This window comes from Sceloporus occidentalis, unplaced genomic scaffold (assembly GCF_023333645.1).
Source record: "Sceloporus occidentalis isolate IW3139 unplaced genomic scaffold, rSceOcc1.0.p SCAF_4, whole genome shotgun sequence".
NCBI classification, from domain to species: domain Eukaryota; kingdom Metazoa; phylum Chordata; class Lepidosauria; order Squamata; family Phrynosomatidae; genus Sceloporus; species Sceloporus occidentalis.
This window is the reverse complement of record NW_028316984.1, coordinates 64787919-64860007: the sequence shown is the minus strand read 5'-3', so window position 1 is coordinate 64860007 and position 72089 is coordinate 64787919. Positions and strand designations below refer to the sequence as shown.

At 40.1% G+C, this 72089-nt stretch overlaps 1 protein-coding gene across 4 annotated transcripts; it reads right to left on the bottom strand.

Moving 5' to 3' along the window:
* Positions 1-31901: 31901 nt before the first annotated feature.
* Positions 31902-62329, bottom strand: INSIG2 (insulin induced gene 2). Of its 4 annotated transcripts, none has more exons than XM_089520165.1 (6): positions 62297-62321; positions 47812-48155; positions 45071-45195; positions 37294-37460; positions 35689-35788; positions 31902-35242 (listed from the first exon to the last, which is right to left on the bottom strand). In XM_089520165.1, exons 2-6 carry the CDS (start codon positions 48077-48079, stop codon positions 35201-35203), a joined length of 702 nt encoding a protein of 233 aa, XP_089376291.1. In that variant the 5' UTR covers positions 48080-48155; positions 62297-62321; the 3' UTR covers positions 31902-35200. The 4 variants fall into 4 exon arrangements, with proteins under 4 accessions (XP_089376291.1, XP_089376294.1, XP_089376293.1 ...); XM_089520168.1 differs by having other exon boundaries at positions 47941-48155; XM_089520167.1 differs by lacking the exon at positions 62297-62321 and adding an exon at positions 61033-61070.
* Between the last annotated feature and the right edge of the window lie 9760 nt (positions 62330-72089).

Sequence of the window (72089 nt, the reverse complement as noted above, 5' to 3'; positions counted from 1 at the left end):
CTGAATGTTAGGAGAAACTACCTAAAAGGCCAGTTTTACCAGAGGTCTTCAGCTGAGAGTAGATGAGGGTGGATATCTGTTGGTGATGTTCTACGTCTGGATTCATTGCATCAAGCAGCAATTTGAACTAATTGGTTAATTGTACTGCTTCTATTTCTCTGATGCAATGATACAGATGTATATGATGATGTTGTGATGAAAGGGCTGCTCATTCATGAAAGCTTATAAATAAAACAAAACTGTTTATGTCTGTGCTTTCATCTCTTATATACCAAAGCAAGGCAAAACTGCACATATCCTTCTCCTCACATAACTAAGTGCAACACCAATGTTTCTCCCTATTTCAAATCACTGCTTGTATATAGCTTCAGAAACCTACTGCCTCCTTGTTAACAGTTTTTTTTTAAAAAAAACTGTTTAAACATCTCAGCCCAAGTCTTTTTCAGAAACAACATTCCATTTGAATCATACGGTGTGCTACCATATTTAATCAATCAGAATGATTGACAAGAACAATAGCTGGATCTCCCAGCAGTTGCTATGACTCGTTCATTCTTATTCCAGTTTATTGCTCAATCAAATCCATATGCTTAGGGTTTTGTGGAGGGCTTGTGTGTGTATGTGTGTGAGAGAGTGGGGGCTATAATGCTTTGCCAATGTAATATAATAACATTTCAGCTGAATCACACACCATCAAATTGCTAAGAAGATGACAATGCTGGCTTTAAGTAGAAGAACAAATCATGCAAAGCATGCAGCAAATAATAAAGTTTTATGGACTACCCAAGATAGCCTCGAGTACAAAATAAGAACGTTTGTGGATTAGCACTGGAAACAGAGTGGGGGTGGGGAATCACTGAGATGAAAAAAGTGATCAGTTCTGAATGCCTTATGCAGAAGTAAGATCAACAAAGGTGATAAAAAGTTCTTTTCTACCTTTTTGGGAGTATTTTTGCATCATGTGATGTAAAACAAATATTGATATATTGTAGATTTACCCTTCCTAAACCCGGCTTGTTCTTCTGCAAAGATGTCATTTTCCATTGCCCATACCTCTAGTCTGCCTAGTAGGTATCTTGCATAAAGCTTAGAGATGATATTCAATAGGCTGATCGGCCTAAAAATTTTAGGGTCAGCCATAGAACCTTTTTTATTAATAGGAATTAAAATACTCACAGCCCACCTCTGGGGAATTTCCCCATACTGACTGATGTAGGTAAATAATGAAGCAAGAGGTGGTGCCCACCAGTCTGGGTTATTCTATGATCTAAATAATTCACCAGGAAGCATGTCTTCTCCAGGTGCTTTATTATTAGGTAAAGATTTAATCAGGGACTTAACTTCATCAATGGTAACTGGATCCCAAGAGGGGCAACAAGAGAACAAAGATATGTCCATTCTAGAACAGGGGCTCTGTGTTGTATCATGGCAGGGTAGGGGGAAAAGGCCAGAAAAATGATCTTGCCATTGAGAGGAGGTAATCTGAGTGGTGATAACCCCTTGTGTATTTCTAGTACCTTTCTTATTATCTTCTTAGTCATAGACTATTGGGATGGATGGATTCAGCTTTTGGATACAGTAGGCTACAAAGCAGATACAATGTTCTGGGCTGCGGATAGTTCATATTTTTATCTTTCTTTGTGCATCCTGAGACAGAATAAAAATTCTCAAAGGTCCAACATCATAATACATGAAAGTCTCACAGATGGGTTCTCAAATCTTTTCTTATTCATTTCACTGCAGTGTTTGAAAGCCTTCCAATCTGAACACTGCTGGGAGATTATCCACATATTCTTAGTTTGATTGTATTACTGTTGGATTTTAAAGGCAGGAATTGAGCTTTCCTAGCTACATTGGTTTCCATGCTCTCCTCTGCTTTTCCTTATGCAGAAGAATGATCAGCTGTTCAAACAGGTAGTGTAATAGAAACTCAAAGATGATTTATTTATTTTATTTTTTTATTAAATTTTATTTATTATATACAAACCATACAAAAAATTCTCACATAATATAACATAATATAACTCAAAGATTATTTAAACCTCATATATATGAAACTATAAGTTCCAGCACTGCCTAGCTTTGTCATTTTATATGCTCTATTTCTATGGAAAGCCCTTTAAAAGAGCTATTGGACCTTATCACACTAGTGAGAAATGGAATTTATTTAAATTAGAAAAAACCTGCAAATGCAGGAAATTTATCACATGGCATTTTGCCAGACGAGAAATAACGCGAAAATAAAGTGAACGTCAAGGGCAAAAAACAGCAGCTTTTTACTTTCGGAATTTCCCAAGACATCCAGTGGTAAACTTCCCTCGTTTGCGTTTTTTCCCCCTAATTTAAATCAACTTTAAATCCTGTTTCTCAGCAGGATTTTGCTAGTGTGATAAGGTCCATTGGGGCCTTATGAAAAAGAACCCACATCATAAAATCTGAAGAAAAGTGAAAGTTCTTTATTCTGACATCACTCTCCTTCAAACAGTGCCTACTAAGTGTAATTCTGGAGAGAGAGAGGGAGAGAGAGAGAGATTTCAACTCACAGTGAAATATTTCCAGTTGGCTTTAAGGCTAAAAGCATACAAAATTGTAACAATTTTAAGAAAAAAACCTGATAGGTTCTAGAAATCTCCTACCCGATCCAGTAAACTGAATCAATCAGATAGGTGCTCCTATGATGAGAAGCCTACAGGCAGGTCCCATCAATCTTTTTCTCTCCAAATCCCTTAATCTCCTTGCTCTCACTGAAACCTGACTCCCAGCCCATGATACTGCAACCTCTGCTGCCCTTTCTTTTGGTGGTCTCTCCTTTACCCACACAAGCCGCCCTGAGGGTCGAGGAGGAGGGGTTGGTATCTTGCTATCTAACTCCTGCCAGTTTCAAGTTCTATCTTTTCCCCTCAGCTAGGGCTGCCATAATTGTCCACTTTTACCAGGGACAAAATGTAGGACAAATTCAAGACCAAACTGTAGGGCAACTGCAGGACAAAACTCAGCTCAAAATGTAGGACATTTAAGGTCCACCATTTTTCTTCAATGTCCTACATTTTGGGCTGAGTTTTGTCCTGCAGTTGTCCTACAGTTTGGTCTTGAATTTGTTCCACATTTTGTCCCTGGTAAAAGTGGACAATTATGGCAACCCTACCCTCAGCTATCATTTCTCTTCCTTTGAGTATCATCCTATCAGACTCTTTTCTCCTGTACAGCTCCGGGTTGCAGTTATTTATCGCCCTCCTGGCTCTGCCACCCAGTTCCTCTCAGACTTTGAATCATGGCTGACATTCTTTCTTTCAGATTCAGTCCCCACTTTGATCCTAGGTGACTTCAATATCCACACTGATGATTCCAATAACCCTACAACATCTCGCTTTAACTCTCTGCTAGCTTCTTTTGGCCTCCAGCCACACTCCAACTCTTCAACTCATTCTCTTGGTCACTGTCTTGACCTGGTTCTTGCTGCAAACTGTGCCATTTCTGACTACCTGGCACTTGACTTTCCACTATCTGACCATCATTTAATCTCCTTTGCTCTCACTTATACTCCACCTCCTCGTCATACTGTTCAACGCCATTTTCGTGATCTTCAATCTGTTGACTCTAACCATCTTGGTCTGACCCTGGATTCATCTCTCTCTTCCCTAAATCTCGGGGATTCTGCTGATTCAGCAATGTCTTTATTTAACTCTACTCTTTCCTCGACTCTCGACCATTTTGCCCCTGTCTCTGTACGCACTTCTTCCTCTAAGACTAGGCCTCAGCCCTGGCTTACCCCCAACATTAAGTTTCTCCGGTCCTGCTCTAGAGCAGCCGAACGTCTTTGGAGAAAGTCCAAAGAGTGGGCTGATTTTATCCATTTCAAATTTGTTCTTTCTTCCTTCTCACGCTCCCTCTCTATGGCAAAACAGAATTATTACAAATCATTGATCTCCGCCAATGAGAGGTGCCCGCAGCGTTTGTTCTCCACCTTCAACACTTTGCTTAAACCTCCCTCTCCTCCTGTCTCTTCATCATTCTCTCCTAATGACTTTGCTAACTATTTCATCTCTAAGATTACCACTATTCGCTCTGAGATAGTCCCTCCTGATTCTTCTTCTGCTCTTAATCTTCTATCACCTTCACCTAACAAATTTTCTGTGTTTCCTCCTGCTTCTTTGGATGAACTCTCTACACTTCTGAACTCTGCCAAACCTGCAACTTGCTCTCTTGATCCAATTCCTACTCGTCTTCTAATCTCTATAGCTCCCTCCTTTCTGCCCTCACTTCTCCATATCTTCAATCTCTCTCTCTCTACAGGCTCCTTACCTTTGGACTTCAAACATGCTCTCATTTCCCCAATTCTGAAAAAACCTTCTCTTGACCCCTCCTCCTTGTCTAGCTATCGTCCGATTTCTCTTCTTCCCTTTCTTTCTAAGGTTTTGGAACGGGTTGTCTATTCGCGCTGTCTTGAGTTTCTTGAAGCCAATTCCATCCTCGATCCCTTTCAGTCTGGCTTCCGCCCAAGGCATTCTACAGAGACAGCTCTCACCAAGATCTCGAATGACCTTTTACAGGCCAAGGCTAATGGCCTTTACTCTGTTCTCATCCTTCTTGATCTGTCTGCAGCCTTTGACACCGTTGATCACTGTCTTCTAGTTGATATCCTCTCTGATCTTGGGTTCTCAGACTCTGTTCTCAACTGGTTTAGATCTTACTTGTCTGGCAGATCTTTTGCAGTAGTTGCAGGGGGCCAGACTTCTTCTCCTGTTCCCTTATCTGTTGGAGTTCCCCAGGGCTCTGTTCTGGGTCCCCTTCTGTTTTCTCTCTACACACTGTCCTTAGGAAAACTCATCAGCTCTTTTGGCTTTTCCTACCATCTGTATGCCGATGACACCCAGCTGTATCTTTCCGCCCCTGACCTTTCTCCAAGGCTTGAACAGCAAGTTTCGTCTTGCCTCACAGCTGTCTCGCAGTGGATGCGCCATCGGCGTTTGAAGCTCAACATGTCCAAGACGGAGCTTCTTGTCTTTCCTCCTAAGCCCGTCCTTCAACACTCCTTTTCTGTCTCTGTGGACAACATTTCTATTCAACCAGTCCAGCAAGCCCGCAGTCTTGGTTTTATCTTTGACTCTTCTCTGTCGTGTATCCCTCAGATCCAGACCACAGCCAAGGCTTGTAGATTCTTTTTATACAATATTGCCAAAATCCGACCATATCTCTCCGCCTCTACTGCCAAGATCCTGGTCCATGCCCTAGTGGTCTCACGACTTGATTACTGTAATGTCCTCCTGGCTGGGCTTCCTCTTTCTCACCTCCGTCCTTTAATCTCTGTTCAGCATTCAGCTGCACGCATTATCACTTCCACCCACCGCTCTGACCACATCTCTCCTGTGTTGGCATCCCTTCACTGGCTCCCCCTCCCTTTCCGCATTCAGTATAAGCTCCTGCTGTCCACGTTTAAAGCCCTCCACGGACTGGCCCCTCCCTACTTATCAGACCTTCTTTCTCCTCACCTTTCCACTAGGGCCCTCCGTTCTAGTAGTCAAGGTCTGCTGTCTCAGCCCAGGATTTCCTCTGCCCCTTCCCGGATTCGCCCCTTTTCACTTGCTGCCCCTCACTCCTGGAACCTTCTTCCCCCACAAGCAAGAGCCATCACTTCTTTAACCAGCTTCAAAACGGAGTTGAAAACCATCCTGTTCAGAGAAGCGTTCCCAGGCATTGCATAATTGTCGCTCACTATTTGATGTTCTTGTGGTGCCTGTTTATTAAACCCTTTCCTGTATTGCTATGTACTGTATATGTATTATCCTACTTGTGAGTATGTATTTTCCCTGGAAAATGATTAACCATCCATTATGAAGCCTCCCCCTCCCTCCAGTCCATCTGCCTTGGTCCAGGCCTTGGAGGTAGAGAGGAACTGCTGGACCTCTTACCCTTTCCCTCCACCACTCCCTCCTCCTTCTGTATCATGTCTTTTTAGATTGTAAGCCCGAGGGCAGGGAATCGTCTAACTAAAAGATTGTATGTACAGCGCTGTGTAAATTTACAGCGCTTCATAAATAAAGGTTAATAATAATAATAATAATAATAATAATAATAATAATAAAGCAATAGTAGTCTTCTCCTTTTGCTGCTCCCCAGCAGCTGGTATTTCATGCCACACTGCTTCTGAAGATGCAAGATAGCATGTGGCTACAATGGCTAGTAGCTACTGCAAATCCTACTGTGATTTTTTTTGTCATCCTCTTTTAAGCCATATAAGTCAATGTCTGTTGTCTACATCTTACAGTAACAGATTTCTCTGATATGAAGGATTCCTTCCTTTTCTCTGTTCTGAATCTCCCAGTGAGCAGGACTACTGAACTGACTGAATTCGATGGTTATCCAAGAGGGAGGGGAAAATGTCATAAGTACAGTAGCACTTGAGGTTGCTCTGGTATATGGCTGAGGTTGTTACTGGGGCGGAAGAAAAGTGACAGCAGGCTTCTGCACAATTACCTTCCTGGTGGTTTTTAGCAATTCAGGATAATTTGCTCATATTTCGTATTAAGATCCAATTTGGTTTTGCTGGTAGTCAAGTTAATTTGGTACATTTGGTTGTTACCAAACGTTGTGCAGAAATTTTGATAAGGGGCAGAATTGGTAACCACCCTCCTTTGTGAAGACTGGTAGCTCCTAAGCCTTTAAGTTTCAGGACTTTGGGGCAGTATGGTGATCAATTTTGGGATTCATTCTACTTCACTTTTGAGGCCCCAGGAGGGGTGAGATGAGAAGGTCAATGAGTCTAACTCACTTTGTGCCAGCATTACCACCACCTCATCTTCATTCATGTTTCCCTAGAGTCTTGGGAACTGCAGTTCTCTGAGGCATGGATTTCTGTAAGCCTAAATGTGCTTCTGAAATCAGGAGAATATGCTTGTCAGTAGTTATATATTTATTTAGTAAATTTTTATATACTGACCTTTAATCCATCATGGAAATAACAGAAGGCAGTACCTAAGGGGTTCTGAAATGACCCCTTCTTGGGTGAAACCAGACACAAACTGTCCTATTTGTATCGCTGTCACCATTCATGTGTGCTTAATTATGATGGGGGATACAATAAGGTTCTAGGGCAGTGTGGACAACTCTTAGAGCTTGGGGGGGGCACATTGGCCCCCCAGTACACAGTTGCACACTCACTATAAATGCCTGCAATTTTTTAAAAAAAACATTGAAAATGTTGCAACCAAACACTCCCCTAAACCTTAATTGTATCCTTGGAAGACACAAAAACAGCCTTGACACCATATTCAGCCCACAGCTGGCTATTTGCCCACCCTTACCATAAGGCAAAAGCTTATACAGTCGGCCCTTCTTATACACGGATTTTTTATACACGGATTTAAGCATACACGGTTTGGTATATCTAAAGTTAAGGCTAAAGCTTATTTTGGAGGGGGGAAACCAAATGGGCCTGCATAAGCATGTGCTTGGCCACTGTTGGAACAGACTACTGGACTTGGGGTCTGATCCAGCAAGGCTCTTATTATGGCCTTAACGTAAGACGATTAGCACTACATCATTACAGACATGTAAAGCATTATACCATCAAGGTGCTAGAGGGACCCATCATGTTGGCCCATCAAAATGTTTAAAACATCTGCCGAGATGATTAGCTGATGAACAGGAAAAGCTAAATCATGGCAACAGTTATGACATGGCAACAGTGTTTACAATAGGAATGGGACAGAGGAATGTTTACAATAGGAATGGGACATAATTAATCTCATTAATTATGGATGTTGCTTGCAACATAGAAGGAATAATACCTATAGAACCTGGGGAGAAAAAAAACCCAATAAGCTATCCTCCAAACGAGTGCCCTGTAGATGTGCTGGCTGTGTATGATAGAAACTATAGCCCAACAAATCTAGAAAGTGCCTGATCAATAAAGGGTAAGATACATCTTGGGAAGCAGGAAATCTGTACACATAGTGTTAGCTGGTAGTTTCATTTAAAATTTTACAAGTCTTCTTAGTGATTCCACTTCCTTGGCACCACAGTTGCTTTTTTTGTGTGTGCCCTGGGCAGTGCTGAGGATTTTGGCTACAATCACTATATGAGACTTTAATAAGACAGTTTTTCTCCTGTGACTAGAGCTGATCTTTGTTCCCACAACCTCCTGGCAATTTCCACAGATGATAGATGATGCTGTAAACGATGTGTGCAGAAAAGAGCAACCTTCCTGTTGCAGACAAATTACTTTCTCGCTTCCATAGACTGCATGCTTGTTATTCCCCCCTCCCCCACTGCTTCCAACCTCCCTTTGCAATCTGTATCAGGATGAAACATTACATAATATGTGATTAAAGATCAATGATGACTAAGAAGGTAAGTGATCACATATTTTACTGGGTAGGCACATCCACATCATTTATCTCACTTTTCTCAGGGAAAAAATTATTCCAATTTTTTCAACTATTAGCCTAATCCAAATACAGTCTCAGATTCAATTACCGATTTTCCTTTTCTTTAGAGACTTATTTGAGCTCAGATTAAGCTGAGATGTACAAAGCCCTTGGGTATATGTGCAATGCTAAGATTGAAAAGATTCAGTTTCTCAGAGAGTACCATCACACATGTGCAGAGTGCCCTTTCTTCTCCATTTAATATTCACTGTGTGTCTCCACCTATTTGAGATTGTGTGACAAAGATTTGGGTTTAGACAGAAAGATATCTGCCATGTCTCTTCTATCTAAATTACATATTACCTCTTATTTGAAGAACCAAAGCGCAAGTGCACCAGAAATCACGGCATCACCTGCATTTACTTCTAAGGAGAACATCCTATATTTGTTGTTGTTGTTGTTGTTGTGTGCCCTCAAATCATTCCTGACTTATGGCATCTCTAAGGTGAACCTATCACAGGGATTTGCTCAAATGGGGTTTAGTTTTGCCTCCTGTGAGGCTGAGAGAGTGACTTGCCCAACAGTGCAGAATGAATTTCCATGACTGAGTGGGGATTCAAAACCTGGTCTCTGGAGTTGTACCATAATGCTTGAGCCAATACACCATGCTGGCTCATATACTTCCTATTTTAGTACATCTTAAATATTATACCAAGGGATCTTGTAGCACCTTTGAGACTGAGGACTGGTACAGACTGGCACTTTGCGCCGGTCTGGGGCCAAAATGAGGGTTCTGTAGGGCTGGGTGTCCACATGCGCTGAGCCCTACTATCGGTGCGTGGCTGCCATGATTGCATGCACCCGTCCATACAGGGTACACAACAATGATGTCAGTGTGGCGCAGTGCCTAAACAGCACCATGCTGCATGGACATCATCGTTGCACGCAAGTGCACCAATGGAACCTCACACGTGGTGTAGAAAGAACCCACTGGGAGTGGGTTCTTTTTAGGCCTCACATAGGCCATGGTGGTTGATTGCTGCAGCCTCCATCTGGGGCAGAAAGGGGCGGTGTCTGGCCACCCCTTTCTGCCAGTCTGTACTTAGTCTAAGTTAGAGAAAAAAGTTGGTAGCATAAGCTTTTACAGACTTAAATTTACATCATCAGATACATGGAGTGAAATGCCTAGGAGCAGACTTTTATCGATATGAATGAGCAGGTTGTATGGGTATATAGGAATAGAAATACAAAACCTGTAGGTATGGTGATGAGGTGACAAGTTCAAGAGTTTTTTGTGGGTTTTTCAGGCTATGTGGCCATGTTCTAGAAGAGTTTCTTCCTGATGTTTCACCAGCATCTGTGGGTGGCATCTTCAGAGAATGTTTGCCTGGAAAGGAGCTGGGTATGTATATACTGTGTGACCCTGGGAAGGCAGGAGTGATTTGCCTGTGTATTGTTCTGTTGCTAATGGCAGGCCTCAGGGTGGGAGGGTCTGCAAAAGAGGATTGATGTCTGCTTGATAGTGCTCATTGTCTGCTGGGAGATTTCTCATTTGCATTTGTTGAGTCTTTATCTTGCTATTTTTCAGGACTGGTAGCCAAACCTTGTTTACTTTAAGGGTTTCCTCTTTTCTGTTGAAATTGTCCAGGTGTTTGTGTATTTCAATGGTTTCCCTGTGCATCCTGACATGGTAGTGGTTGGCATGGTCCAGAATTTCAATGTTTTCAAATAGTATTTTATGTCCAGGATGGTTTGTGGCATGTTCTGCTACTGCTGATTTTTCTGGATGGCCCAGTCTGCAGTGCCTCTTGTGTTCCTTGATTCTGTTTGCACACTGCGTTTGGTGGTCCCTATGCAGACTTGTCCACAACTGCATGGTATGCAGTAAATTCCTGCAGCTGGGAGAGTGTTTTTCTGGTCTTTGGCTGAGTGAAACGTCAGGAAGAAACTCTTCTAGAACATGGCCACATAGCCCTAAAAATCCACAAAAAACTATGGATGCCGGCCATGAAAGCGTTCAACTTTACATTGACAAGTTCAATTTTAACCATGGTCGTTGGGGGACAAAGGCAGGAGCAGGATATTGTCTAAAGCCACATGAATGGTGGAGGGCCTTACTGGAACGTAGTGTGATGCTGGCTAGAACTAGAAAAGAGATGTGATAAATTGGCCAAGAGAGTCCTCATGAGGCTGTTAACTAGTGCTGTAATATGTGTGGTGAGCCAGGAAACCATTGTCACTCTTCAATCTACTGTTGATCAAATGAAGTTTGTTCTCTTTCTAATCTCTTTCCAATCTTCCTTTGTAGTTTTTGTTGCTGCTGCTGCTCAAAGATCTTCCTGGGCATTCCATCTTGGACCTTGGAACAGCAATCCTTGAATTTAAAAAAGAGGCAGTGGTTTCCTGGCACACTACAAGTGGCTGGACCACAGGCACCACAGCCATGAGCAAATCCATTGTACAATAGTTGATCAGCTGCCCACCAAATAAGTCAGAAGTGTGAGAGAGGGCTAGTGCAATGATTGGTTGCAGCCTCTGAAAAAGCACCAACACATTTGCAACTCTTTCTGTACTGTTATAGTGCAGAAATATAGTGTACATTAGAAGTATAGTGTCTACTGCTGTGTGGTTTGGTTAGGCCTCACTTGGAATACTGTCCCCAGAATCATAGAATCATAAAATCATAAAGTTGGAAGAGAGCACAAGGGCCATCCAATCCAACCCCCTGCTGCACAGGAATACACTATCAAAGCACCCCCAACAGACAGCCATCCATCCCCTGTTTAAACCTGCAAAGAAGGAGACTCCACCACTCTCTGAGGGAGTGTATTCAACTGCTGAACAGCTCTTACCATCAAGTTTTTCCTAATGTTGAGGTGGAATACTTTCCTGTAGTTTGCAATAGGACTCTGGGTCCTATTCTCTTGAGCTGCAGAAAACAGGCTTGCTCCATCCTCAATATGACCCCCTTTCAAATATTTAAATAGGGCTATCATATCACCTCTTAACCTTCTCTTCGCTAGGCTAAGCATACCCAGCTCCCTAAGTCTCTCCTCATAGGGTGTGGTTTATTAATAATAAATAAAATCAAACAACAAGACAAAATAAATGGCTCCTGCAATACTAAAACCCTTCCTCCCTTGAAGTCTTAACATAGTTCATAACAAAGCCAAACCTGCAGTATACTGTGTGTTAATTCAAAACACTCTGAAAAAATCTGTGAATTTGGAACAAGAAGAATGCCTTGCTATAGGAACCAGCAAGCTTAACATGAGATCAATAAAGATCCAGGTAGAACACAATAGTAGCCCACAACAGCTTTGCATACTTCAACAGGCCTCATCTTGGTGGAAGACATGGCAGCAAAGACCATAGGTTTAACAGTAGCATAGGAGTTGTAGAAGCTGGAACTAATGAGTGTAGAAGTTACAGATGTAGAATGGGTATAGAGGCCAGTGTGATGCACTGGTTTGACTTTTGGACTAGGATTTCAGGAGACCTTAGCAGGGTTCAAAAGAGCCATTCAGCCATAGAAACCTACTCTGTGCCTTTGAGAAAGTCATGCTTTCTCAGCCTAACAGGATAGCACTGACAAACCTCCTCTGAACAATCTTACCAAGAAAACCTAGGATAGGGGTGCCATAAGTCAAGGTCAACTTGAAATTCCTACTTTTAATTATTATCAGATTGGAGAAAGTGGCATTCACAGCAATGTCAGCCAGGAAAATATCTATGCTTGTAGAATGAAAGATATGTTTACCAGCACTTGTACTGAATATATATTTCATTACATTTGGATTGAACTTAAGAAAGAAAATAGTGCTGAGACTCAGCTCTGCTAGAAAACTTGCCTTCAGTCTAGGAAAATGCCCTCCTAAATTTAGATCCACCCTTGGGGTGGTCAACAATGAAGGAAAACAGTCTGTAATATCATTAAACTTTGGTCTTGTATAATTACTTCATTTGTTCATTTGTTCTGGCATGGAGAGTTAACAGGGTTGGCCAGTACCAAAGGACAGGCAACTGAATTTCTCTTCAACAATGTCTTTCAACACAGCTGAGGGCAACAGTATAGCCTAAGGTTAGGCCATATCATATCCATGTCAACACTAAAAGAGGGGAAAGGCTTGATTTCTCAAGAAGAATGGTTCTGGTGCTGCCTCTGTTGCCCCTCAACATCCGCTGCCTGAGACAATTGCCTCACTCTGCCTCATGGGATGGTCTAGCCACAAGACAAGTTCCCAGGATAAGCCCTGAATATTCAAATTAAACTTTACTCATGGATCAAAACAGAAAAATATGGTATTCTTGCAAGGTCAGTTATTAACCATTTGCAGTCAGTGCAACAAGTCACAACTTCCTTCAATCTACTCATTCTACTTCCTAATCAGTTATTGTGGTTTTATTCAGCCACAACATTTCTCTGGGTAAGTAACTAGTACAGGTTGAGTCTTCCTTATCTATACTTCCAAAGTCCAAAATATTCCAATATCCAAAACTTATTTCATGGGTGGTTAAGATACTGACACCTTTTCTTTCTGATGGGTCAGCGTATACAAACATTGTTTCATGCACAAAATAATTTTTAAAATTGAATAAAATTACCCTTGGGCTATGTGTACAAGGTGTGTATACAACATAAATTAATTTTGTGTTTAATAAATAAATAATAATAATAAAAGTTTTATTTTTATACCGCCCTTCTTACAATCAGGGCAGTGCACAGCATATCAACAATCACAAATACAAATACAATAAAAATACAATTAAAACCCACATTAAAACCCCGTTCTAGCCAGCTTGCCACTGCTGTCAGAGGGGAGGGGGGGGAGACTAACTGGAACTTGTGTCCGGGAATGCTAACTGGAACAGGAAGGTCTTTAATTCCTTCCTGAACTGGGCCAGGGAGGTGGCCGAGCGGAGCTCTATGGGCAGCGTGTTCCAGAGGGTCGGGGCGATGATGGTAAACGACCTCCTCGATGTGGAGGCTAATCTAGCCCCTGGGACCCTCAGTAGCTGCTGCCCAGATGTTCTGAGGGTGCGGGGCGGATTGTATGGGGAGAGGCGGTCCTCTAGGTATCCTGGGCCCAAGCCATGTAGGGCTTTATAGGTTATAACCAACACCTTGTATTGCGCCCGGAAGCGAATAGGCAGCCAGTGCAGATCTTTAAGTACAGGTGTAATATGACTGGCCCTGGATGTACCAGTGACCAGTCTGGCTGCCATGTTCTGTACCATTTGTAGCTTCCGGGTATGGTACAAGGGTTGCCCCATGTAGAGCGCATTGCAGAAATCCAATCGAGAGGTTACCAGAGCATGTACTACCGTTTCAAGGTCCCTCTGGCCCAGGTATGGGCACAGCTGGCGGATAAGCCAAAGCTGATAACAGGTGCTCCTGACCGTCGCATCCACCTGAGATGTAAGGTAGAGCGACGAGTCAAGGAGCACCCCCAGACTGCGCACGGAGTCCTTCACAGGAAGCGTGATCCCGTTCAGGACAGGTGGAACCACCGCCATTCCAGAGCCGGAGAACCTATCACAAGTACCTCCGTTTTCTCTGGATTCAGACTGAGTCGGTTTTCCCTCATCCAGCCCATTACTGACTCCAGGCAGGCCACGAGAGGAGAGACGCCATCCTCGGTCACTGCATCAGTCGGAGACATAGAGAAGACTATTTGGGTGTCATCAGCGTACTGATAACCCCGCGCCCCATGTCTCCGGATGATCTCTCCCAGCAGTTTCATGTAAATGTTAAAAAGCATGGGAGACAGAATGGATCCTTGAGGGACCCCAGATATAAGGGCCCTCTTATCGGAGCTCACGTCTCCCAGCTGCACCATCTGGAACCTCCCGGAGAGGTAGGACCGGAACCACTGGAGCGCAGTGCCCCCAATTCCCACCTCTGCCAGGCGCTCCAGAAGGATACCATGGTCTATGGTATCGAAAGCCGCTGAGATGTCCAAGAGCACCAACAGGGACACGCTTCCCCTGTCGATGCCCAGACGGAGATCATCAACCAAGGCGACCATGGCCGTCTCAACCCCGTAACCCGCCCGAAAGCCAGTTTGAAATGGGTCCAGATAATCCGTTTCATCCAAGATCGATTGAAGCTGGATTGCAACCGCCTTCTCGATCACCTTCCCCAAAAATGGCAGCAGCGAGACTGGCCGATAATTACTATGCATCAGGGGGTCGAGGGAGGTTTTATAGTGGCCAATTTCAAGCTGGATGGAAATTGCCCATCCCTCAGAGATGTATTAATAATCCGGTGTAACATCGAAGTTACCACCGGTCCCCCCTGAACCGCTAGCCATGAGGGACAGGGATCGAGGGAGCAGGTTGTCTTCGAAGGATCTTGTCCACATCCTCAGTACTAACCGACTCAAACTGATCCAGTCTAATGGAGTCCACGGAGGCTCTGGATGCCTCTACTCTAGGTTCTGCCGGCGTTAAGACCTTCGCTTATCCGAGAGGTTTTATCCGCGAAGAAGTTGTTAAATTGGCCACAGCAGGCCTTAGTAGGTTCAAGGATCTGGTTCAGGGTGGGAGGGAGCTGACTTAGCTCCCTGACCACCCTGAACAACTCTGCTGGACTCGACTCCGCGGACGCGACACAAGCACCATAGAACGAATTCTTAGCTGCTCGTATCGCCTCTCCGTAGTCCTCCAAAAGGTGGTCCAGGAGATCCTTGTCGGCTAAGTGTAGGTGTTTCCGCCAGCGGTGCTCTAGTCGTCGCAGAACCCGCTTCCTCGCCCGGAGATCTTCCGTATACCAGGGCTTACGTTTGGAAGCAGGCCTGAGAGGGCGCTTGGGAGCGATACTGTGTATAGCCCTAGAGAGACCGATATTCCAGATACCAGTCAGGGCATCAACAGAGTCGTCGTCATTTCCAACCATGTTCCCCTCTAAGGCTTCCTGGAACCTTTTGGGTTCCATCAGCCTTCAAGGGTGGACCATCCTAATAGGTCCACCACCCCCGGGGGGGATCTGGGTAGAGGCCTTGATTTTTGCCTCCACGAGAAATGATCCGTCAATGACAGGGGGGAAATATTAGTTATTTCCGCCCACGGATTTTCCGCATCTGTGCAAAAAACCAAATCCAGTGTATTACCCGCAAAATGTGTTGGACTCGAGATCAGCTGGGACAGGCCCATGGCCGTCATGGTATCCATGAATTCCCGAGCCGCACCAGGTGGAACATAGTTGGCCGCGAAGGGGATGTTGAAGTCACCCAGGACAAGCAGCCTGGGTGTTTCCAGCATCAGCTCCGCAACCAACTGTGTCAGCTCGTTAAGGGAGTCCGTTAGTGCACGGGGTGGCCGGTACACCAACAGAATCCCTAGACTGTCTCTAGCCTTCAGGGTCAAGTAAATACACTCGATAAAGGAAGTTTGACGGATGTGGTTCCTGGTGAGAGACAAGGTGTTCTTATGTACCAAGGCCACACCCCCTAAGGTGTTTAGGTTTGAGTCCCATGTCCAAGATACCTCATTATGTACATATATGCAAATACTATTTTTTCCCAAAAATCCACAATTTTTTTTTAATCCAAAATCCAATACACTTCTAGTCCCACACATTTTGAATAAAGGAGATTCAATGTACAAAACAAACTGAACTACATTTCAACATCAGAACACTTAGAGACTCAGAAAAAGATTGAGAAGTTTGAAGTATAAGGTATCCTAACTGTTCACTATGCAAATATCCATTATGCAAATATAATGAAATTTTTAAACATCAAGTATATGAACAATTTATTTTCTGTTTTCACCAAATAGTCACTTCATCCCAACAGATTTAGGACCAAAATGGAGGAAATTACCATGTTTTCATTGATTGGGAGCTTTAAGAAGCAAGTCATGATGCTAAATTTTGGAGTGATCCCTGTGTCCTTCATACCACCAGCTAAGTAATTCTGCATGAAGTTGGAAGGCTGAGCTCCTGTGCTTTTAACAGTTATCTGGTGGCGAGAATGTTGGTGTGCTGACCTTCTCCTTTTCTTTACAGCACTATGAGCTCTTCCAGACTAGTTGAAAGTAAGAAATAACCAACAAAACTATAATCAAAGTTTTTAGTCTCCCTCCTGAATGTCCCCATATCCATTGCTGAGAAGCATACTTCTTTTCTTTCTCAGTTTTGAAATATAATAGTTAATAAGAGGCTCCTTTAGGCAAGTAAAGCCAAGGAAGACTTCATAGCCTATTTCTCAGCTTGAGCAGGGATTTCACAACACTGTATAAAAATACTAAAGTGTGAGAGGACTGTGTTCTCCCTCAGGCTTGCAGGATACTGCAACACCTCTCAAACCATCAGACCTATGACTATAGTGAGTCCCTCCTCCCTTTGCCCCTGTAGAATGTCCATGTCTGGGTGAACTGATTGTGGAAAGGGCTTTTCTCTACTCCTGAAAGAGCCATTTTGAGTTATAATGCAATATCCTGTGTTACAATATTAGTATAGTGGCATATTGTGACATGCAGCCCATCCTACATTTACCCTTCCTTTTATTTTGAGCCTCCCAACCCACTGACAGCCTTTTATATGACAGGCAGATGCAGAAGCCTAGTGAGTAGATGAACACGTGTCACCTCACTTGGTACTTCATGCCTAAGAAACTGTGGGTTGAGGCACTGGATGAAGTGTCAGTATTAAGAGAGGACTACAAAAAGGATTCTCAGAATCCCTTCAAAAACGGGCTAACCTGGTGTGGGAACAGGAGGAGAAACTAACATGGTGAGGTGCTTCTGTATATTCACTGCCTCTCTGCACTATTCATAGTTAACATAACTAATGATAAACACAGAAGCTTTAAGTTCTCCCACCATGACTGAGGTTCTGCAATGTCAAAGGCTGCTTGATTGTCCATAATCTAGTCAGTGTTGTTTTTATTTGCTGTCACTGTGCCCATCAAGCACGTTAGCAGCAGACGACCTCTACTTGGGAAAAAATAAACAGTTGGCAATCTTAGTAGCCACAGGTTGTAAATTTTATAATCTTTACAGTAAATTCAGACTCCTTTATGAAGTTATAACCTTATCACAGGTAGCCTATATCCAACACAGGATAAAATCTTTAAACAACTGAACAATCAGGAGTATGACATGGTTGTGGAAATCCACCAAGCATATAATCAAGTCAGAAGATTCCCATTTCCTGATCTTAACTGTGTTTTTGATGAGAACAATACTTAACAAAAATCATAACAAAAGCCCTTGTCAATTTGATCAAGGAGCTACCTAGTCCATCATCCAGAAGTTCTCTTCACACAATGGACAGCCAGTGCCTAAGGGAAGCATAGTGACATGCTTCACAAGTTTTTAACTGCAGCCACTATCAATTGTCACGATCATGATCATCATTTTCATTTTGCTATGGATCTCCCCAACCCTATAAATATTGATAGCTGTAGTGCAAAAAAAAAATATGGAAGACAAGTTGCCTTTACATTCCAGTCAAAAGTATATTGCATATTTGGTTCACAGACAGGGTTCAACTCAGATCAGTTAAACCATATATCTGAAACTGCTTGAACAATAGTCTGAGGTCAGCAGCAGCTTTTAATTTGCTTCATCTCTGGTGGCATCTAGTGATCCCTAATATCTAATACTTAATTCATTCATTTGACCTCTGATTCAGCGTTGTTACTAGAAATGCACTTCATGTGACTTTGTTAGAAAGGGGCCAATGTAAGTAGAGAAGAGGGGTAAGTGTGAAGTTAATTTTTTTCTTCCTGTCAGTTTCTGCTTTCATCCATCCTTAAGCAGTCCCTTTCCAACCTGCACTAAATTTTAATGCAAAATAATTACAATAAATCTCCTTCAACATTTTTGCATTAAATTCCATTATCCAAAAATGCAAGGACACTGTTATGTGGTAACTTGTCTTTAGCCTCTTAGAAAGCTAAGGCTAAGTAGAAACTAGATTTCTCTTCATGTAAAATTCTGACTTTTAATCAATGGCCCGTTACAGACCGCCCAAAAGGGGCGGTCTCGGGCCGCTGCCGGTTGCAGCGCGGAGGAGTCGCAGCAGCCAAACCGCGCGACTCCTCCGCGCTGCAAAGGAGCGTGAAAATCGCGCTCCTTCTGGCAACCCGGAAGAGGCGCCGCAAGTGCCGAAGCGCGCACTCACGGCATCACTTCCGGGCTGCGACGTGCAGATGCAGAGCGTCCGTTACATCAAAATGGCAGCTTTTGGAACGGCCGCCGCCATTTGTTACAGACTCTGTCCATAACAGGGTAAGGGGCGTCTGGAAGAGACACACCTTTTTCAAAATGGGACATCCTAAGGACGTCCCTAATGGTGGTATGTAACGCGCCAATGATTCCTAATCCAGATTTTACATGTTAGTCAATCTATCTAGAGTTCTATCTCCTCATCACGCTCTTCCCAAGAATTGTTCTAGAACTTTCCCTCACAATTATTGCATCTAGAGTTTAACCTCCTCATCAATCCTTTCTCATCAGTTCATCTAGAATTTGGGCAGCCACAAATAGGCCCAGTGTTTGTTTGTACTCTTAGATTTTACCAATACTGTGTTATTCCTTAATTTGTGTGGATGGAAGGGAAATGGTATTTCATTTCCACATGTGCAGAACTAGAAGATCCCATGGTTTCTTCCTTTCACACATGCACACAACCTCTATTACTTCCAGCAGATCTGCACTAACTTAACCCAGAGATCTCAGTTGGATGTAACTGCTTAAAGGAACTGTCACTGTTCCACCTATACTACGGTTATTCTTGCAAGAATAATGCAGTGATATCAGTACAACATTTAGCTCCCTTCTGGGTATATGTCAGCAATAAAATTCAGAGCTGCACCAACAAGCAGTAGCAGGCCATTTTCCAGATGCTTCACATACTTGACTATTGCCTAGAAAGATTGCAACAGTTCAAATAACCTCTAAAATTTGATCTGGAGGATTTGGTGATAGAAGCTCAGGGAAAAAGGAAAGAAGAGAAGTACATGTTGTTCTAAAGCTTTCTTGATAAACATTCTGATATAGTTTTCTCTAAAATATTTCCCCAAAGGCTTTTACATATGAAAAATTAATAATGCTTTCATGTTACTATATACCACCTGAAATTTCATTATTATATCTGACAGAATGGCAGGTGTTAACAGCTGGGAAGAACAAGAGCATGGGGGTCTGAGAGGAACCAGATGTGGCACTCACTTGGGTTTTGATATTTATTTGAATAGGCCTTCAATGCATGTATTCAATATTAATGGATATCATATCAACTTTTGTTGGCTCCCTAATACAGGGCATCAAATTATATCCTTCCCAGCTAACTCTTTTTTTATTGGATTTCCTCTCATAAAAAAGCACATTTGTTAACTTCTTGGGAAACAGCATTTCTTAAATAGCCAAGACATGGTGTTTTTGGAAACTAGTTCTACTTCTTGGCTTAATCAAGAAATATTACATGAACTGGAAACATAAGGTCTGGTACTATATGAAAAACTGCATCATGGTCACATTTGCCCTGTCATTAAAATGTGAGTAAACCCATTTGGGAGAGCAGAAAATATGATGCTGTCTCATAGAATCTGTAAAAACCCAAGCAGATGTATATATGGAGAAGAAGCTGTTGAAACACTGACACACACTTAGAAAACAAACATAAATACCAACTGATATAGTACTCTGGTGCAGAAATATTTGTAGTGGTTTAGCCATAGGAGTATATTGTCATATTGCCAATGTTTGATGGCAAGTGGTTCTGGTGAAGTTAGCATCTGTGTTCACTAACATGAGGGACATACTAAATCCCTTGTAATTTCTTCAAGGCTCTGTGGACACAGCACATGCTTTCAATGCATGTATCACATCCCATGTCCATGCCCTGGCATTTCCAATTAATAAATCTCAGCAAGCCTGGAAATACCATGGAGAGCCACTGCTAGTTAATATTGGGTTAATGCTGGGTCTAATACTGGGTTAGAAAGATCCTATCATTTTGATGCCCTATAAGCCTGTATTCCTATATTTCTGTCTTCCTTCTGTCCACATCATTGCAGGAGAGAGAGTCACAGTGTATTTGGTGGGGCAGGGACGTAGCTAGGATTTTAGGAAGGGGAGGGGGTCCAGACTAAGTGCCACCATTATAATGGGGTTTGGGTGCGGCGGCGCAGTAGCACGCACCATTCGTTTTTCTAATGGAAGGGGGGGGGTCCGGAACCCAAGAACCCCCCCCCCTCCTTGGCTACGTCCCTGGGTGGGGCCACTCACAGATTTTTTGAGTCAGAAAAAGTGAGAATTAAGATACCCCAGAGAGACTTAGTGGCATAAATTCAGGCAATACCAGATAGATATGATCATGGTGGAGTAGGAGCCTGATTAGCATATGATATCTTCGTCATAGTTTTCAATAAATGGCATTCTTAAATGCTGCTTTTAGCATGATACCCAAAAGGGAACTTCTTCACTTGTTTCTTTTTCTTCTCTTTTTCCATGTCCACAAATAAATAAATAAAAATAAATAAATATGTAGGAGTCTCAAGTGCATGATTTCAGACTTTGGCAGTTACAAATAGCAAACTACCACTGATAATTCTGTTTTCTTCCTCTATTAACAAAGGTATATAAGTCTGTATGTACAGTATGGCCTGGTACATGGTGACTGGTGAACTTCATAGGGTTTTCTTAGGCAAGGAATACTCAGAGCTAGTTTTGCCCAGTCCTTCCTCTGAAATATAGACTAAGGGGCAGTATTGATGCTCTGAGCAGCTTCCTCAAAGGGGCATCACAGGCATTCTCACATGCCATGATGATGCCCCTTCCAGCCAGTGTCGTTTGGGTGCTGCGCACCACAGACATCATCATGGCAAATAAATTATTAATGTACCTTAATAAAGAAAAACTTTACTCTTTGTGTAATGTAACATTTAGCTAAGAGACATGGCTTCACAAAACAGTAGAGGAGAATCACCTGATTCATGTGTTGGTTTGCGGTGTGCCTTGTGCTGCTAACTCAGGCTTTGTGTAGTGGGAGTGGGGCGATGATGAGCTGGAAAAGAAGAAAGTTTTTATTTCATATCCAGACCAGTGGCTTGTAGCATTGCAATTTTTAAAAAGTAACTACAAAGTAACTTTGTGCTTTGAAAAATAATAAAAAATAATAATTATGGGTTTTTAATCAAACATAATGAAAATGAAGACCTTTTCATAGAATCATAGAATCGTAGAGTTGGAAAAGACCACAAGGGCCATCCAGTCCAAACCCCTGCCATGCAGGAACTCTCAATCAAAGCATCCCTGACAGATGACCATCCAGCTCTGTTTAAAGACCTCCAAGGAAGGAGACTCCACTACACTCCAAGGGAGTTTGTTCCACTGTCGAACAGCCCTTACTGTCAGAAAGTTCTTCCTAATGCTGAGGTGGAATCTCTTTTCCTGTAGCTTGCATCCATTGTTCTGGGTCCTGTTCTTCGGAGCAGCAGAAAACAAGCTTCAAGCTTGCTCCCTCCTGAATATGACATCCCTTCAAATATTTAAACAATCCTTTTTGAATTGTGGTGCCCAGAACTGGACACAATATTCCAGGTGGGGGCTGACCAGAGCAGAATACAGTGGCCTTGCGTCTTTGAAAGTAAGTTTTCTTTATCTATCTTGTAGGGTTTTTGTTTTTGTTTTTTTGAAGGGAAGAGTATAAACCATAATGCCACTTGAGAATGCTGCTTGTTAAGTTTGCTACAGGGGTAACTTGGCTGTTAGGAAGGTTTCTGGAGAGATCCCAGTTCGGAGTTCCTTAAACTGGGTACCAACTCTGCTTTGAAGCCACACAATACCTGTGCATCCCCACAAGGAAGATGTAGGCTATCATATTGGCTGTACAGATGTTAGGAAGTGTTCCCCTTAGCCTCAGCCTACGTGTCAAAGAGTACCTAAAGGTCCTTGCATGAACCGTTGTGGGAAGAAGTGACTTCCATGTTCAATTCAGTTCATTTTTATTACAGTCATACACCAGCACAGGTAAAAAGAAAGTAATAGTAAAAACAAGGTAAAAACACAGATTAAAACAGTATTTAAAATAGCCTATTAAAATCCAGTGTGGTGGGGCAAGATTAATACTAGCCTACTGCAGAGGTCATTGTCTGCTGGATTTTAACTGCAGCTGTGCAGAATCTGGCAACATTATATATTATATCTGGATTGGTGTCTGAAAGAAGTGTAAAATTGACTGTCCTTGATGTTTATACAATAGAGGTGAGATAAGGCTGAGGCAGATGTCCCTGTAGTACGTACACTGGAGTAGTACGTGCTCTGTTGTTTCTATTTGGCCAGAGTCCAGAGTCACAGGGGCATAGTCTGTCTGAGAAGGGGTCTTCTTATATCGGCCTTAAAGAACAGCTGAAGGAAGGGCATGGCATCATGCCAAAGAAAAGTTTCTCCAATGTTTAGGTACTTCAAGTTTTGCTAAATATGCCATAGCTGATGCCAAGTATGTGTTGGAGTCACTAACAATAAAAATTGAGGTGATAGCTAGGTCTAGCTGCTGCTCTGTATCTATCACCCCCTTGTTTGATGGCTGCTTTAGCCTTTTCATATCCCATGCTGAGAAAAAGATCTGGAAAGAAACCCAGTGAATAAATTTTAGTCATCACTATCTATTTCCACATAGACTGGAATTCATCAGTCAGGGTAAGTAGAGCAAAGCCAGTGGGAAGGAAGGATAGTCTGAGCCAGTAGCTGAGTATAGTCACCCACACCCTGACCTCCATTTTCATAAAGCCTGACTCCAGTCTCAAAATTGCATTAGAGACAAACTTTGGAGCTTGGAATGCCGATCTCAGAAATTTGGATTGCACAAGTTCTAATGGTGCAGAGTTGGGGAGGATCTCAGCTGGGATCCATAAAGAAGTTGTGCAACTGATTTGACTTTGAAGAGTTTAAGTGCCATTGAAATATAATGGCCTCCTCTTGTCATAAAAAGGATGGCTCTTTTGCTCCTCTGCATGTTACTGGCAGAGCTTGCATGTGACTCAGCAATTCATGCTCAGTGCTCCTTTGCTGTAAGACTGACCAGGGCTAGCCCAAGACATTTTCCTGCCTCAGGGAAATGACCAAATGCCTTCCCCTGATCCCATATATACATGTCAGAAGCATTGACAGCTGATTCTTATTTCAATATTGGCGATAGGATAGCAGGCATTCCCCACCACATGTGTAGGAACAGTTGACCAATGTGGGAGATCAGGATAGGTTGTAGTACACACCAAGATCTGTCTTTAAACCAAGGGGAAAGTCCTAGAAGCTAAGGAAGAACAGGAAACTAATTTTTGCTCCCCAGCTTCTGCTCCATGGGATAGTTGTTGCATTCTGTCCAGTGCAAGTAACACAATACTAATACAAAAACTACCAATTGAATAATTGCTTTTCAAAGTAATGTTCCCAAGCTTAAGGTCAGGCACAGCTCTGAATGTTATGGCCCTTTAAACTTGCATTTTTAGTTTATCTGTATTTGTTGCCTTCTGTCCTGCCACTTCATAAGCTATCAGCCTACTGTTATCTTCTCTGGTCATTCTCAAGTGCTTGAGTTTATACTTTGAACCCACTGATCCAGTTCCATGATCCTCATCCTGATATGCCCACTGACAGCATAACACAAGGAGCCCATGAAGAGAAAGGCGTGATCATTCAGATCCATTTTGTGCATTCTTTCAGCAGACATTGTGCATTCATTTGTTGTGTGGCCTTGTCCAGATTGAAAGACAAAGACCCACCCCCATACTCCTTTTTTACAGCACTGAATAAGGACAGGTAGATTTGGCTCATTGACTTCTCTTCCTCTCAAAAGCAAACCAAGCCAGCAGATGGTTTGCAGTAATTCCACATGTGGCTAAATTGTGGTTGTTTGACTGTCCAAGTTTTTCAGTCTGCGAAAAATTCACACAAGGTCTTAAAACTTTGTATGTGTGTGTACGTGATCATAAATCCAAATTTACAAGGAGTAAATATGGGCGTGATATTGAGGCTACAGACCCTTTAGCAAAAGAAAGCAGTGAGGCACAACATGTAGGGTTTCTCCTGTTCAGTTAATTTCCATGAGAAAGTCTTGCTCATAAAGGGAAGACATTCTCCAGGACAGATGGTGCTTGGTTCTCCATATTACTGCTCAAGAGTGCAATTATCTTTGCTAGTGCCGCAATAAAAATGGTTTCTTTATTGTAAACAGAGTAACTAGGATTCTTATTTACAAAATCAATCAAGGCTTATTAAGGTTAAAAACAGCCCCTGAACCTCGGTGTCATCATCATGGCAGTTATTTCACTGATGATTCATCTGCCAATTATCTGTTGCAGCTTGAGCAGGTTCCAGTACATTCAACCATCACCAAATGTGACTGAAGTGACTTTGTCCTAATCTAAGAAAGACACAGTGGACGCCTGGGGATCCTGTGCTTTCTTTAATGTGTTTCACATGTATATTCTTAAACCACAGTCACAAACTTCTTTACAGAATCTGCTTCCATACATTGAGAAGCAGCAGTGCACATCAAAATCAAGCTACTGGCATGGGCTGATAGCTCAGTATCAATGATTGCAACTTTTGAAACATCTGGTTGTACCTTCTTTCCATATCAAATAATGTCTGCTATGTTGGAACAGAGTGAATATTTTAAAATAGCAGAATTATAATATCTGCCTATCAAGTTGTTGATCACTGAGATGAATATGATTATTACAATTTAATATCACTGAAAAACAGATATATTCAATCAAATTGTATACAATTCAATTTACTGGAAATAAAAAACAAAGTTTAGGGAGAAAGGTTTAACTAATATCTTTTGACCATAGTAGTTCTGATCCTGATTGGTAGCCCTTCACCCTGGCATCTGGTATTATCTACTTGATCTCTTGAATATGGTAGATGGCAAAGTCAGGGAAAGAAATGACTCTCTCTCTCTCTCTCTTTCTTTCTATTTCTTTTGTCTTGTATACCCCACCCCTGCCCCAGCAAATGCTTACATTAAAAACATCTAATACCACCATATTACAGATTTACTTCAACTGCCTGTTTTACCAAACTGAATTTTGAAATAAAACAACAAATATGTTTTTGTTGTTGTTTAAAAAAAGGCAAACAAAAAAAATCATTTGTCAAGCCTGGCATGTTCTTCCTCTGCTTTATGAGATGAGATGACGCAAACAAACTTGTTTTCAAGTAAGTATTGGCTGTAACAGGGCAAGACGATTATTTAAGAAGAATCAAAATGTCAAACACTAACAGGGTTTGTCATTTTGACAAGATGGCAGTGAAAAGAAGCTTCTTTAGGTTGTATTGTACAAGTGAGGAAAAGTGTCTCCTTTTCTCTCAGATATCATGTGTGACCTTTAGAAAGTGTGGGCTTCCAGATGTTGCTGGATTGCAAATCCCATCATATCTCATCCTTGCTATGATAGGAAGAGGTGCATAAAGCTGCAATTCAACCACATCCAGAGAGCGACACATGCCTCAGACCACGTCGATATTAATTACACCTCAAATCACAGCCTCATCAAATTGTGTAATTTTTATTAAGCTGTTATGAAAACCATTTCCTCGTAGCTGTACTTCGAAATCCCATTTAGTTCAGTGAGAATTAGTCCAGAGTAACTAAACATTGGATTACAGTCATCACTTTTTAGGTAAGGATAGAATTTAGAAATAAATTGGTGAAAGAAATTTGGTGTACATGGGATGCCACCATTGTTATGCCGCCACTCCGTACTAGGGTTAGGGACCGTGTGGTTGCTGTGTGGTCCCTAAACCTAGTATTGCCACCACCACACGACAAAGGGCCTGTCTGTATTGGGCCAAAGAAAGAAATCTGTTGACTATTTTTTCAGTCAGGAGGGATAACAAAAAAAAAAAAAAATTTTTTTTAACACCTTCGATGTTAAGGTTAGTATTTTTTATAATTCGTAATATTTACTTTTTATTTCAGAAATTTTATTTGGTGAGAATTTTGTAGGGTGTGGTAGCATCTGGGGCTATTTTTTGGAAATTTGGGAGAAATAATCTTAATAGTGGGGGTATCCCTGCTGCACAATTATAGTCTCACTTTAACTTCTGTGGCTCCATTCTATAGTATCTGAGGATTTATAGTTTGGGGAAGAACTTAGAAAACTCTAGTGCACTATGAACTCTCTGGCAGAGTGTTCTGATAAAGAATTTTCTTTCTTTCTTTCTTTCTTTCTCTTTCTTTCTTTCTTTTTTTCTTTCTTTCATTTATTTATCACTTCTCTAGCCACCAGGATATCTGAGGCGATATACAATAGATTTTTAAAAAGTTTTAAAATATTAAATAACTAAAAACCAATTAAAGCATTTGAAGCTCTAAAAGTAGTTTTTAAAAAAGCTTTAAAAGCCCCTTCAGCGAGCTACAAATCCCAAGAATCCATAGGATGAAGCTACAGCAGTCAAAGTATGATCAAATTGCTGTAACTATCTAGTGTGAATATAACCAGTAAAGTGGAAAGTCATTGTTAACCATTATCTTCAAGTGACAAGTAACACATTACTAACATGGCACTTCAGATGCTGCTGCTTTACAGGTCCTATTATACCTGATAAGCCAAGCTAGCTAGGGCTGATGTGAATTAGGGCCACAATTATCCCATTAAAATATAACTAAGCATTATCTTTAAAATAACTTCAAGAAATGTTTTTGTGAAGCGTTTGATAGTTGAATCTAAAAAATGGGCTACATTTCAATGTCCTGAGCGCAGGCTAACGTTTGTGTAATGGGTCTGTCCCTTGCTTTCCTTCTCCCAAACATAACCCCAAATTACAGTGATGCTATTTCAGAATGCAACTGCATTCCAAACATAGCAAAACAAATACAATATGTGAATTCAATAAGAGGAAGAGGAGAAAACCTATTCGGTACAGTTTTATCAGCAGAGATACTTTTCCACTGAAGAGTTTGCAAAATGGTACTTACCAATCACAGGAGTTAAAAATATGTAACTCCAAATGTACACTTACAGTAAGATCAATATAACACAAACAAAAGCCAATACCACATGAAATGCATACAATATTTAATGTGAACTATAAGCAAAATATAGTATTTTTATAAGATCACAGACATACTAGGATTAATATGCTTCTTCAGATTCAACTGTAGGGTTGTTTTTTTAATTTGACACTAACAAAACATACGGGAATACAAGAACAGCAAGATGCACATAAGGCAGCTGGATGCACAAGAAGAAGAGGAAGAAGAAAAAGATTCTGTAAATCCTGTTATTGATGCCTTTCTATCTTTTGCCCACTCAGTCCACCAATTGCTTCCACCCCTATTGTGGCAAAAATATATTTGTTCCTGTTTTTTTCTCATGTGGGGGATAAAAGCAGCCAAACAATTGCAATTCTGAGCCATTAAAATGGAAGAAGGAAGAGGTTAGGAATCCCTCTGGCTCCAACATCATTGTGTGACAAATGCATTTAATTATAACTACATTTCAGCGGGGAAGAATAATTCCAAGACTGGCACATGGACTTTCGTCCACCCACCTGTGTAATTCCAAAAAGCAAACAATACTTAGATTATTCCTGAAGCCTGTAAGAAGTATCTTTTTATTTTATATTTTAACCCTGACTTGGTACTTTTTTTTCCAGAGGGTGTCTCTGTAGTACTTGGTCACAGAACTGAAGGTCCGCTTAAGCGATAATCAATCTCATGTTCAGCTTATTTATGCACTTACTCTGTTCAACTTTGCTTGAATGTTCCAAAAGTTTGCAGCAAATTTTAAACAAGTATGGTCAGTTTCATAAAAGCCGTTTCTTCATAAATTCTGCAATCATTCCTCATGCTGCCTGAGCAACGGAGCCATAACACGTCTGAATTATTACTCTTTATTTTTAGACAGCTGTCCTTAAGATTTTTTTTTTTCCTGGTAGCAGCATGAAAAGAGCCACAGAAATAAAAATGTGCCTCAGAGCAAAGTAACACAAAGAAATATTTCTTTGCCAAAGATACATGCCAGTTTCTTGTTTCCCGGGAGAATTTTCTCTTTCTTGACCATAATTTATTACACTCTGACTCTCTCTGGAAGTTTCATGAGGAAAACTTTTTTACCATGAACTGCTACTACCCCTGAGAATTCACTGACTTTATGGCAGCATTAGGTATCCCTGTCACCAGAATATATGGCTGTAGAGGAATACATTTTAAAGATGGCAATATGCCATTCACTACCTATTTAATTCTTTTGGATTCTTAATGGTTCTATTCCCATGATCCCATTCTGCCATAGTGCCCCTTATAGTTATGGTACTTCAGGGAAGTCAATGGGTAAGGGCATCTTCACAGGTAACATTACGTATTTCTTTTTAACAGTGGTACATTGACTCATGATGATTCCTTTCTGTAGGAGAAATAATAGAGGAACTGTTTTTTTAAAAAAAAAAACACACACACAAATATACAAACTATCTCGAGTGGAGATAAAAAGAACTCATTTAAGCAGCATTTTGCAAGAACAGCCAGAACCTTTGACTGAAATCACATCCACACTGCCTGGTTAAACAAGAGCCTTTTCTTTCTTTCTTTCTTTCTTTCTTTCTTTCTTTCTTTCTTTTTCTTTCCCAGAGATAATTCACTTCTAGTAAGATATTGTGCAAACACTCACCAATATGTGATGACAGCAATAGCTTCCACTTGGGCAATCACATCCTTATTAAAAGGAAGGACAATCACACCTGCTCCTAACAACATGACGCCACTATATATTTGAAAGAAAGATCCCATGAAAATTGTAGGAAAAAGTGGACATTGGGCCTCCATTTTTAAAAAAAGGGGGGAGACATTAAGTTCATTTAATTAATCTTGAATAGATTCTTCTGATCTTTGTTAACTGTTATAGTATTGCCTTTGCCAGAAACTCATAAAGAGGCCTCAATTCAGCTCCATCCCACCTACGATGATAGTATTGACCTATGTTATAATGCTGAAGCTTACAAAGGTAATTTATAAAGATGTGTACCAACTTCGGATACAGTTTGACCTCTGTTTTGTTTGAACCTGAGCCATGCTGCCAGCTTGGACTGAAGTGTTAAGACTGGCCTCCCTTTAGAGTGCTGCTGTGACTGTTACCAAGTTAATTTATATGGATGTGCACTAACCACATGCTTTGTGAAGCCAAAGGCATTCATGGCTGGCATCCATAGTTTTTGGTGGGTTTTTCAGGCTGTGTAACCATGTTCTGTAAGAGTTTATTCCTGATGTTTTGCCAGCATCTGTGGCCAACATCTTCAGAGAATGCTGGCATGGAAGTGAGTGGGGTATATATACTGTGTGGCCCTCAGTTGAGAGTGAGTGATTTTTATGTTAATCTCTGTCTTGGTCTGTTGTTGAATGGCAAGGCCTCAGGGTTTCTATTTAATTAATGATCCATTGTCCACTGACCCTGGGTGGTTTTCATTTGCACTTGCTGTGTCTTGACTTTGCTGTTTTTCAGGACTGGTAGCCAAACTTTGTTTACTTTAAGGGTTTCTTCTTTCCTGTTGAAGTTCATCCATTAAACACCAATACATGTAGATTTATTCAGTCAAGAAAGTCATGGCCCTGTTTGCAAGACTTGAAGGCAGTTGATGACCAGGGCTCTGAGAGGTCTCTCATTTACAGGATTGCCATGAGTAAGTCAACTTGATAGCAAGTAACAATAAAAAGTCTTAAAACAGATTAATTTCAAGCATATTTCTCAAGATTCCTCTACCTCCAGTTAAGAATTACCTAGCAGTTTTTAGTTCTTAATTTCCTAACAATGGCCAGGTGATCAGCATTCACCTCTGCTAGTATTCACTTCAAGCAGTAGGGTTGTAGTGATCCCCATCAGTAAGGTGTTCCCCATTCTGTGCACCTTGACTCAGTAATTACCATATATATTCGACTATAAGTAGAGAAATTTATGCCCCAAAATGGACTCCAAAATCATGGGTAGACTTATCTATGAGGCAATAAGTTATTATTGCTTATTAAATTCCTAAAATAAGTGCCCACCTTCCTCTGTAGCCAGGGATCTTTAAACAGCTCCCTATTTGAGTCCCTATGTGCTCTCCTCTCTCTCTCTGTGTATGTTATCCCTCAGCCTTCCCTCACAGCCAGAACTAACAAACAGCTGCTGAGGCAAGGGACACAGAGAGAGAGAGTATGCCCAGGCTTGGACCCCGTTTTGTAAGCCATGAGCCTGGAAATCCTGGGGTTAAGGGCAGAGAGAGACAGGCTTGTACCATTTTGCAAGCCACGAGCCTGGAAATGCTGGTGGTAAAGGGAAGTGTGTGTGTATGTATGCCCAGGCTTGTTTCCCCATTTTCCATGCTGAGACTGTGAACCTTGGGAGAGGTCCAGAGAGGGAGATGTAGGGAAGTGGTGCTTTGGTTCCCCCTTTCTATCTTTTGTAACATGCCTCAGTATTTGACCCTCGACTTATCCATGAGTCATATCAAAATCCATGATTTTGGCCCCAAAAACTACCCTCGACTTATACATGAGGTTGACTTATACATGAGTATATACGATAATTAAAATGGAGACTGTAGTCAAGAAATCAGAATACTAAAATATGCATTTGTTGAATTCTAGCCTATTTTCACATCTATTCTGTATAATAATTTCTCACAAATATTTTCATGTTGGTATACCACTGGCCTTAAGAGGTATAATGTCACCACTATGTCTGATGGTAAAGAACCAGTGTATGACAGGAAGTGGAAATAAGGACCTTCACAAATCAAGCAGAATGGAAATGTACATTTAGTTGCATTAGTGAACAAAGCCAGTTATAAGTTTCTTTAGTAAAATGATGACCTGACACAGGTACCACTTTAAAGTAACAAGTCTAACCAACTGAAGAATGAGCTGTAAGACAGCCCCTGCTGTCAGCCCTGGCTTTAACGAGTGTGACAGTAGCTTACAATAGTGAAGTCCTATAGAAAAGCTGCACCTATTTGCAGAGACATCCATGGACAAGGCTCTGTTACTTCTATTATGCAAACAATGAATCTTATTCCTAGTCCCAATCCGAGTAGACCTATTGAATGAATGAGAGTTCCTTAAGTGCTCAGTTACCATTCAGCAAGTGAATTCATGGGTCAACTCTAGCTGAATCTAGTATTTGGATTTAGACCAAAGAAACAGTCTTACTTGTTAAGAGCTGTCATTCAAAACTTGTACACTCTCTCTTGGGGCAACTATCTTGCTGTCTTCAAAAGGGAAAAATAAAGAGCATCTTCCCCCTCCCCTTTTTTTGCTAACTTTGTTTTGTTTTATAGTTATTCCCTCCCCTCCAGTGTTCTCACCACACTTGGAAGATTCGAATCTTAAAAGGTCCAGTCATGCAAAAATCATGTTGAGTCAGTGCAACTGCTGATTTATGTGTATTAATGGGCTTGTTTTCTTTTTGCATTTTTACAGGTGTTCCATAAGCATTATGCTGGTTCAACTGCCAACATTTTAATTTCATCTTTGAAATAGGATCACTGTGATACAATTATGAATTATTGCTCCTTGGAAAATGAAGAAAACCAGTTCAACAAGATTGTAATTATATTTAATACATATTTTGCTTTTATCAGCAATTTGAAGAAGTAAACATCATCAGCCTTTACAATTCACAACTAGTGAAGAGTTTATAGTGCTTATAAAGTTGTATCTAAAATATACCTTATTCATCCTCTATAGAACATTTTGAAGACAGTCTAATATTGTAATTACACATTATACAGTAGCTGCCTCTTCCCACCACTGTAATTAAGGCATTCCCATTACAAACCTCACCTCTCAAAATTCCAAGTACTGTCTGGTAGGTACATAAAATCAACTTAGGTTTCATTACATTAAAAACTACTTAACAGGGGGGGAAATGCCACTGAGATGATACACAGACAGTTGTTGCATTACTGTCTCTAAAACTGGACATGTTGCTCAGAATATTCCCAGCAATATTTTCAAAATGACCACTTATTATCCCTGATGCAAAGCAAAACATGACTCGTAATGCCTGGTGTCAGTCTCCATCTTTAAGTTAATATGAAATGGTTAAGAGATATGTCTTCATGTGTTTAAAGTTTATCACCCCATTTAAATTTCATGGAGCTGCTGAATAAGGTGGTTGTGAGAGCTTCTTTACAGGTGGTTGCAAAGACCATATGGTAAGAGTATGTCTTGAATTAGCAATGAATTGAGATCACTCCAAAGTTTACTTTGTTAAAGAATATAGTGTCATTCATAAGGTTAATTAACACAACCTGGGGAAGGGGGCATCATTGAAGCTAACACATGCCACACTGTAAACTGAGGTATTACACAAGAGCCTCTCATACCTTCATAATTCCATCCACATTTCATGCCATCTAGATTCAGTAAATTGTGGCAAACCAGAGTTCTGTTTCATTCCACAGAAGCTTTTCAGAACAAGATCCGCCCTGCACCATAACACAGAGCAAAATATGATATCTTTTTTAAACTACACACACTAGCTCTTTGATTATTAACTTCAAGAAAAGGCCTTGAAGCATCCAAGCATCGGACAGAAAATATTAAATTAGAGATCCCTGATGCAGCTCCCTGAAACACCTTCCCTCTCACACCTTTTTTAGTTTTCAGTGGTACAATGGATACATCAGTTTAATCAACATATATTCTTTTAGATCATCAGATTTAAGCCTTCAAAAATATTCTCATACCATAATTTTAAGACAATCAGGTAAAGACTTTAAACAGGGTTGATCCATAAATATGAATTAACAGAAACATTGATTTAGTTATGAATGATGCTACACCAGGACAAGAATACTTAGTTTAATTTTTAAGCATCTATCTCCATTAGTTTAATTTTTTTAATTAAATTTAATTTTTAATTTCTTGTTTTAAAGCATCTTAACAATTCCAAATGACATTCTCTGATAGAGACATGTTAAAATAAAATCACACAACGTATATATCATGCTGCACATATCATAGCGAGAAGAAGAAGATAAGGAGATGCACTAATACTTAAGTGCTTAACTCTAGAGGCATTGTAGTGCAATGGTATAAAGTTGCAACAGCTAGTAGAAGGCTGGAGCTACTGATATTTTGCATATTATTAGCCTTAATCCTACTGTTTTTTCATACTAGAGTAGACCCATTCAATCAATGGTAAGTCGACAAATCAACACTTATGTATTCAGTGAGTTCACTCTACTAGCAGCTAACAGAACTTATGCCTATTGATCTTCATTTTCTTTTATTGATTGCACATAGTCCTTCGAGTAGCATTTTGTTCAAAGCTGCCACTATATATTATTCACATATTGCTATGCAAGCCTTAAAAATGATGCTCTGCTTGCCTGTTCCACCTTGTTCCTAAACATTGCATGTTAAAAAAGAAAAATGAAACATTTAAACATATCAGTTCTTTGGACCAGCTCAGCCTCTTTGAGTAACTGTAACACATATAACAAAATCTTTCATACAGTATTTCCTTTAAAAGGTATTCTTTAAAAAAGAGAGAAAGAAAGAATGAAATGCCCCAGCAGCTTGCATAGGCTAAAAGAATACAATGATAGAAGCAATGAAACTAGCCGTTTTAAAATAAATTCAGGTTAAGCTTCTCTTTTTGTCAACAACTGGACTTCCTCATCAGTAAGCTATTACTTCACCATTCTCATATTCCTCAACCTTAAGGGTCAGCAGACTTAACCACTACCATAATGGGGTCTTCTAATTGTCTGCCTGACCAAACTCACTGCACTGGAATCTTCTCACTGTAAAATACAGCAATTCTATCAGAACATTCCCATTAATTCATTCCAGCAGGACCTATGCAAGAGAAGTTCATAGCACACTGTATCAGTCGCCAGAATGTATGCAAGAATCCAAGCAACATGTACAGGCTAAGAGAATGAAAGGCTTCTCTTACCAAACTTGAAGAAGTCTGAGTTTTTTCTGTATTCAAAATGAAGCCGTACTATTCATGAATGACTTATATCTGGATAAGCTCAAGCATTAGCACTTGATCCAGGCAGCAGGGGTGTTGCTGCAGGTGTGAGATGTCATTTCCTACAACAACATATACCTATTTTTAAAGGGACACCACTGAACCACACTACTGGCACAGAACTTGTGATTGCAATGGCAATCTTACCTATGTGCAGTGCAGATGGTACAGGCTGATTTTTTTACATCCAATGCATAGATCAACACAGGACAGACAGTTAAGCTTGGCCATGTATAAATCCACTTAGTGTGCAACTACTGTGTTTGTAGATTTATTCATACAGCTCCTACAATCACAACACTGGGATTTTAATTTTGATTTAACCTGAATGCATTTTCAAACCACTGCTGCATCATTCATTATTCTACATGACAAATAATAAAAGAGTAATACTAAAAAACAAAACCACAAAATCTATCAAACTGTGCTAAAATAAATAAAAAGGAATGCAGCCTGTGGAAAGTGAGAGGCAGAAAAAAATAGTAGCACTTTGGTTTGGCACAGGAATATTATGCAAAAAGATGGGATATAGCAAGCCAAGCTTAGTTCAGAAAGTAGAAACTCCAACTATAAACCAACATCTCATCCATCATGTTGCTTTCTAGTGTGAATTCACACTGATAATATCCCAGGATGCTCAGATTTTCAAGTGACCTTCAAATGAAACAATCACGAATTGCAGTAAACAGTGTTTTTTTGCAAATAGAGCAGGCCAGGGATACAGGGACGATAGCAGAAGAAACAAGAGAAAGGTGACTGCTGTTTGGCAATTTCATAGTCAAGTACTCCAAAATGTGTACTCTTCACCATCTGTCATGTATCCTCCTGTGAGAAAGATATATTTTGCTCTTCTCAGTCTTCATGAGACTTTTCTGCAATAACTTTGCATTCATACTAAAAAAAAAAAAAACCACACAGAAATTAGGTGTAAATATCTTTGGGACTACAACAAATACATAAAGAAAAAGCTGAAAACAGTGGAATAACTGTGCTCAGCAGTTCATCTGCTCATGGGACCAGCTCTCTGCATTATTCCTACCATCTGCCTATCTTTTGATAAAACACAACATGGAGTCAGACAGAGATAAGCAATGAAGGAGTGACTAGTCACTACAGCTTTTTGGGCGGTCTATCCCACACCAACATTTCCCTTTGTTTGGGGGCTTTTTATTGCAAAAACACCCACACCCACATGAATTCTCTAGTAGTGTAACAATCTGAATATTAACTCTGAAGAAGTGCTTGTGGGCCTCAAATCAGACTAAAGTATTATAAGCCTATTACAGACTAAATCATTTCAAGCATCTTACAAACAAATCCATTAATGATAACTAACTTACCATTGCCAATTGCCTGCCAATGTTTCCCATTGTTATCCCACCAGCAAAAAATATACAGGGTAACCAGGACCTCACATAAAGAAAGTCAGGAGATGTGTACCTAGAAAGAGATAAAGAGGATGCTTAGTTGTTAAACCTGATATAGTGCTTAAAAATGCATCCTGCTACAGAAAAAACATTATAATAATTAATTAATAATTTGTTTTATTTATATACCGCTATTCCAAAGATCATAGTGGTGAACAGCAAGTAAGCTAATTAGCAAGTAAGCTAATTTGCCCCCAACAGTCTGGGTACTCATTTTAGCGACCTCGGAAGGATGCTAGCCTGAGTCAAGCTTGGGCCTTTTGCTGGTCTTGAACTCGCAACCTTGTGGTTTTGAGTGAATGGCTGCAGTACAGGCATTTAACCACTGCGCCACCAGGGCTCCATAATTACTACATTCTGTATATTTATAATGTTTATATTTTGGTTGGTATCCCCTAACACTTGGCTAAACAATCAATTTTGCTCTGAAAAAGGCAGAAAGTGGCTTGAAGGCCCCAAGGAAGGAGAGAGCTGGGATGTGTGCCTGCACCTAATTATCTACTTTCTCACTCTTTTGGAGATTATTATACTCACCCTCCCCCCCAAGTTCTTTGGGCTCCGGGGACTCTTGCTCCCATGGAATTCAAGATCCATACAAATCCTTATGACCACTAAGTCACCACATCTTTTGAAAAGGCCAATCCAGAGAATTGATGAAAGACATACAACAATCATGAAGCATTCCCATCCCAAGATGGGTGAGGTTAAAGCACCGCCTGGCCACCCTCGTTATATATTTGTTTCATATATTTCCACTTACTTGCCAGAGACATGGTTTGCGCTGATCAGAACTAACATCAACTCTATTTGACATGCTGGAAATTCTTTGAAGATTCTTTTAGTTCTGCAAATGATTAGTCCTTTTGTTCTGTGACATCCTGATGCCAGTCCCAGAGCCACTAACACTGCACATCCCATGTGAAATCAGGCAAGACTCCCTGTTCCTAACCTCATCTTCAAGTGTTGAGTTAGAAAGGCAGTGGGGCTTTGCTGTTTTAGTCCTATCATGCCAAGACACTCTCAATAGATTGACAATGCAGCTCTAAAACAACTGCCAGCTTTCCTTCCTGGCTAATTGCTGGGATGAGGGAGGGCATCAGTATGCAACTACAAAGCATCTCCACCCCCACTCCACCCCATTTCCTGCAAATATCCAAAGGTGAGAGTAAAACTGGAGAATTCTGCTTATTCCACACTGTTTGAACTACTCTTTCTCACACATATACTATTTTCCCCATATCAAATGCAGCCAGAAAGCTTAGAAGCATGAAGCCTCAAAGGCAACCATAAGCCCCTCTGATAGCCTTTTGGCTGAAGTGCAGGGTATAAATAAATAAATAAATAATAAGCTCATGCAACTGTCTTCTGGGCTGCAATCTCAAACACACTTGCATCACATTCCTTCCAATGCGATCTATTTCACCGTTCTTGGGAAGATGCTGAGCAGTGCTGGAGTGTTTAACCTGCAAAGATGTCAGATACTGCCTTTAATCTCCTAATTAAACTAATAATACTTACTGATAAACTCCATTGTAGACCAAAAGCTGAGTCACCACTGTGGCTAGAAATGCAATTCCTATGCCCAGGCCAAAGCCACTCCAAGATCTATCAAATGTCCACCACAGTCCAATGGAAAGTGCAGCAAGTGTGAGAGACAACTGGATGTTGTTGGCAAAATCCACTTTCTGTGAGTAACATTAAGAATCTATTTGGGGATTTCAGTCAAACACTGATTAATCTGAATTTGTATTCCTCCCTGCAACTTAAGAGAGACTGTGAACAAGTGTTATACAACTCTGATTTCTCTGATACTTTTTTATTCTCTGAAACTCAGGGCCAAGTAATATCCCACTTGAACAACTAATCACAGTATTTTCAGGACTAGACTAGTGTTGTGAAATTGCAATTTTTTTTTAAAAAAAAAGCTAGATATGCAATTAGGTTGCATTGTAAAATTGCTTTCTCAGAGTCACCCACCTCACTAATAGGTGTCTATTATTACACATTTTGGGTTCACAGGCATACTAAATCTTAACATTTTACTACTCATACTGTTGATTTATGACCCAACATACCTTGTGCTGTGTCATCTTTTTATGGTGTTTATTTATCAAGACAGACATGTAAGCCAGCCTTTCACATTCAAAGGTGAGGGGCACAGAACCCCTGCAAAAGTGGAAAACTCACAAATATGCACAATGCCCCCCTTACTTGTCAGGACACCCTCAAGGAGATGGGGCTTTCACTTGTCCTCAAGGGGGCTTGCTCGTCCTCCCTGCCTCTCTCTCATGTAGCAAGGGCACACATGGAAGCAGTGGAAAGAAGGAACCCAAGAGGGCGGCTGAGAGAGGCAGCTAAGAACCCCAAGGGGCATCTGGGAAATGGATTGACTTTCCTCCTTCCTCTGCTAGTTGCTGCTGCTGTGATCCTCAGGGGGTTTGCTTGCCTTCCCTGCCTCTTTCTCCCACAGCTAGGTGCAAGTGGATATGCCTGGCACAGTGGAGGGAAGAAGTCCACTTCCCATACACCCCAGATAAACCTGTTAATAATTGAATAATCAAATCCACAGGATCCCCTGGCTGAATTTACTGGAACTGAGGCAGATTTAATGGAATTAAAAACTGACAAAATTTTTCGTGTCAATTCGCAGCAAGCAAAAGACAAGAAACTACTGCGAGACTGTAGCAGAGTAGAGGTGGATGAGGAGAGAGTTGGGGGAGGAGAGAGCGATCGGGTGGAGGAGATAAAGGGGAAGAGCCCAGGGGAGGGGCTGGAAGAGAGAGGAGGAGCCAAGGAGGGGGATAAAAAGGCAGGAAGAGACATGCGCGGGGGGAGGGAGGAGACACGGAAGAGGAGGACACAGAGAAGCGGTCAAGTTAGGGAAAGACGGGGTAATTCATAGCGGTCAAAGGGTCGGCCGGCCTGTATCCCTACAGACGAGGCTGAGTCCTATACCACCAGAGCCCCACGAGACACTCAGACCCCAGGGAAGAAGGGGACTTCTCTTACCCAGAGGAAGGGAACTGGAGACGGAGAGATTCGGGAGGACTAGCGAGTGAGTGGTGGGATAGTAAGGGGAGTCGGTAGGAACAAGGACTGGAACCCCAGGATTGGGAGAAGGCCAACAGAGAGCCCCTGGAGAAGTACTCAGGTGGGTGACCGACCCAAAGTGGCACGGGGCCTGAAGACGCGGAGGAGCTGAAGCAGGCCTAAAAGGGGAAGTTGGTTTTGTGTTTGTCCGGGACTGAGGACAGTTGTTTGGTTTGGTTGCACTCGGTTGAGTTACTTGTTTCAATTAAAGAAGCCACAGTTATTGCAAACCTTGCCTGGGAAAGTTTGTTGCGCACGTGTTGGGGAGGACCCAAGCTTCCAGCATGCAGCCCGCTGCGCCAGCCCCGCCCACAGAGACATACTAATCTGTTTTGTGAGGACAAGATTTAAGGATTTGATCATTCAAAGAAACTATGAATATACCTTGATAATAGAAGGCTTGGAACTAAAAAAATTTAAGGACATCCATCCTCAAATTATGGTTAAAAGACAGAAATATAAACAGCTAGTTCAAATATTGAATAGGTTGAAGATAAACTTTAGATGGGAAAGGATAGACGGACTATCCTTCTCTTACAAACAAAAGAGGATCAAAGTTGACAACTTAAATAAGGCAAAAGAAATGGAATTGAAACCTAAGAACGAACATAAAGGATCAAGGGAAGAAAGAAGTCATTCGAGAAAATGGAGATCGAGTAACCATAAAGAGAAGAAAAATAAAGAAGAAAAGTCATTAATTGAAGAAGATACTTTACTCCAAGAGAAAAATAACAGAGAATCAGATCAGGATGAAGTTCTAAGAGAAGAACTGGAAACAAAAATTAAAGAGAATACTGTAAGAGAAGGATTACAGTTAATAGAGTTAGAAGACAATAGTTGGATACAATTGTTTTCCTCGTTTGCTGGATTATTTTTTGTGTTGAAATAATAAAAGTATAAATAAATAAAAGAATAAGGGGAGGGAGGGGTAGCACATAATCTACAATCTTAACAATATACACAACAATAACAATTATATTTATGATATCATTACAACTAAGAGAAGATGATTAAGATTATTTTGTGGAATGTGAAAGGCATCAATTCAAAATACAAGAGAACCATTATTTTTCATCTTTTGGAAAAATTGCAAGGTGATATAATATGTTAAAAATTCAAAATCAGGGCATAGTTTCTCATCAGCATCAGATCATAAGAAAAAAGGAGTAACTTTCTTTGTGAATAAAAAATACCAAGTGAAGGAAATATTCAATGATATTAATGGCACATATCTTACTTTAGAAATAAAACTTCATGACTTAACTTTATTAGCAGTGGGAGTATATGCTCCATTGGAAAATCAAGATAAGTATTTTGATAAACTACATCAAAGGTTATCAAATACAGAATACGATAATATTATCCTTTTAGGAGACTTTGCGCAGTAATTGAACCGAGCATGAATAGAAAATCCAATAATAATAAAACAATTCAGAAGCGTCAGGGTAAATTGCCTAAATCCTTCTTTAAATTGATGGAAGACTTCAATTTAACAGACATATGGAGATATAAGTATCAAAACACAAGAGGATTTACTTTTTTCTCAGAAGTACATAATTTCTTCTCCAGAATCAATTTTTGTCAATAAATCTCTGCTGCCATTAATTTATTCTATGGATATTATGTCTAATTTTGAGTCAGACCATAACCTTATAGCAATGGAACTTTTCAAAAAAGAGAAACAGTATACATGGAGATTACAAGAGGAATTATTAAAAGAGGAAAAAATAGTAAAGAATGTTAAAGAAAACTTAAGACTATATTTTAAAGAAAACAAAACGGAGGGTGTACAGCAAAATACTATTTGGGATGCTGGAAAAGCAGTGATCAAAGGGATATTTATAAAGCTTCAAGCTGAAAATAGGAAAAAGTGGAGTGAAAAATAAAAAAAATACTGGAAGAATTAAATACGAAAGAGAAAGAATGTAAAATAAAAGGAGACAAAAAACTAAAAGGTGATACAACTTAAAATCATAGTTAAAGTTATTAGTACTGAAAGAAATTGAAAAAACTCAAAATACTTAAAGGAACACAATTTGAATCTGGAAATAAAGCTGGTAAAGTATTGCCCTCAAAGTTAAAAAAAGAAAGGAAATTAATTACAGAAATATATGAAAAAGGGGAAGTAATTACACATAGTATTAATATAAAAAAATGCTTTTGTTATAAATCTGTACAGGAATAGTGTTACAATAAAAACACATAAAGAAAAAGTAATAAAATACCTGGAAGACCAAAAGATTTCGACACTACTGTAAGCGAAGATCAAAGACAATGTATAAATCATCCAATTTCCTCGGAGGAAATATCTGAGGCCATCAGAAAATTAAAATCACACTCCTGGCCCAGATGGCCTTCCAGCTATTTACTATAAGAAGTTGGAAGATGTACTCTTAGGCGCGGTACAGACTGGCTTTTTGCGCTGTGCGCACCAACCACACGCTCCCTAACCCTAGTATGTGTGGGGATTGCGCAGCCCCACCCACATGTCGCACGCAATGGTGACATTGCAGCTACGCAGTGGCCAAATGGAGCTGTGCAGCTGCAACACCACTACGTCGTCCTGTGGCACTCTGTTGCGTTGCAGCTGCTCAGCAAACAGGAGCTGCTTCTAAGCGTTCCTTTTTTGTTGCGCAGTGGTACCGTGCCATTTGGTTGCTGCAATAACGCTGCACAGCAAAGAGAGGCGGTCCCAACCCGCCTTTTGCAGGCGGTATGTACCATGCCTTAGAACCATTAAAAGAAACTATGAATGACATCTATTTAAATGGGATATAAGATTCATGGAAAATGGCTTACATCTCCCTAAAGGAAAGTATGAGAAGCAAGAGACAAAAAATTATAGGCCAATCTCTCTAATCAATACAGACTATAAAATTTTTACATCAAAGATTAAATCCAGATTAAAGAAATTTTTAAATCTGATAATTCAGGATGCCCAAAATGGCTTTATACCAGGAAGACAAATAAAAGATAACATCAGGACAATTCTGAATTTGATAGAACACTATGAACATCACAATGAGTGAATGTTTGCAATGATCATGATTGATGCTGAAAAAGCATTCGATAGAGTGGACTGGGTTTTCATGTTAGAGACATTTAAAAGGATGGAATTTAGGAGAGATGTTTTTCAGATGGATCTCTGCAATATATAAAGAACAAAAAGTTCAGATTCTAATCAATCAGAAAATAACAGTGTATACCAATAGAGAGAGGAACCAGTGTCCTTTATCACTCCTTTTATTTATTTTGGTGCTAGAACTGCTTAATAATGATAAGGAACAATTGTAAAATAGAAGGTGTTCAAATTAGGAAGTCAAATATTAAGTTTAAGCGTTTGCAGATGATTTAATTTTTTTTCTGGAAGATCCAAAAAATCTATAAAACAACTGATGAAGGTGATTCAAGATTATGGTGAGGTCTCAGGATTCGAAATTAATGTAGAAAAGACGTCAATATTAACTAAAACATGTCAGAGGTTGAAGATCAAGAACTCAGTGAACTCTCTGGATTTAAAATAGTAAAAAAGGCTAAATACCTAGGGATATATTTTACAAAAAGGAATGTTGATTTATATGACAATAATTATGAGAAACTATAGAGAGAAGTGAATAAGGATTTGCTAAAATGGTCAAAGATGTAATTTTCCTTGTTGGGAAGAATTGAAATTCTGAAAATGAGTATCTTGCCTAAATTTATTTGCTTATTTCAAAATTTACCTATTTTGGCTAAAGAATCTTGTTTTGAGAAATGGCAAAAATTATTAGCTAATTTCATATAGCAAGGCAAAAAAGCAAGAATTAAATGGAAATTGTTAACGGAAGAAAAAAGAAAAGGTGGCTGAAATTTACCCAATTTAAAGTTATATTATTATGTTGCCTGTCTGCAGTGGATTGAAGAATGGATTTTACTGAAAAATGATAAGTTGTAAGAAACAGAAAGCACAAAAATGAGATTTGGGTTCCACACATTTTTGTGGTATGACAAGCATAAAGCTAATACTGATTCCTGCCACCATTTTATAAGAAACTCATTATTTAAAGTTTGGGTTAAAATTAAAAGACAATTCTATAGACAAATACCACTATGGATTTCTATCCAGGAAGCTTTCTACAAAAGAAAAAAGTTGACGACCAGGGGTGGTTAATATATAGAGATCTGTTAACATAAGAGAAAAACTTCTTAATATTGAAATCTAGTAAGGAATTAGAAAATGAAACCAATAAGAACTGGTTTCTGTATAGACAAATATTTGAAAGATACAGAATTGATTAAAAAAAATATGATTTTGCAGATGAGAAAAAGGAATTAGATATAATAGCTTTTGATGAAAAAGGGGACATATTTCAAAATATTATAGGCTATTGAAACAAAGGGATTTAGAATCTGAAAACATTAAAACATTTTATGACAAAATGGGCTCAAGACATAGGAAATACGATATAAATTGATTTGGGAGGGAAATCCTGGCATGACTCTAATTCATTCACACTGTGTCAAAATTATAAAGAAAATTATATTAAAATAATGCATTGTTGGTACTTATCCCCAAATAAATTGAACAAAATGCACAAGGTTGGAAGTGGTAAATGTTGAAAATGTAATAATCATAGAGGAACTTTCTTCCACCTTTGGTGGAAATGTACAGAGGCTGTAAAATACTGGGGGAAAATACACTCTGATATCAAGGATATTATGTATTACTATTCCAATTAGTCCATTATTATTTTTATTGAATATGACAGATATACTAGAAAAAGAAATAGAAAGAAAATATAAATGTTTTATCCTATATATGATTACTATAGCTAGAATTGTCTATCCTAGTTATTGGAGGCAAAAAAAGACCCCAACAGAAGAAGAGTGGATGTACAGATTAAATGAAGCAATGGAAATGGATATATTGACGGAATCTCTAAAAGATTTAAATAAGGAAGAGACAGAAAAAGAATGGGACTGCCTTAAAAGATACAGGGAAAATAACTAATCAAAAATGTATTATGTCTGATACATAACTCCCTAATTACATGCTCATTTCCTATTAGGAAATGAAAGACCTCTTACTTACAGATTTATATTTAGGAGATATAATATGGTTAATCATATAAAGAAGTGCATTTATTTTGTGGAAGCCACTATATATTTGATTTAAGAAGATTCAAAATCCAAGACCTTATGGACTTAATGTGATAAGAACTTGCTGGAGATCCCAACTGCACGTTATGCGAAGACCTCGCAACGGGCCTTTTCTACCTCGGCCCCTAGAATATGGAACAATCTCCCGGACGAGCTCCGCTCCACCACATCTTTAGATCTTTTTAAGAAGAATCTTAAGACCTCCTTCTTTTCCCAAGCCTTCCCCCCATGAGATGTCATTTTATGTTTCACCCCCTCTGTTGATGACCTTGTAATGTTTATGGATTCCCCCACTCAGCAGGCCGTGTTGTTATTATTGTGACTGTTTTTAAATGCTGTTTTAAATGTTTTTATCTCGGTGTATTTTTACCTAAATCTGTTTGCCGCTTTGATCAATAGTTGGAAAAGCGGAGTAGAAATAAACTATTATTATTATTATTATTATTATTATTATTATTATTATCTATATAGTGTGGTTTTAATGTTAAATATTATATATCAGTGTATTTGTTTATGTTTGACGTTTGTTTCTAATAAAAATTTTGGGGGGGAAAAATCATCGAATCCATGGATATTTAACCCGCAAATGAGGAAAGCCAACTATGCCACACAGTATGGAAGCTATGGAAGCCATCACTACACCACAATGTAATGATGGTTGCTAGATTAGAAAAGATTTAAAAGGAGACTAAATAAACCCTTGGTGGATAAGGCTAAAATAGATTACCTACATGTGTTGTTACATAACACAAGTAGAAAGGTACTCTTGTGCTCACCTCTTGCTTGTGGGCATCTATTTGGCAACTGTGGGAATAGAGTACTGGACTGGACAGGCATTCAGTCTAATACAACCCAAATCCTCTTATGATCTTACATTATACACAGATTTTTAAACAGCTTTAGTAAGTTAACAATGGAAGGAAGGACTACTGAATTTACTGCTACAGGAAGAAATGTTCCATACATGAAATACCAGTGAAGTGAATGGGGCAGTTCTTGTTTACCTTTCTGCCTCCTAGAAAGTTCAGATACTACTATTACTAATTTCATTATCACAGAAGGATACAGCACTGGCATGATTTATGCCAACGAAGACTGCTACACATCGCATCACACTTGACCATTCCCTCTTAAATTTATGTGGCTCTCCCAGATGTTTATCCATGCAGGGGTACAGTAAGCCAATCACAGCTGTAAAAACAAACAAAACACAAAAACAATTAAGAGATCTGCAAAATCCATCATTCGTTATCACTCTTTTCTTAATTTGCTATTTTCTGACTTGTAAAAATCTGAAACTCTTCTGGGATGTTACAATCTGGACACACTCTAAATGTCTTTTAAAAGTAGGTTGTCTTACAGCAAAAGCCTTAATGTATTTACTTTCAAGCTAGTTCAACTGACTTCAATAAGATTTACTCAGCAATCTGAGTAATCTGCCCCCTTCTGCCTTTTCATTATACCAACTGTCCATTTATATCTACTTTTTTGGCCAGCACTAACACAGGTGATCATTTGCCCACTGCTTATACTTATCTAGTCTGACACTCTACAACACAACACCAGTTTCACTGGGATGCAGAGGAGATTTTTCAGTGGAGAAATATTCTTAATGCAGCATCAATGCAGAAGAATAGAACCGGGTGCAAGATCTAAAATCCACCAGGCCAAAAGTACTTCAGCTCACATGCAAAGAAAGAAGTTGTATTGCTTTCTAGTAGTATATTTTTAACTGCATGAATGCTGCTCTGTAGAGACCAAGCTGGGGTGTGTAGGACACATGAGAACACCACTGGGAAGACTAATATAAAAACTCAATATACAGTGCTTGGTACCACATGCAGAACAGTTGAGATTAGGACCATAAAAGTTGATAACTTTTACTTTTAACATAGGCATATATCTTATCATAATGAGGAGTTTTGTTTTTGCTTTCTAAAAGAAAACTACAAAGTTATTTTCATCTCTTTATATATTATGAATTATCAATGTAGCAGTGTGACAGAAAGAGGAAGCAAATAAAGACCTTTGAAACAGTATCACAATAAAATGGTCAGTACAATCTAAAAATTATATAAAAATATATTAATAATATATCCTTAATGTTGCCTTGTGAATTTCCTTGTGGATCCCCAGTGGGAACATAAGACGAGCTTTTTTTAAAAAAAAAATGATAGGACTAGTTCATGTCAGGAAGCATGTTCAGTCACACTATCCTAGATCACAGTGTTCTCATAGAACGAAAGAAAGCAACACCTCTCGTTGTTGTGTGCCTTCAGATCGTTTCTGACTTATGGTGACCCTAAGATGAAACCATCATGTGGTTTCCTTGGCAAGTTTCTTCAGATGGAGACTGTCATTGCCATCCTCTCAGGCTGAGTGAGACTTGACCAAGGTCACTCAGTGGGGTTCTATGTCTGAGCAGGGATTTGAACCCCGATATCCAGAGTCAGAGTCCAACACTCAAACCTCTACACCAAACTGGCTCAGCAGCTTTTCAGTTGTTCTTGTTGTGTGCCTTCAAGCTGTTTCTGACTTATGATAACCCAAAAGTGAACCTTTAGGTTCATGGGGTTTTCTTTGCAAGGCTGGTTCAGAAGAGGTTTGCCATTGCCTTCCCCTGAGGCTGAGGGCATGTGACTTGTTCAAGGTCACCCAGTGGGTTTCATAGCTGAGCAGGGAATCGAAGCCTGGTCGCCAGAACCGTAGTCCAACACTCAAACCACTATGCCATGCTATTGGTCATAAACATTAACATTCTTAAGCAAGCTAAGGGCATTCTGTACTTTCCCTATATATTATATTTTAAACAATACCAGAAGTGATATGTTACTTGCTAAGGCCCACCACAAAGAGTAGCCCTGTGTGTCTGTATTTGTGCATACACACACATGCAAAACACACGCAAAACAATCCAACATTTTGCATCTGGACCCACAATGACCATAATTGCCAATTTAGCCTTCCACTGAAGAAAGTGCAAATGAAGCAAAGTTGAATAGCAGTCTGACTATGAAAAAAACCAAACAAACAGGAAGTTAAGAAATTAAAACAAAACCTCTGTAACTGTAAACAAGATATTTGAAGAGGAAGAAAAAAATGACAAATTTTGACAAATTGGACAGAAAATTCCTTTTATATCTGAGTCCTCTGTGAAAGGTGTGGTATATCAATTCAGTGAAAAGGCAAATAATCAGATAATGGATAATACTTGGATTTGAGATTATTTTTAATGGGGAATGAACAAAAAATCTGTTTGCTAGACAATGGATGGTTCATTGTCCTATAATGGAATATATTGAAGAGAACCTGAAGAAAACATTTTCTTATTATGGAAGTTTGAGAATTCTTTCTCAGTGTTGCCTCCTGACTTCACTACCAAGGGGTTCTGCACATGAATATCTAAAACAAACATTGAAAGAGAGACAAATATGTATCTACCATACCAAGAAAAACCAGGAAACATCAGTTTATAGTTGCTCATCTCAAGTATAGACATTCAATATCTCATGCTTTTCACTCATAAAAGAATTACATCTCACCACTGCTCAGATCTCTTTAACTACACATCGTATTTTTGAAAAGATACTTTCTATTAATCTACTCATCTCACAACCAGAGAGAGAAAGACAGAGAGAACTTTTGCTATTGACAAATAACTAAACTAAAAACATTAAGACAGACTTCAAGGCAGTGAACAGCACATAGGGACTCTGGGCAAAGACTTTGAAGTCCTTGGTGGACTGGACTGAACCTGTAATATTTTCCCAAGTGGTTCCTTAGGATATCTACTCTGTTTTGCCATACCTGATGCTGTTCCACAGCAAAGTGGAACCCACCAAGCTGATGAGAAGATACTTGTAATCACATCTGGTGGAAACAAGGTGACGTTTCTCTGAATCTGTAACAAGTTTAATACTAATGCAAGAAAAACACCTATTAAAAACAGGACCACCCCACGAAGCATCAAGTTTAGGCTGTGGCTGGTGACTGAAGAAATATATGGGCCACACTCTCTTGGTGTAGATGGTTGAGCATCCTCATCTGCCATGGCCTTGTGCACTTCCAGCAACATTCAGTACAGAAGTTTGCAGCCTAAGGAGGAGAACCAAGCAATCCTATTTTTCTAAATTCAGGACATCGTCCAATTCCTATTTAAAAAGACAAAAGAATTAAAGCAAACACATATTTAAATGTTCTCTAGGGAAAACGCACACAGCACAAAGGTTCTTAACAAGAAAAATTCTATGGGCAAAATTCTTCTTCCTTTTTTGACTTATGACCGAGAAATCCAAGTTGTGTGAATTCCTCTTCTCACCAGCCCAGAGAATGCATGATACTCAAAATTATATGGATTGAATTTATCTTGAATCTTGTTATTCGAATACGGCGCGCACACACACACACACACACATATATTAAAAAAACTTTTCTATAAAACAATTGCATTGTCTTCCTTCTTAGACACAAGTTGAATTCAGCAATTTTATCATATAAGCCATATGCCATAATCTTTATATCCCATGTGTCTTTCCTGGAAATCAATTTCCCTCCTATTATTAGAAATGCATATTTGAGCAGCTGTTGACAGGTGTTCAGTTAATTCTACTTCTGATTCCACTATCCTTTTACATGACAAAATTATATTACAGCGGTCCCATTGCATATGCAGGGGATCCATTCTGGACACACACACACACATACCCCAAATAAGTGAAAACACACAGGACTTCAAGTCCCGTTCATTCCAATGGTGGTATGCTCTCGTGTACAGCGCAGGCACGGGTGCCATTTTGTCCCCCTAGGCTTGCCTTCTGCGTGAGCTCAAGTCCACAGATGGCATGCCCGTGTATGGCGTGGGTGGTCTGTATTAATGATTAATACTGTTATTATTATCTACAGACCAAATTCTATGGCTTTCAGTTGTTGTTGCTGTTGTTGTGTGCCTTCAAGTTGTTTCCAACTTATGGTGCCATTAAGTAGAACCTATTCATCCAAAGTCACACAGTGTTTTTCCATAGCTGAGTGGGGAATCAAACCCTGAGTCCTATGCTCAAACCACTACACCACACTTGTGCACGTTCAAGTACTATTACATAAGTTAATATGCATATTGAATGATTCTACCCATTCTCAAATGAATCCCAGGACAGTCAGACTCAGTATATGATTAAACTACTCTAAGGTCTTTTGATATAAGGCAGGATATAAATATTTAAATAAAGGTGTCAGGTGCAATTGATGTGCACCTAAAAACAGAGAAGACTGGGATCATTAATGACTTCATTAACTTGCATTCTGTATGTTTCAAGATACATCATGGGGGAAATTTGCTAAGGCATCCGGGCAAGATACAAAGTTTGACATTATAGTTCACCAATTTCAGTAGGTCTCCTTAAAATATGACTATGTCTAGATCCAATATTCTGCAATTATTCATGCTGGATTAAGAGTTCTCTAGTTACTCTTACATTAGAGTAAGTCCACAGACATATGTCAGACCCTGATCTGTTTTTTTGAACTGTTGATTTGTTTTTTAAACTGTTGACTCAGAACCATTTCTTTCTTTCCAATTTTTGCTGATCAACAAACATGGTGATGTTTGAGTGTCCAGTGCCTTAAGAATGACATCTGCAACACTTTGAAATGCTAGAAGATAAGAAAAGGCCTGGTCTTGGTGTCTCTAGCAGTCAGCAAGAGTATTCTAATATGCATAGTATTGGAGTAAAGATAGTTCTTTGATCTTCTAACAAAGTGAGTTCACAGGTGCCAGCAAAAGAACAAGAATTTATCCCAAGTTTCACAGAGCAATGTTCCAATAGAACACATCAAGAGATGTGAAAGCCCCATAGAATAAAAAAGAGAAAAAGATTCAAGGGTGTATACCATATATACTCTACTATAAATCAAAAAATGTATGCCCAAAAATTGAACCTAAAATCCTGGGTCAATTTATGTACGGGTCAGTACAGTAATACTGCTTAGAAAGGTCCTAAAAAACAGACCACCCCCATGTGCCTCAGCAGTAATTTCTAAAAGAGCTGCCCACAGAGGAGTGTGTGTGTGAAAGAGGTGATTCCCTTTCCAATTTGATGTTAAAACCTTCAAGGCATAGAGAACTAGTATAAGAAATGCATACAGGTACAGAGAGGCAATTATGAAAATCAAGCCTGATGCTCACTTGCCTTAGCATTGGCAAGATCAGTCTGGGCCAAATACATAAGCAGCCTTTAAAAACAAAACTTCATTCAAGCCATATGATTAGAAATAGTAAATAATAATAATAATAATAATAATAATAATAATAATTAAAAAACCCTTTCTCCACCTACCAGTAATCCCTAATCTACACCCTTTGGATATGAATGGCAGAATTCTCTGCCCAGACACCTCTTTTTTCAAGCTGCCAATCAATATTCTTGTTCTACATGGATTCAGTGTCACATTCATGTACAACAAGTATTTTGACTGACAGCTTAGTCACCTGGAACATTAAAGGAAGGGGAAACCCTAAACATTGTTTTATACAGTATGAAGCTGCCAATTGTTTGCATCTTTTGATAGCTCTTATTCATGAGCAAGCAGAAGAGATGTAGTAGCAAGAGCCTGCTTGTTTTCCTTATTCCATCTCTTATTCAGCAGATGCTCAAGGCAGACTGAAGTATCTGCAGCTATGAAGTACTATACTGCTGGCCTGTTCTTCAGCACCCAACAGAACTGCCATGTGGGAATGGTAAAACTAGAAACACTCTTACAGGCGCTACTACCACAAGCATTTAAATATAAAACACAGCTTTCAGTTTTCCCCTCCCTCTGTGTGACTTCAAGTCATTTCCAACTTAAAACCACACTAACGCAAACCTATCAGTGGGTTTTCTTGGCAGTATTTGTTTAACAGGGTTTGCAATTATTTGAGTCTGAGATGGTATGACTTGCCCAAAATCATCCAGTGGGTTTTCATGGGAGAGAGGGGATTCCTGGGCTCCCAGGGGAGTTCTAGTCCAACCACTACATCACTCTGGCTTTCTGTGTTTACTTACTCAGTGATAATCAGGAGGAAAACAACACTTGATTCAGAAGACCTGCTTTTAGATATACAGCACATAACATTGTATAGTTAATGCATGCCAGGACAAATGCCTTTCTTCTTATTTCACTTACTTTGAACTAGAAACTGCCTTCAGTTTTCCTGAAGAGTATACTTTTTTTTTTATCTAGGAAGCTACTAATTGGGAAGGTTGGATGAAAGCTAGAATGTGAAGTCCTATGCAGCAACAGCTTCCTGACATTTTTCTTCCAGATGATTTCTTCCCAGAAAATAGGCTGCTAATTCAAACTTGTCTGAAAGGCAAGCCCTGAAATGCTGAGATAAGAATCGCATGCAGCTGCATTTATTTCAGCTTCTGCTCCTCTGCTAGAAAGCAAAAACAAAGAAAGAAAGAAAATAAAAGAAAGGGGGGAGCCTTCAAAATGACACATGTCGATCTCTATTTTTAGCCTACTATAATTGTTAAGATCTATTTGGAAAAAACACAGAAATCATAAGTAGGCTGGATCCCCACTGTATAAGTATCACAGACAGTGATAGGAACTAATTAAAAACAATTAAGATATAAATTAAGTTGAAAACTTGTCAGCAAAACAAACACTTGCTTAAATTTATTTTTAATTTAAGTTGGAACCTCACTATTAATTCATCCAGAATTTAGGTATTAATAAATTAAATTATTAAGTAATTCAATGAGAGACAGCACTAAAGGGACAGCCAGTTTTACATTACACCAAGCCTTATTTTCTTGGATCCCTCCCCCCCAAAAAAACCCTACCTATTGCTTTTTCTTAGTCCCTCAGGATTGGAGAATCAATGGCTCAGGTCACTGGGCTTCATCCACTTAAAAGTGGGTTGAATTGTGTTAAGGTTAGTAGTCTCAGAGCCCATACAGACAGGCCAAAATAAAGCTGCTTCAGGTCACTTTGGCAGTATGCTGTTTATATTATGCATGCATCCTAAGAGGCCAGAAGTCATACCAAAGCCACACTCCAGTCCTAAGGAACGGAGCGCAGCTTCTGGCCTTTTAAGATGTGTGTGTCATTTAAACAGCATACCTCCAAAGTGACCCAAAGCAGCTTTATTTTGGCCTGTCTATACGGGCCCACAGTAACTGATTCTCACACAACTCACTTCTAACAAACAACGAAGAATCCATATTACTGAAACCAGACATTTCTTTGTGTCTACAGAATCTGGAATGATGACGAAAAAAAATGCATAAGAACATAATTTAGAGAACTTTCTGCTATACTTTACAAAATACTGAAAGACACACCTTTAGCCTGAGTCACTAACGTTCAATTCTTCAGATACAAAAATGTATTAAGTTTAAAATAACTGAGGTAAAAATAACTTAGATGTTGTTATCCTGAAAAAAAACTATAGATCAAAAGAAGGAATCACCACAAACCTGATTGATATTTTACATTTAAAAAGAAACCAGATTTCAAAATCCTATTCATTCATCAATGAAGTTATATTACTGGGTGCGGACTTGGGAGCTTCAGGTTGAAGTCATGTAACTCAGTGGGTAAGGCCACTTGCTAACTTTCAGCTTGAAGTACTTCATAAGGTTGATGTAGTGATAAAAAAGACAAGAAGAAAGGCACACGTCACCTTAAGCTCCATGTAGAAAGGGATAGTATAGCATAAATAAATACTAAATATTTCTCCCCTATAACATTGTCTCCTGCACAGCAGTGTAAAGATTTCAGTGTAGTAATAAATAATTAAAATGGCATGTATAGCTCCACCCATCTAACTGAGAATCTAAAATACTCAATATCCAGTTAAAAAGTATATATGCATATGTGTGTATCATTTTCACATCAGATGCTTCAATAAATACAAAAAAACCCTCCACAGGAATCTGTTTATTTTCATTCATAATTACAGTATAATAATTTCATTAATGGCAAAGTTAAATTATTTTAAATCAACAAGTAGTAAGAGCTTGGAGGAAGTGGGGATAGTCAGGCGCAGCATAGAGGCTCTTCACCTATTCCAGAAACTACATTCTGAAACTCCACACTGGAATCAGTAAGCTAAGGTATCGGTGAAAAGGAGTGAGATTATTAGGAAGGAAGAATGGGGGAACAAAGTAGTTTTTGATAAAGAAACTGGGCTTTCAAAAATCCATGAAGCTGTTTCCTTCTTTCTCACAGCCAAACAGGGACAAGAGGAGGCTGAGCTGGAAGTAAAATCATGGATGGGATTTTTAACTTTGCTCCAAAACACACTGCAGAAATATTCCAGTTTGAAACGACTTTAACTGCCCTGGCTCAATGCTAGTGAATTCTGGGAACTGTAGTTTTGTCAGACATTTAGCCTTCTCTGGTGCTGCAATAAACTAGAATTCCCAGGATCCCTTAGCACTGAGCCAGGACAGTTAAAGCAGTCTCAAACAGGATTATTTCTACAGTGTGTTTTGGACCCTTCATTCTGGTAAAGTTTTTCATGTAGAAATGCAATGTACTTTTTCTAATTTAATAATGAAAATTATGTTCCATTCAACATACATGTAATCAAAGTAGATTTTAAAAGGATATTAATAATTAACTGAATGTGTTAATCCTTTCTAATTAACTTTTCTATTTCTGATCACAAACTGTCAAGAATGGTTTGTGTGGACATGTTAACACTACAGTGCACGTAAATTCAAATTAGTCTTCCTCAGAACAAGGCTATGTCCAATGTCCATTGACCACCACATATTTCTATAAATCCCCATGGGACAAAACCAATTTGATAAGGCTGGAATTTACCTTTCTGCCCTTTTCAAACACAAACATAACCAATGCAAAAGAAGACAAAATGAACCTCTCTTCCTTCTGCTCTTTAACTTTTTGTAATCAGATATTCCAGGCCTCTTTCCTTCCAGCCAGGCACAATATCAAAACTGAGGGGCCCATTCAGACTACCTTTTACCCCAGATCAGAACCCGGGTCATTTGGAAGCAGAGTAAAAGCTTATCTTTTTAAAAAAAAAAAAAAAAAAACAGGTCCGGCGAATATGAACTTGTCCTCGATCATGATCGGGTCAAGTTCAGGGAAGGGATTTAGGTCAGAGGGAGGGCAGAGGGCAGAACATGCCTCCCTCCCCTTCATAGGGGTGTCGGAGGAGGATGAACCCGGGGAAAGAAGGGTGCCATGGAGGGCAGCATCAGGAGGAGGAGGAGGAGGAGAAGGAAGGAGCCGGAGAAAGGGTCAATTCAGGGTAGGGCAGAAGTAGGGCAGGGAATGGAGCAAGCCTCTGCTCTTGCAGGCAGCTTTCTCTCTCTCTTTTTATTTTTTATTTTTTGACAGTCTATGTGCATGCTTTTTGCTACAGATAGATACATATATAGATAGAATGTGTGTCTGCTGGTGCTACTTTCCCTTTCATTTCCTTGCTCCCAGCACGGCACTTTGCAATAGACTTTTTTTCTAAATTATTTTTTATATGTGAATGCTATAATGCGAATGTTTCAAATGTTTCTCTTTCAATTTGGCAAACTGATACAGAATGCTTTTGCTACTGTATGCATCTGTAAGGAATTCTGGGGTGGCTGAGGGAAAGCAAAGGATGCAGAGATGCCATTTGGGCTGAGGAATGAATTATTATTATTATTATTATTGTATGTGTATGAGGCATTCTAGGGTCGCAAGGAGGGAGGATGCAGAGATTGCATTAGATTCCATTTTGGGGTTGAAAATGGAGGCAGGTGAAGATCCATAATCTGTAGTGACCTAAATACACACAACACACACACACACCTGGTGGTTTTTAATTCTGACAGAATATGCACACACTCCCACCTGTTTTTTTTTAAAAGGAGGGAGGAAGCATACTTCCGATTGCCCAATGGCTGCAAGAAACGTCACCTTGACAAAAGCGGAACTGAATTTGATTGTCAGCAAAGGATTTTAAACCGGTTCTGCAAATGTGAACTCTCCACAAGAGCTGCAAGGGCATTCAGGGTTTAATTACCCTGATTGAGGTAAATTTTTAGTGAGCACTTGCTTCCAGGGACCCGATTCTGCCCAGTTCCATCCAGAGCAAATAAGTGAGTCTGAACGGGGCCTGAACAGGGAAAGAGTAAAGCAGAACAACTGGTCCAAAACACACTGCAGAAATAAAACAGCTTGAGACCACTTTAGCTGCCTTGGCTCAGTGCTAGGGAATCCTGGGAATTCTAATTTACTGTGGCACTAGAACTCTCTGACAGAAGACTAAATATCTCACAAAACTACGGTTCCCAGAACTCCCCAGCAATTAGCCAGGGCAGTTAAAGGGGTCTCAAACTGGATTATTTCTGCCGTACATTTTGGACCACTCTTTCACATACACATCCATAAAATCTTCCTGTTGAATCTTTGGGGTAGCAGAATTATATCAATTATATTAGAACTTTTATGTGCTAGCTTTGAAAACCAATACTTTTGCAACTTTGGCAACACCTAGAGGTTATTTTAAAACATGAGCTTTCATGCTGTTGGCATACTAACAGACTTCTCACAACCCAGATCTTCAACAGTCATCAACCTTTGTAGTTCTTAGGACCCTACTGCTTAGAAAGGTACTGCAGCCTTACCAATGAGAAATTATGAACAACTCCATAAATATTGACCCTATTATGATGCACTACACTAAAACTAGGTCTGCAAAAAGACCAATTCTAGGTTTTGTATATGATTTATAATTATATTCAAGATTTAACACATCAGATTTATAGATACCATAATACTACAATTACAGTGGGCCCTTGGTATCTGCTGGAGTTTGGTTTCAGGATCATCCCCCACCCACCCACCCTGTGGGTAACAAAATCCATGGATGTTCAAGTCCCATTAAACAATATGGATAGTAAAATGGCACCGCTTATATAAAATGGCAAAATAAAGGTTTGCTTTTTGCTATTTTCAAGCAGTGGATGCTTGAATCCGTGGAGAAAGCATCTGTGGATATGGAGGGCCAACTGTATTATCTTTATCTACACTCTCCTACCCACTCCCGAACCCAGACCCTGTTAACAACAGATGCATTACAGATGAAACAAAGGATTATAATTAAAATGTTAATGTTCAAAACAAATTAAAATATGCATTAAAATTTTAAAAAGCAATTAAAAACAAGTATTGCTTCCTATTAAAAACTCTTTCAAACAAACATTTCTGGAAAATCTGGTAGAATAGTCAAGGGCAAATAGGTATATTGTATTATTTGATTTGCTGCAGATTTTTGCAAATTCATATCAATGCTAAATCGTTGTCATTTTTATGCTCAAATTCACATCTATTCACCCTCCCTCTACTAAATTGTGAAGCCATGCAAATCCATGCGATGCACATCCTTGTGGATACTCTGGTAAAAACCATAATTTCTTTTTCTGAGGAGTGCCCACACACAAAAAGCCCAAATTCCTCCTAATCATGTTTGTGGAGGGACTGCATTCTATTCAAATAGAATAAGGAGTATTTTAATAATGTAGACAAACCCAAAGTCTTTCCCAGCTAAGAGGAGATCAGCAAGGAAGGGGCCTTTCTAGCTTCTCTAGGAAGAAAGTTCCAAAACCTTGGAGCATTCTTCTCCTGTATCCTCATCAGAAAAGAGAAATGCCTCTCTTGAAAACTCAGAGCCAAGTAAGTGTTGAATGGTAGAATACAGTCCTTCACAAAGTTTGGCTGTATAGAACTTTATTGGTAAAAATTAGCACTTTGGATTTTGCCTAGAACAGGGGTAGGCAACCTTTTTGAGCCGGGGGCCGGGTTGCTGTCCCTCAGACAACTGGGGGGCCGAAGCAGTGGGGTGGAGCTTCCACCCTCTGGGGGTGGGGCCACGTGCTGGGGGTGGAACTTCCACCGTCCAGGGGCGGGGCCGCATGCTCCGCCCCCAGAGTGATGATAATAATAATAATAATAATAATAATAACAACAACAGTTACTAGCATGGAAACTACTAAAATGCAATTCAGAATAGAAGGGAGAAAGCATGCACCACTGTCTCAACCCAGAAAAGCACAAGGTGCTGAGAGGAATTTTTGCAAAGAGAACACCAAGGGCAAGTAAATAATAATAATACTAACAGTTACTAGCATGGAAACTACTAAAATGCAATTCAGAATAGAAGGCTAACCCCCCTCCCCTAAAGAAGCAACCAACCTCTCTCTGGCTTGCTCTTGCTCTTGCTGGCTGGCTGGCTCCTCCTTCTTCCTCCTCCTCCTTTCCCTGCTCTTCTATTCATAAGGAGGAGGAGGCCAGAGGGCAAGGTGGAGCCCGATGCGGGCCCGGTGCAGCCCCTGGAGCGCTGTTGGAGTGCTCCATGGGCTGCACCGGGCCTCCTAGATGGGCACCGCCATTTTGTTTTTCAAAATGGCGGCCGAAGTCTCGCGTGACCTTTGCCATCCTGAGGTCACGCGAGACTTCGGCCGCCATTTTGAAAAACCAAATGGCGGCCGGAGCGGCGCGAAAACGGGGGCCATCGGCGGCAGGACTGTGCAGGGGCTGGCAGGAAGGCCTTGGCGGGCTGGATCCGGCCCACAGGCCGCAGGTTGCCGACGCCTGGCCTAGAAGCAGGCTGGTAATCAGTGGACTTGTTTAAATAAGGAAATTGTACACTCCCTGAAATCAACCCAAGTTAACAAGACTGACTACACCTCTTTGGACCAAACTTAACTTTCTGGATGCTCTTCACTACACAGTAAACCCTTCTCCCTGCTAAGAAATATAGAAATCAATAAATTACAGACAAACTGCAGGTGAAGTTTGCCTGACCTGATAGAGTCACCACTTAGCTCTTCCTGCCCCTCACCTCACAGGAGTGTAGTAACACAAAAATATTTGTGAGCCATTTCCTTGGCTGCATGCTACTGTCTGGCAACCAGGAAAAGCATGTATTTAAAATTCACACCAGTGTGACAGCATGTCTCTTAGAGAAATATTCCTGGCACTGATCCAAATTTTCATTAGCAAATAAATATCCATAGGCTATTAATTATTGTTGTGCAATATACCAGTTATATCACATTTATTATGACTGAGTGACACAATAGGAAAGGCAAGGGAATGACTAGAGCAGGCATAGGCAACCTGCGGCCCGCGGGCCGGATGCGGCCCGGCAAGGCCTTGGGACTGGCCCCAGCCTGGTCCTGCTGCCGATTGCCGCTGGGGCCTTTGGCCTCTCGCATGAGGGGGCATGGTGGGGCAATTGTCTATAGAAGCCTCAGAAACATGCATTTATCTTAACTTTTTTTAAAAATCAGCAAATTTTTTCACGTGTCCTCCATTTGAACATTTTGTCCTACATTTGTCCCGGTTTATTTATTTAATTTTTAAAAATTATTTAATTATTTATTTTTTGGCTTCGAACCCCCAGTTGTCTGAGGGACAGCAACCCAGCCCCCGGCTCAAAAAGGTTGCCTACCCCTGGACTAGAAGTTTAAGCCTTCACTCTTGTGAAAATATTGTTCGTTTATTGGTCATAAAAGTTGGGAGGTTTTGGAAATAATGTTCTACTTTAAATGCAGAATACTTTAGTGCAATATTTATAAATATTGAGTTTTAAACTTAACATGTCAAAAATGATGAGGAACAACTTTCCCAAACTAATGAAAAGATAGCTAAATGTGCATTAAAAAAAATAGATATTCATTAAAAAATTAGCCTTAGACATCGTATCTGAAACTGCTGCATTCCATACAAGGATCTCTCTCATTTGTACTGTACTATACAGAAAGTGGAGTCACGTATTTTGGGATGTTGTGTTCACCATGCAATATTTGCAACAACTATGAATTTCTACCTACATGGAGTGCTGCATTGCAATAGTTTCTGCCCTTTGCGAAAAGCCCAGTAGGATAGAGATCTTTGTGTTAAAGGTAGCTTACAAAGGCACTGTATCAGAAGCAAAAATGTGGAGCTTAATTCAAACAGTCGTAATCATATTAGAATCTAAGCTCAAAAACCATAATGTTCATTAGGTCATACAGGTTTGTCTGTAGACAACTGATCACATTATCATAACCATATCGGTAATCTGAAAGCCAGCACAGTGGCTAAACCACAGTGGTTTAAGTGTTGGACTAGGACCTCAGGAAACCAGGTTTGATTTCCTGTTCAGCAATGGAAGCCCACTGGGTGACCTTGGTCAAGTCATACTTTCTCAGCTTTACAGAAAGCAATGGCAAACCTCCTCTGAAGAAATCTTGCCAAGAAAACCCTGTAACACATTCATTCGCCTTAGAGTCATCAGGATGACCTGAAAGCACACAACAACTGAAGCACAGTGGTGACACTATCATTCAACTCAGTGACGACATTCACACATGGCAATGTGCCATGCTTTATGATAGCAATGCTATAGCTATACATAAAATGAAGGAAAGCACAGCTTGTTTACCAGATATCAGGCCTGTTACAGAAGCAAACTATAGTTCTGAGTCAATTTGCTGCTGCCTAATAAAACTATGGATTGTTTGTAGGGGTGAATTTGTACAAATCATAACTTGACTTACCATTATGTGCAAACATGGCCCATGAGTTTTAAGAGATTAAAAGTTCTCATGTGACAATTGCCTGAAGTACTCATGGGAGAGGTGCCATGTGATTCTGTACAGAAAGTTACTAGGTGGAGATACTTAAAACTTTATGTCAAGTAAGATCAGAATGGACATTGCAGTCAAGAAATAAGATGACTAGCTTGAAAAAACTAAATAAGATCCTAAAATGTAAAGATATACAACTGAGCATCAAAGTCAGAATCATCCAAGCCACTGTATTCCCCATTACTATGTACAGATGTGAGAGCTAGACACTGAAGAAAGCCAGCAGAAAGAAAATCAACTCATTTGAGATGTGGTGCTGGAGAAAAGTGCAGAGAACACTGTGGACAGGTAAAAAGACAAACAGATGGGCCCTTGAAAAGACCAAGCCTGAACCTCCCTGGAAGCCAAGATGATGAAACTGAGGCTGGCGTATGCTGGACACATCATGAGAAGGCACCACTCACTGGAAAAGACAATGAGGCCAGGGAGAGTAGAAGGCAGCAGAAAAAGAAAAAGACCACATGGCAGATGGATAGGCTCGGGCCTGGTAACGACTGGCGCTATGCGCCAGCCTGGGGCTGATTTTAGGGCTCGGGAGAGTGAAGCGTCTCTACACTCCTGAGCCTTCCGGCGTTGTGAGCCGTGTCCAATCTGCGTGGCGCACAATGGATGTCACCGCGCCGCTGCAGGGCTTTTGCACATTGATATAATGGAAATAAATGAATTATTTGTTTATTAATGATTTGACATTGTTTAATTTATTCTACATATATATATATATATATATATATATGTAGCACTGATAGACTACAGCATGATAACTATGGATGGCTGCCTGCCTTGTTGTCTCACACAGAGCACACTGCAGAAATAAAACAGTTTGATCCTATATTAACTGCCCTGGCTGAATGCTATGGAGTTCTGGGATTTGGACTTTCATGAGCTATCTAGTCATTCCTGCCAGAGAGCTCCGGTGCCACAACAAACTACAAATCCCAGGATTCCACAGCACTGACCCATGTGGCCTAGGGGAAAGGAGTGGCATGACTCCCACGTTGGGAGGAAAGCAAGAGTTTAAATCCAATAAACAAATAAATAAACAGTATGGCCTTCTATACTGTGTGGTGTCATGGTTGGAGCATTGGACTACGACTCTGGAGACCAGGGTTCAGGTCCCTGCTTGGTCATGGAATCCCAATGAGTAACCTTGAGCATGTCATACTCTCTCAGCCTCAGAAGATGGCAAGGGCAAACCCCTCTCTCTGAAACAAACTTGCCAAGAAGAAAACTAAGCCGAAAACAATTTGAAGGCCCACAACAACAACATTGTATCAGTTTGTATGTCACATTTGCAAGGTAGTCGTTAATTAGGAAGAAATGTTGCTTTAGGGTCTGCTGTTAAGTTGGATACAACTTGAAAGCACACAACAACAAAAACAACATTATATCAGTTTACATGTCACATTTGAAAGGCAGTCGTTAATTAGGAAGAAGAAGGTCTCCAAGAAATGTTAAGGCAGTGGTCTTCAAACTGTGCTCTTTAAGGGATTTTGGACTTCAGCTCCCAGAATCACAAACTATTGGTCAATGTGGCTGAGGCTTCTGGGAAATGAAGTCCAAAATATCTTAAAGAGCACAGTTGGGGGACCACTGGCTTATTATACCTTTGCCTTCCCCTGAGGCTGAGAAAGCGTGACTGGAACCCAGTGATCCCCAAACTGTGCCCTTGTAGAGACGTTGGACTTCATTTCCCAGAAGCCTCAGCCATGTTGGCCCAACAGTCCTGGATTCTGGGAGCTGAGATACAAAATCCTTTCAAGAGCACAGTCTGGTGACCACTGGACTCCAAATGCATCTGAGGAATGCTCCCCAAACTGTGCCCTTGTAGAGACGTTGGACTTCATTTCCCAGAAGCCTCAGCCATGTTGGCCCAACAGTCCTGGATTCTGGGAGCTGAGATACAAAATCCTTTCAAGAGCACAGTCTGGTGACCACTGGACTCCAAATGCATCTGAGGAATGCTCCCCAAACTGTGCCCTTGTAGAGACGTTGGACTTCATTTCCCAGAAGCCTCAGCCATGTTGGCCCAACAGTCCTGGATTCTGGGAGCTGAGATACAAAATCCTTTCAAGAGCACAGTCTGGTGACCACTGGACTCCAAATGCATCTGAGGAATGCTCCCCAAACTGTGCCCTTGTAGAGACGTTGGACTTCATTTCCCAGAAGCCTCAGCCACGTTGGCCCAATAGTTTTGAATTCTGGGAGCTGAAGTCCAAAATCCCTTCAAGGGCACAGTTTGGGGACCACTGCCTTAACATTTCTTCTTCCTAATGTTGGGGTCTGCTGTAACAACAAAAACAACAACAACATAATTAAATGTCAGAATGCATGCCCCATTTGCAAGGCAGTCATACAAGAACCATAACAGGGCTGGAGGAGACCCCAAGGGCCATCCCTGAAGAGGAGGAAAAACTCTCCCCCTTCTCCAAGAAAGGCTGCCTTAGGGTCGCCATAAGGCGCCCAACAACAACGACCACAACCACATAGCCTTCTGCAGTCCTCCTCCCCAAGATATTCACGTTGCCTCCCCACATTCGCCCATGTAACCCCTTCCCACAACCTGCCTGCACCCCTTCTGCCCTGAGTAAGTCCACCAATGCTGCCCTCCTCCTCCTCCAGCCCCTGATCCTGCTCTCCCTCCGCCATCCTGGGCTACTCACTCTGCCTCCGCCATCTTGTCCCGCCCCTGCCTGCCTCCCAGGCCCCGCCTTCCCCGCCGCGCAGGCCCTTGACAACAACGACAACAACAACAACAGCCAGGGCACCTGACTCTTCCAATGAACCTCAAAGACAGCAAGGGTTGTGGACTCCAACTCCCAGACGCCTCGCTCAGCTTGGCCAGCGGCCGGGAATTCTGGGAGATGAAGTCCAGCAATAGACTTAGAGAGTGGCTGGTGCCTTCCAACCGCCTCAGCCATAGCATAGCACCCTCCTTTCCCAGTACATGTCCCACAGGCTTCTCTCCAAGAGGAATTCCCAAAACCTCCCCCATTTTGAGCATGACCAAGAAGCATGGGTTTTCATTTATATAAGTGTTTTTACCTTTTATTTTCTGGCAAGGAGGAAGTCCAAACTGTCCTCCATTTTGAGCAGCACTAAAAAAGCATGGATTGATATTTCTATGAGTGTCTCTGGCTTTTATTGGGTCATGTCCTTCAATTTTTCCTTGAATGCCCTCCATTTCGCATAGCCTTGTCCTCTTCCTTTGCGGCAAGGACATCTGGCAGAGTGAGCAGATGTCACAACTACAAAGGAGGACACGGTACCGTAACATGTAGGACACTCAAGCAAAATATGTAGGCCATTAGGAAAGAAAAGCACACATAAATGTAAACTAATGCTGCTTGACCATGCTCAAAATGGAGGACGTTTTGGGAATTCCTCCTGGATAGAAAACAAAAGCTAAAAACACTCATATAAATATAAGTGCATGCTTCTTGGCCGTGCTCAAAATGGAAGATGTTTTGGCATTCCTCCTGGACAGAAGGTTGAAATGGAGGACATGCCCTGGAAAAGGAGGCCTTCTGGTCACCATGGCTGAGGTAGGTTGATGGTAGGTGAAGTTCACCAGCCAATCAACCACCTGCCTGTCTTCTGGAAGGAAGGTTGCTTCTACTCTGAGGCAGGAGGGGAAGCCCAGAGTCTTGCCTGTTTGTCAGCAGCAGTCTGCCTTCCCCAAATATTAGTGCTTCAAATATTGGATAATATGGCCATGGCAAACCCCTCTCCTCAGGGCTGCCATAAGTCGGGGGGGGGGGGGGGACTGTTACGGTCAGCTTTCGGTATCCACTGATTTTTTATCCACAATTCAAGCATCCACAGCTTGAATGTGTGTGCGTGTGAATTGTAAAAGCAAACTTTGTTTTTGCTATTTTATATACGGAATACCATTTCACTATGCCACTAGATTTAATGGGATTTGAGCATCCACAGATTTTGATATCCACAGGGAGCCCTGGAACAAAAGCCCAGCAGATACCAAGGGCCCACTGTATTACTACAGTGTAGATAGCAATAGCAGGTTTATTTATATACCGCTTCATGCCACCTATGCAGTCTCTAAGCGGTTCACAGCTAGATCAGTGGTTCCTCCAGATGTTTTGGACTTCAACTCTCAATCAGCATGGTCAAATGCCAAGAATCCTAAGAGTGGAGGTCCAAAACAAATGGAGGACCACTGGTGTAGAGGCATCCAGAGTTGGCATAAGTCTGAAATGACCTGAAGGTACACAACAACAACAGCAACAAGTGAAGAGTTGCCACAATATCATTGCTTTCCTTTGTTTTTGGGATAGTGAACATGTCAGCGGGTGTTGCTTGTTACCTGATTGCGTGACAAGCAAGACTTCCTGGAAATTGCTTGCTTCGTGGAAAAATAGGTCATAACTCTTACACTGGTTCCTTATTTTCCAGCTTTGTATTTACACCTCAATGTTATGTACATTTTCTTAGATCTGGCAGGACTTTCCATTGGACAATAAGTACAATCTTGGGAGTGGATACTTATGGTTGCCCTACTTGTTTGCCTCATAACAGTGGATCCTTGGATTACCTGTGTTTGCCAAGTTAAAAGCTTTACAAAAATGCCCAAGTGTTGTGGTGGTTGTTGTTTTTGCTGCTGCTACTTGACAAATTGGAATTTAAACAGAGCAGAAATCAGGATGAAAGACAGGATGGCTACTACTGTTGTGAAACAAATAGATGCAGAGAGGAAAGTTAATCACACTTGAAATATTGCAGAACAGTTGTAAATGATCAGCCTGCCCTGAGCATTCAAGAGGGAGCATCAGCATACCGCCAGTGAAGTAAACACATTAGGTTCTACACATTTGCAGATCTGATTATTTGTGGATTTGATTATTTGCAGATTTGATTAATATGGTTTCTAGGAATGTATAGATCTTTCAGCATGACTCTGCCAGAAGTGGACCATAGAGTCACACTGGAAGACCTAGATTTCCAGAGAAAACACTTCTATAGGCATTTGTAGGTCCTCCAGTGCAATTTTGTGTTCAACATCTTCCGGATAGTGGCCATAGAGTTGCAATGGAGGACCTAGGGAGGTATCCTCTCAGGTTAAAAAAAAGGGGGGTGTTATTTGTACTTTTTTCACTTTCACGGGAGTACTGTGCCTTTAACCCCAGCACATGTGTAGGGCCCACTGTACTCAGTTTCTGTACTTGGAATGTGGAGAGGTATCTTTGTCCTGTCCAGTGAATAAAGTAATTGCCTGAATACTTTTTTTCTTTAAAAAGTAAAAATGTAAAAGGGAAATTGATCTATATTTAATCGTGTAGAATTCATCCAACCCACTGAAGTTGGAGGAAACCTCCATTTGGGAATAATGGTTTTCTTGCGCCCAAAGTTTATAGTATGGTTGTTGATACCATTTCCATGTGTTTCCTTTTCTTCTCAGATCCTCTCAGAGAAGTATGGTGAATAAATATATGAAAGTGGAACTTTTCCCTTCCAATCAGCCTCTAGGAAACACTCCATATGCTGAAAAAGATACTGCTAAGAAGTAAATAAAATATCAATCCTTAAGTGTAAATATATTCACAGAATGTTATCAGTGTTATAATGCAATATTTTAAACCAGTCAAAATAAAAAATAATAACTGAGGAATTAATATTCATGTAGGTTGCTTTTGGAAAGAAGCGTTGTTTTGTTTTCATCATATATTCCTATCTCAAAGACCAAATGCTCAGTATTTTCAGTTTATTGATAAAGCAGAAATGACTAATGTAACTCTACCTTTAATTGATTTAATTAGATGAATTATCAAATAAAAGACATGTACCATTTTAGAAATGTGTGTTTCTTCTGGGTGCTTGCAGTTGTGAAGATTATATATTTATTATTCTGTTTGCTATTTTGAGCTGCTGTTTGTAGATTTCTTGCAGGATAAGAAAATTCTTTTCCTAAGGTGATCTGACCTTTTCTAGTAAAGATAAGCATTCTTGGACATCAGTCTTCCCTGAGGCTAGACACTGTCACACATGCGATAATTGCATCTCAGAAGCTTATACACATCTCGTGGATTAATCAGCCAGATTCTGGCATGATTCAGTCACTCAACTCAGTGGAATTATGGTAGATCACAGCCTGTCTCAAAATCACTTCATGTGTAACCACAAAAACACTGGAGCCAGAATCCTGTTGGGATACAAAGCTAGTGTACAAAGAGTTATGCACAGCAGCCATTTGCACTTTCTTGGAGGTTGCATATGTTTGGTCCTAGTATATAGCTAGTCATTCTACAAATGCACACATGGCCTTCTCGCTTAAATTTGATTTGTTGGGTGAGGATCTAATAATAGATAGTTGCAGAACAATAAGGCCTTGCTGCCTGTTGTACAATTGATTGTCAAACTGTGGGATCCAATTTTACTAAGTTCATTTAGACTAAGTTAAAAGTGTACATGATGTTGGCTTGGTCTGCTTTCCACCTGTTTGATCCTCAACAATTTCAAAAATATATGTACAAACAAAACAAACAAGCTTCATTTATATACCACTTCATACCGCCTAAGCAGTGTCTAAGTGGTTTACAACTGTAAGCTAATTTGCCCCCAACAATCTGGGTACTCATTTTAGTGATCTCGGAAGGATGCAAGACTGAGTCGAGCTTGAGCCCTTTTCCTGGTCTTGAACTCGCAACCTTATGGTTTTGAGTGAGTGGCTGCAGTATAGGCATTTAACCACTGCACCACCAGGGATCGAGTGATGTGTAAATTTGGTTTTGCTTTGATGTAGGATAACAACCTCCGCTGAGTATGTGACTAGGAACCTATTTAAGGTTCAGTTTTTCCTTTGTTCTGGGTTCCACGTTGTTGGCAGGCAGGCACTCTGTCAGTCTGCTTCTCCTGGCGTGGGTCCACGCACCCCTTTCCCTATCTCCTTTCAGTGTGTTGCTGCATCTACCTTGATTCCGAGGGAAACCATCTCAGGCGAGTATCTACCATTAGAAGGCCTTGTGTTCTCTCGTCACTTTTCCTCCCTTTCTTCTATTAGCCTTGAGTGATTGCATGAATAAATGTATGTGTGTGAGTGTTTGTCCCCCTGTGTATCAATAAACTAACTTAAAATTCAAAGACTTTGGCTTTGTGTCAGTTCCTGGAAGCTCTGGTCTGTTGGTATACAGGCTGTGATTTGGTCCCAAAAAGGGTATTTGTAAGGAGCCCAATATTGGTGTGTTGAGCTAATTAATATCCCCAAAATTTGAGCAATCATCCTTACAAATTGGTACAAAATATATGTACAAAGGAATGGCATGCATGGGACCAAGGGCATACATCTTGGGAAAATATTGCCCTCCTTGCTAAGTGCTATGTATGTGGTAAGAAGCCAAAAAAATCATTGTGCCCCAGTAACACTGCATGAATCACACCATGACTAATTAGCTGTTGTGTTTCAGTAAGTACATATGAATTTGCCATAGACCACAAGGTGTACATTTAGTTACTATATTTTTCCCCCTGAAGCTATTGGCCTACAGCAAGCAGAAACCAATAAGTGCAGTTTGTGGTATCTTATTTTTGCCAGTGTCACATCTGTCAAAGTTAAAGATGGGTCCTCTTTAAATACCTCAAGGCCTGCTACAGAGAGGAGGATGCAGGTTTATTCCCTGCTGCGCCTGTAGGTGGGAGCAGGTTTAATTGTTTTACGTTAAAAGAGGGTAGATTTTGATTGAAAATTAAAAGTAACTTTTTGAGAATAAGAGCAGAGCAATGGAACTAATTACCTAAAGAGGTGTTAGTGTCTCCTTTACTGAACATCTTCAAAGAGGTTGGACAGCTACCTCCTGGGAATGCTTTAGCTGGAGATTCTGAACTGAGCAGGGGCATCAAGAACTGACTTCATGGCCCCTGTGACCCCTTCCAATGATGATTCTATAAAACTGATGGCAGTTTGACAAATGTAAGAAAGGCCATCCAACTCCCACTACTAATCCCTATTTTAAAATGTCTAATCTCTATTTTAAAAACTAAAAAAAGTAGAACCTACCACATTGTGAAGCAAGCTATTTCACAGCTGAATAGCTCTTAGCATGAGGGCTGTATCTGCACTACCTAAATAATCCAGATTGACACCATTTGGGGCCCATTCCCACTTGTGGAAAAATCAGCATTGGAACCTGGCTCCACTCCGTTAATGAAAGCGGTTCTAAAAGGCCACTCGTTCAGACTATGAAAGGGACCTTGTTTGGAACCGCTTTTTTAGCTAGAACACTTGTCATTCCCACTGGAGGAGCCAGGGAAGGAGACAGCTCTTCACACACACCCAACTCCTTTCTCACAGGGGAACCTTATTTTTGGGGGGTGGGGGGGATAGAATTGATCACAAAATCAATCTATTGCAAAAGCAAATGGCGCACTCGTGATGTCGCAAGCGCAACGCGACATGCGGGCGCTATGCGTCCATCACATCGTAATGGCGGCATCCATGTAGACAGGGCAGCACCATTTTGATGCCACCGTACGTGCTAGGGTTGCGGGGCATGCGGTGGTGCCACCCTCACGCAACCCTAGCACGAATCCAGGCCAGCGCAAAGCGCCAGTCTGGATAACACCTATCTTACACTGAATCATGCTCCCAACCCATTTATGTTGTCCATAGCAGCTCTCCAAGATTTCAAAAGAGGGGTTCCCCAGTTCATCCTGAAGATGTTAGGGGAATAAACCTGGAATTTTCTGTGCACAGATCAGGTGCTTTAGTAGTGAGATATTGTCAATGATAAATATCCAAAAACACAGCAAAAAGGCACATAACCTTGAATTATGTATCCTCTGTATCTTGAAAGAACACAGATGTAGCCAGGGTGACCAAACAACAAAATCCAAACTCCATATTAGGGTAATAAGGCATGCAAAATATTTTGCAAGCTTTCAGGGAAGTTCATCAGGCATCATCCTGAAACTTTTTGGAGGTTACCTGAAACAGGTATTACCCTAATGCAGAAGTCTGTGGATAGCGTGGACAGCTAAAAATGATAAATAATTGGGTCCTAGAACAAATCAGGCCTGAACTGTCCCTAGAAGTCAAGATGACTGAGGCTGTCATACTTCGACACATCATGAGAAGGCATGATTCACTAGAAAAGACAATAATGCTTGGTATGGTAGAAGGCAAAGAAGAAGGAAACAAGGAAGACTGAATTACAGGTGGATAGATTCAGTTGAGGCCACAGCCCTAAGTCTGCATGACCTTAACAGAGACACTGAGGATAGGGTGTCTTGGAATTGGCTCATTCATAGGATCACCATTGGTTGAGGCCAACGACAAAAAGAGTTTGGATAATGAAAGAATCCTGCTAATTTAGCCTTGAAGTTGAGGTTTTGCTAATTTAGCTTGCAAAGGACTGATCAATCAATGAGCTGACTAGCATTGGAAAATGCATAATAATTACATATGTGGTGAAAAGTCACTTTGATGAAGCAACTCTATACTTTGGTTCCTAAGAGGTTTTTCTGGCAGTGAATTGCTGAATCAAACCATAGCTCTTTTTAAGATCTTACTTTGCTTATTAATTTCATTTGTTTGTTTTTTGGACTTGATTCAAATGTAGCCATCCATTTGAGTTCAACAGAGCCATTGAGTTCAATAGGACTTACTCCCAGGTAATTGTTACAGGATTGCAGCTTTAACTCAAATATATAAATGCCTTGCTTCATATACATAAGAGGCCAATATCACCTTGTGAGAAGGTTCTGTCTCCCAAATTTTGCTACTGACTTAAATTTACACATATGACCTAAATCATTTTTTTAAAAATCTCTTTATGTCATTTTGATCAATGAGAGAGGACACCATAATTTGAAAGGAGAACAATCCTCTTTTGGCTTTTCAGAAGCTGACATGTAATATTAAAAATCCATATTTTGCTTTAACACAGTAGCTAGACTGCATTCTTTGAATGACCCAAGCTGTATTATGGCACACTTATTCAATTTGTCTAGTGTTAATTTTCATCCCATTACCTTTGTAGCTTGACCATTAAGGTTTCTCATTGCTGCCAGATTTTAAGCACACTGTAACAGTAAGAATAGCTGTCTCAACAGCACGCAGAAGGGTGATGATCAAAGATCAAATGTTCATCATGTAGGAACATTGTTGAACATAAAGGGTGACAGCACACAGCTAACATTTCCAGCATCTTGGCAAGAGTACAACCTATAAGAGATAAGTCATATAAAATTGGTTTTTCAACAAGGTTGACATGTTGGAGAGTAAAGATAAAGAAACGGCTGCAGCATCAAATCATCAGCTCACATCACTGACTATAGAGGCAGAATACACAATCTGAGTTGCATTGACTTATTTTATCATTTATGAAAGATTACTAGATAGTCCATTGGGAAGACTAAAGTTCTTTATTTGTCTGCAGCCTAAGTGTTTTCTCCTGTACATCAGCTCAACCTTTCCTGCTCATGCAGACTGTATTTAATCTGGTATTCTGAATCTTTTTCTTTAAAAAATAACATTTTAGATTTCTTTATTTATTACATTTACAGCCTTCGTGTCTTAAAGAAAAAAAATACTCAAGGTGGCAAGCAGAAATAGAAAAGGCAAAATATTTGTTAACATGCAACCAAATCATCAGTGAATTAAAACAATAACATTTCCAGTATTTACTTAGCTCAAAACTAGGTCCCACTAGGTTTGATGGGCTTAACAACTTGAAAACAACTTGAAGGCACACAACAACAACAACAACAACAACAACATGTATTTAAGGTTAAATGTGAAAAAAACCAGAACAGCACAAAATGAGAATGCACAAATCATCCCCTTAAAAACTTTTTATATCCTGCCGTGCATCCAATGCTATAAGAAAGGCAGGATATAAGTTAAATAAATAAATTGTTGACAAATAAAAATCTTGGGTTCTCAGCAACATATGAGCAGATGAAACCAGAAATACTTCTCTTCACAAGGTACTCCACTCATGTGAGGCCACCAAAGAAAAACCCCTCATATCTATTTACTAAACCTCAAGGAAGGGTGGTATTAACAAATTGTCTCAAGGAGAGTGCCAGTGTGTGCAGTGGTTTAAGTACTGGATGACGACTCTGGAGGCCAGGGTTCAAATCCAATCGTGGCTAAGTAAACCCACAGGGTTACCTTGAGCAAGTCACACTTTCTCAGCCTTAGAGGATGGAATGGCAAACCCCCTCTTTAGAAACTTGCCAAGAAAACCCAACGATAGAGTCACCTTAGGGGTCACCATAAGTCAGAAACAACTTGAAGGCACACAACAACAACTACAGCAACAACAACTCAAGTACGTATTAGGTAGAATCATTCAGGTAGAAATGACCTCACACTATTTAGGTTTTGAAGTTCGACGCCAGCACTTTTAAATTGAAGCAAGTAAAAAATTGCTACATAGTTGGTGGTACTGTCTAAAAAATTAGGATGGTGAAGGAAGTGAAGTCATGCAGTGATGTCACATGATATACTTCCTTCCTAAATTAAAGGAAGAAAGGAAAACATTATTAACAAACTATATATTTTGTCAAGTTGCACCTTGAGAAAAGTGTCATGTCACAGACTAACCTGTTCATATTTCTTAAACAAATTGATACGCAAAGTTTGAAGCAAGGTATATGTTTTCAGTTTGCTGAAAGCTGCAGAACCAGAAAGCAGGATATTTAATCGATTGCTTTAATATGTCAAATGTGTATCTTTGTCCAGGAACTGTTTTAGCACCAACGGCATTCTATCTTTTTATATTGTATATTTTACATTAATTTAAAATGCTGTTAGCAGTTTAATTTTATTTCTTGTATCATATTTGTATTTTAACTTGTAAGCTGCTTTGAGTCCAGGTTTTAGAAAAAAATATTTAAATTTTAAATTATTATTATTATTATTATTATTATTATTATTTTAAACAATTATTATTATTATTATCATTATTATTACTACCCCCTTGTGAGGGTAATTAAAAAAAATACTTTTGGAGACTATTGCGTTCAGAATTCCTCCAACTAGCATGTTGGTTGGAGGTTTCTAGAAAGTGAAGTCAGAAAAAGTAATTTTTCCAACCTCTACTTCAGAAAGGTTAGTCCTTTATGCCAATCTATTCGCTTCCATAAAATAGTATGACACAATTAACCATAAATTATGGAGGATTGTCTTGACTAGTGTTATAGTGGCTTAACTTATCATTATTTGATCAGATGATATTTCAGAATGAAACTTATTATTTGGAGGGCTCTCGCCCCAACAGTCTTGGAAATGCTAGTGGATTCAATTAGTGGAAGTGCACTAAAACAGAGTTGTGAAAAGGTTACTGTCTGAATATAGGGCAGAGAGGGAAATATGCTAGCTAAAATTAGTTGGCTCAAGTAAAGCAATTTAGGATACTGTTCCTTTCTCTGAAACCTGATGAAGGACAGCTAATAAACATGAATGTGTCTGCTTTGATCCTTGCATGTCCTTCCATG

Excerpts from the sequence above, each read along its gene's own strand:
- INSIG2 (XM_089520165.1), bottom strand. The coding sequence starts at position 48,079 with ATGTTGCTGGAAGTGCACAAGGCCATGGCAGATGAGGATGCTCAACCA. Across the intron at positions 35,789-37,293 it reads GTCTACAATGGAGTTTATCA|GTACACATCTCCTGACTTTC; the intron begins GTAAGTATTATT and ends ATCTCTTTCTAG. Across the intron at positions 35,243-35,688 it reads TTGGCAGGCAATTGGCAATG|TATGAATGCAAAGTTATTGC; the intron begins GTAAGTTAGTTA and ends TTTTTTTTTTAG.